The sequence below is a fragment of the Bos taurus genome, chromosome 13 (assembly GCF_002263795.3).
Source record: "Bos taurus isolate L1 Dominette 01449 registration number 42190680 breed Hereford chromosome 13, ARS-UCD2.0, whole genome shotgun sequence".
Lineage (NCBI taxonomy): Eukaryota > Metazoa > Chordata > Mammalia > Artiodactyla > Bovidae > Bos > Bos taurus.
The window spans coordinates 42035720-42106450 of NC_037340.1; the positions used below are offsets into that span (position 1 = coordinate 42035720).

Sequence of the window (70731 nt, forward strand, 5' to 3'; positions counted from 1 at the left end):
ACCCACGTGGACTGGAGCGGGGTCACCTGCCTGGAGGGTTCCAGCCTGCACTTGAGCACGGGAGGGCTGGATGTGAGCTTTCGTCAGGGGCCAAGAACTGCAGGCAAAGAAGTGGGCAGGGATGGCTTCCACAGTTTCCTGAACTGCTACCTGCACGTCGCTATCAAGTCATTTCTCAAGCTTTCCCTTAGAAATCCTGATCCGCACGACCTCAGCCACACTTCATCAGCAAACAAGGCAGTTAGCGTCGCCTCACTGACCTCTGGTGGCAGCGCCCTGATGCCCGGCAACCCTGATGCTCGCAAGGCCACGGTTACTGCTCAGCTTAATCATGGAGCAGAGCACCAACCCTGCTCTTGGAGCTGTGCACCAGCTTGCTGCCTTAGGCTTTGTGTAGGTTTGTTTCTGACACTTTAAAGCTATTTTTCTAACAAGGTGAAAGAAAACTGGGACCACGTATTTATTTCAGCCGTTTCTTTCCTGTCAAACTGAAGCCCATCAGAGATACTCTGGGCTGAAGAGATGAATGACAGCACTTGGCCCCCACCCCTGCTTGTAGGCCCCAAACCGAACACTTGTCAGGTAGCTGCTCGTAGCACACATGCAACTAGGAAGCTGGTCATTAAAATGACTTGAAGTGAAATGTGGCCATCAGGTTTCCTTCCTAAAAACCCAATTAGGTAAAAGCTGTCCTACCAAAGACTAGCAGAAAACAGTGGAGTAGTTTTTGCAAGGAGGTGTGAAAAAAGCCAGGGGCTGAGAACACTTGAAACATAGTGTAGTTCTTTTATCCATAAGCAGCAATGCAGTGGTTGTGGCAAATCTAAGAACACAAGAGTATTGGTAGTTTTGCTAGACTTTTACTTCATTTCTGTGATTTTTCAGAAACCCAGTGTTTTTCATTACTGTGTGAGGAGCCTAACACAGGCAAGTCACTGACACACGTTCCCCTGGGAGCATGAGCAGATTGGGCGCGCTCCTTCCTCTCTGATTAGCCTTAACAGTGGACCACGGAATGGCCAGCCTTGTCTTAAATGTGCCTGTCTCACGCTGGCCACTCTTGCTCAAGTGGCATTTGCATCCCGCCCCAGCCTGGTTCCTGACCTGCTGGCAAGGGCGGTTCACTGGGTGCACAGTGCTTTGACTCACAGGTGACCCAGATCAAAAGCAAAGAGTTCCTCTCACTAGTCGCTCTTTTTCTTACATTTTAATTTATTAAACTTGCTGTGAAAACACTCATTTTGTAAGAGAAAGGTACTTTATGTTTAAGTCTAAGATGGAGACACAGGCGCATGAAACGCCACAGGAAGACCCTAGGTGCTTTCTTCCCCGTGAGACGCTGACAGTGCTCCGGCGGCTGACACAGGCCACACGCCTGCTCCTGGGGTACTGAGTCCCACGTCTGTCTCCTGCTGTGACAGCAACACCCTCTTGTATTTACAGAACAGAAGTTATTTTCACACACGTTTTCTCTCAACAGAATGAATCTGCGTGCTGATAAACTGTTTTATGGGATAAAGTCATCTTAACGAGAAGGAATAATAGATTATTTTGTTACCTACTGGAATTAATTTTTGTCTTGAATTTGTTTTAGAGATTCTACAAAAGTTTTATGTGTTAATAAATGTTTGTTTTGTAAAAATAGTTTTGTAAGGCTAAGTTCATTTTCATGATTACAATTCACGTTCTGTAGAAATCAGATTCCTGACTGAAACCAGTATTTGCATTTTCTGGTCTGTGGAGAGTCTCGACAACTCTGTCTGCTGCACTCGTTCTGAGATGTGCCCGGCCCGGCCTGGCCCAGTGCACAGGCCTGGCCTCGTCACGGCCATGGTAAGTCTGCTCCACAGAGCCTCCTTGTCTACGGTCACTTTGTCTGCTTCTGCGGAGCGGAGGGGAGGGGAGAGCTGCTCCCTAAACTTTGCTGAAGGTGCATCTCAGGGATTTGGGGACATCTCCCGTTTCTCCCCATCTGGGTGCTGTGTTGCCAAGTCAGTGTCAGCCCCAGACCCTCTGGACATGCTACCCAAGGGGGCCATTTTGCACCTTCTAGCCTTCGTGTGGAAGACACAGTCAGCCCAAACTCCAGATCTCCCCTGCCTCTGCTTTTACCCAAAATTTGTTGTACAGACTTTGCAAATAAATTTGGCCAGTTGGTAAGGGAAGACCTTTCTTAAAGATGACCTTCACAGAAATGTGGTTTTACCGAAGGCAGTCACCTAAAGTGACCAATTTGAGTGTGAGTTACAATTGAAACTAACCTGCATGTCTCGTGCCTTGCCACAGCAGGGACATCTTTTGAGACCAAAAGAGTGCCTGTCCCCTTAACTTGATGGTGTTCCTGTCGCTTAAGGTGAAAGGTGATTTGTCCACAGGCACCAAGGCAGGCAGGAGGACATAGGCACAGGGCCAGCTGGCACATCAGTCAGACCCAGCTGATGCCTAGGAACTGCCCACTTCCCTCTACCAGCAAGGGACTATGGGACCCTCCCCAAGGCTGGCCAAACCCACCACGAGGGCTTCTGTTAGGAAACAAAGATTCTGAGAGAGGCATCTGAATGAGAAACTAACCTTGAGGATCAACAACGGGGCAGAGCTCCTAAATGGGACCACCTGTTAGACCATGTATTGTGAGTTTGCCTCGAGTGATCTTGGAGGGATGTGAACAAGGCCCTGACAGCACCTAACGTGGCTCCGCCAAGACAGACCAACCGCTGGCCTCCACCACCAAGGGGCCGCTCCTCCCTGAACCTTGTCGTGAGCTCCCTGACCTGGCAGCAGCAAGCATGGGAATGCGGAGCCTGCAGAGCCCTCAGCAGACCAGCAGTGGCACCAACCGACAGGACTGGTCTTCACAGAGCCCGGATGGTCATGCCCACTGCCCGGGGACACCTTCCAGGATGAGAAGCCAGCCCTGACCTGTGCACATCAGCCAGGAAAGACGCACCACGCTGCTCATAACTGGGACTTTATTTACTGTACAGGTTCACACAAAATACACTGACTCTGCGAAGGTGGATTTATCATCCAGGGTGAATTTTCATAATACACCCTCCCCGACAGCCCTGGGGAAGAGAGGCCCGGAACCCCCGCAGAAGCCATGGGGGTTGACTCTGGGCATCTGAAATACATGGTGTCAGAGGAAACAATAAACACACACGCTGTGGTTACAGGGGCACTGTCACACGCGGTCACGACTGCAAGGACACTGCTTCCAAATCATTCAATAAAAAAGAAGTTCACACTAGCTAGAAAAACATTGCCACAAAAAGCAAAGCTTTCCCATAAGAAATTTTAACTCTTGACAATGAACTAAACATGACTCGCTAAAATACAAAGACTGCAACACAATCATACTTTGTTCATAAATAACGATTTATAAATACTGGAAGTCACAGCGCTGCCCACTCTGATGGAATGTTTCTAGGGAGGAAGCCTGTAGCTGTTCCTGGGACTTTTTTCTTCTCACTTTTATGTTCTAGTGGTCTGTTCTAGCCATTACAATTACTTTTTCATGTGAAATATTAAAAACAAAAGCATCTTAACTCAGGCACTGGTCCTAGTGTTCAACACAACAACTCTGATGTGACAAAAGTGAAAGTGGCTCAGTCGTGTCCCAGCTCTTTTGACCCCATGGACGATCCAGTCCGTGGAATTCTCCAGGCCAGAATACTGGAGTAGGCAGCTGTCCTTTCTCCAGGGGATCTGCCCATCCCAGGGACTGAAAATGGTGCCAATATTCTCAAAAATACAGGTCTTCAGACAGGTCTGTCAGGGGATCAGGATAAAAAGCTAATAAACGTCATTCGATTTTTCCTTTACATGGTCAGACCACAGGTTTCCTTAATAAGTGGAAGCAGACTTTCCAGACCAGCAACAAAAGTGCATGGCCGGCAGGGAGGGTTACTGTCCCCCAGGTAGGCAGGCCTGCAGCCGGAGGACACACGCTCATCTCACCCACGTGCTTCTGACAGGCTGGGCACTGAATCACATAGAGCAACAAAACCCCACTTCTCTAAGTGTTTTTTTCTTAAGAGGTTCCGATAGGAAGTGAAGAAGTACCAAGCAGGCTCTGTTCCAAAATGGACCATAACCAACAGCCAGCTTTCTTTTAAGGATCCCAGACCTTTGAAGGAAAGAAGGAATCCTCACTGGATGCCAGGGTCCAAGGTCAGAGTACCCCATGTCTCCTGGTCCATGACTGCCCCGTGGGCTGGGATAGAGCCACCACTGCTCCCACCTCTCCACCAGCCCAGGCCGCACAGATGACCCCGCAACTACAGCCACCGAATCCTCACGGCTGCCCACAGGGCTGCTCCACGATCAGGCCTCCGCTGGTCCTTCTCAGCCTCCTTTCTGCCACTTTCTGCTCCCTCCTAGTCGGACTTATTCCCCATCCCCAACCTTCCTCCCGACTCAGCCCTCAACCTGGACCCACTCTCTGTTTCTGCCCAACAGCACCTTTGAATCCCAGTTGCTGGCCATCCAAAAATGCAATACCTTTCAAATACCAGTTAACATCTGACAGGACATAGGAAATCCCATTTATCTGTCAACACTGCCATTACCTAGCAATAAATGCACATCAAACAAATCACTTAGAAGAGATTCAGGAAACAAGAGCACGTCTAAAGCACAAGGTTATTAGCACGTAACATAAAGTGCAGGGATTAAGTTCATAGGTCAATAGCGCACATATATAAGTCAAAACAATAGGACAGAATTCAAATACACCAGATAAAACAATCCATCAGCTAAGGGCAGGTCCCCTCAGCAGCTCACTGGGACTCTTTCCCGATGGTACAGTAAACTGTACTCAGGCCACCAAGCCCATCGTGTCCAATTAACAGATAAAATGAATGACGGACAATTAAAAATGAAAATGAATGACATACAAGCTTTGACTGATATAACCTCCCGGCTCTGGTAAGGATGTACACAAGGGGGCACACGGGGTGCCCTCTCAACGTGGGAAAGTGTGTGAACATGAAAGGGATATGCCAGTTCAAATACCTTTCTGTGAAGGTGAAGCAAGGGTCCTGCCCCAACTAGAAGTGGACACTCCCTCCAGGAAAGTAAGACACCTGTCTCTCCTAGATCTCACGCACAGTGCACTTATGAGCTCAGGTTCAGCTCCACACGGCCACACACGTCAGCAGGCCGTGTCAGGAAGCTCCCTCATCCCCACTGCAAGCAGCCAGCAGGCCCGGCTGACCTGAATTCTCACATGCACATCAGCTACAGAACAATGCACAAGAGCAGGGAAACGGGTCACTGGCACTGTCAAAAGAATCACGAAATAACAAAAAGGATAAATAATTCTAATGAAGAAAGCCATAAATGCATTCCAAACAACCATCCTACACTAAACACACACGTTTAGAGAATCCACCAAGGTGCAAGTTCACAGAGAACATGCAAAGCATCTATTACAACAACTGGGTTGGGCACACAAGTCCAGGAAAAGGGACATAAAAACATGTGTCAAAATGAAACACAAGCTCTGCACATACTGAAATAACAGGAGGAAGATTCTGAAGCAGTTCTTGGAAAACTCTGGGGACTCTGACAAGCGGGAGGCAGCCCATCACACACTCACAATACGCATAGGAGCGGCCCACCCGCCCACAGCACAGTGATACACGCAGTGGCTTAAACACACACACACACACCATCAGGCTCACGTGCAACGAAATGAAGCTGTTGAATGGGCATCCCACAATGATCACTGGCCCTAACGCGAAATGAACAAGGACTCGGCGGCATGCCGCAGGGACACTGCGCCTCACTTGAGGTCTCCGTCCCCCTCCCCATCCCCCTGGATGGATTTCTTGATGCGCAGCAGCATGGTGGTGAGCCACTGGTCCAGGCGGGAGATGGAGTCAAACTCCTTCACCTGGTGAAGGGAAGAGAAGCAGAAAATGGTCCACGGAAACACAGTCAAACACAGAATTACACTGTACTAACTCTAAAATCATTCATTCTACTTTACAACTTTCTTCATTAAGAGCTTTTTACATTGCTCTTATGCTAACATGCCATGGCAAAAATCCACAGCAGCGTTTGTAACTGGACAAAGAGCACGTTTAACATGACAAAGGACATAAGACTTTGTATAAGGACAAAGGGACGTGGAAAATTAATGTGGCTCCAGTCTCCAATGAACACAAAACACAGCTGCAGAGAGGGAAACTCGCCCTCCCACCATGGCTTCAAAGCCAGGTTGAATGAATTACTGAAGGGCACTAAGAAATACACTTTGATTCTAAACATAAGACGGAAAAATATGGGAAAACAGGGAATTGGTGAATGTAGAAAATTTTTTTCCATTTTATGCCAAGAATATAACAAACTCTCACTGCTTTATTTTTATGTTTTAAATTTAACTGATTCAACTGATATTACTTCACACTTATTTATGGATCAGATTATTTTCCATAGAAAATATCCAAATAAATCATAACTGTATGTGATATATATTTGCCTTACAGCTAAAGTCAGCAGAGCTCATAGACTGTCTTAATTTTGAAGGTTGGTGGAATCTAAAAACATTTCTTTTGGAAAACAACACAGGTATAAGCACAATGATGTCCAAATAGATGTTTAGCATTTATACAATGAAAAAGAGAAGTTGTATCTACAGTGTAAACTTTCAGAGAACGCATTAAATCCCAAAGGGGAACTTACTGCTTCTGTGTAAGCTTCACTGTTCTGTTCTTCATGAGCTTCTAGAAGTTTCTGGGAAAATAAATACAGAAAAATTATCTTGGTTGGCTTAAAAGTTCCATCTATGAGTGAATACTTTAAATAGAGAAACAGCCTTCTTACTACACTAACTGATGTTGCTAAATGACTTACAAAAATGGGGAAGTTTTCAAATACAAGAGGCACCCAGGTCAGGGATCCAGCCTTGTGCTAACATTTCTGATCCACCCAATTCAGAGCATGGTGTACACCCAACCCTAACGGCATCTGAGGCCTAGCGTGCGAGAGCAGCACTCACAGCTTCACAGGGTTAAAACGTTCCTAGATTTCAATCCCACTTACTCACTTTCAGTAATTTGCATTCTCTAGAGTCAGTGAATGCTGGAAACATTTCCTCGTATTTCTCAAGAGCAAGCTGAGGAAGAAAACCACTTGTTAACATCTGAGTCACTGAACCAGAAAATGAAGCTCTGACGGTCTATTAACCTCAATACAATTTATTTACATCCTGTTTAACTGTTACACTCAACATCAAAAGCAACCTGTACTGATCAAATCTATTTATTTTTAATTTCAATTTCAGTTAAGAATAAACTGCTAAACCAGTTTTTCTGAAAGAGGCTGCTGTGGAGAAAACCACACAAGACAGATGTCATCGTCAAAACTCCCAGGACAGGCATCTGCTCTCGTGCACTGGACAGATGCTGTGCCCAGACGCCAGGGCCCGAACCCCAACCCTGTCCCCGCCTCTGCCTCCAGCCTTCACTCTGTTTTTCACTTCTCCCAATCCTCACTCCAACTCCACTTCTAAGTTTTAAAAAAGATGTGATTCTACTTTTCCTGTCTCCTCTCAGCCCCCTGATTTCTTTAAACCAAACTACTGAATGAGGTGTGGCCCCTGGGTTGCTTTAACTTAAGACCCTTGACAGCTGGGATTCCAGTGGCCGCAGGATGGCCAGGATGGGGTCAGGGACTCATCCCTGTCTTGTTTTTCATGGATACAGCGCAGCTTTGCTCTGGACGACGGCTGAGCACCCGCGTTCAGGGTGAATGAAGCACATCAGAAGCTGTGCCTCAGGGCGCCTCACCTTGGCGTTCAGCTCATCCACTATGAAGTGGCAGAGGGCGGCTTTAAAGAAGTAATCCTTTGCACTGTACTTCAACAGAGGGTTATCCATGGTGTTGGCCCCAATCTAGGCAAGAAAGTGGGATCAGAGTAAAAAGGTTAGCTCTCCTACAAAAAGCATGCTGACCCTTACCTGCTCTTTAGCAAGTGCTCTCTCTGCGTCTCATGTTAGAGAATCTATGAAATCCATCCTTTTAACCCAAAGTCATGTACCAGAAATGTTACTGGACAAGAAACAGTATTTGAGACATAAAGTGCTGAACCTGTTAAAAGCGACTCAGAATTCCATGTCCAGGAGGGTAGAACAGACTCGCTGTCTTCCGTCCCTCCCACTAAGTACAACTAAAAGCCTTGATCCTTTTATAGAAAATTAACGTCAGGAGACTAAAACGTAGAGCGAAGAGCAGATCAACATGGGGAACAGGGCAAATGGCAGGGAGGTGCCTGCTTTTTCTTGCATAAATCCTTGACTTGGAACAGAAAAAGCCAACAACCCATTAATGCCAGTGGGTGTGGCAAAGAAAAAAAATAAAAACAGTGAAGGAACAGATGGAAGTCTGCTTTCTCCAGCCAGAGGACCAGAAGGGGAGCAGTGCACAAGACAGGGAAGGCTCAGATGACACCTGCTCTGGCCCACCCCACCCACAGCAGCAAATGCCAGAGAGAGACGGGACGCCTGTCCTCCTGACACTGGCCGGAGAGCTCAACTCTTCTGCCAAGGGAGCCAACTAGGAGCCAGCCTGCGCCCCCACCACAGAGGCCTTTGGAGCCCATGTGGGGCTTGTTGCACCATTCCTCCTAGAGGGAATGAGGCATCCTTGCCTCCCAGTGCGCCTGGCTTTACCATCATCTGCTAGGAACCAGGAGGCCAGGTGGAGAGCCTGGTCCTACAACTCCACCTGGCAGGAACAAGTCATACCTCTTCAGTGTCAAAGAAGACCAGCAGAGAGAGGAAGTTTAAACAAGACCCTGCCCTATAACACGATGTAGAAATACCCAGTTTTCAGGTAAAACTCACTTGCAATTCCAAGAAAAGGGAACAACTCAGGTTGAATGAAAAAAAAAAAGAGTAACTAATAAACAATAGTTCTCACATAGACGAGATGTTAGAATTATCTAACAGGTGTTAAAAGACTCCTCCTAAAATGTTTCCACCGACCATTACTAAAGTGCTTGAGGCCAGAGGGAAAACCGAAGCATCAATGAAGAAAAGAAAAAAAATTCTCAGCAAAAAGCCCTAAAACATATAAAGAAGAAATGAGCAGAAACTTCAGAACTGAAATATGTAATACCTGACATAAAAAATGGATGGGTTCAACAGCAGAACCCATGGAAAAGAGGGAGAACTCAGAGAACTGATGGAAGAACATTAGAAATTACTCGGTCTGAACAGCAGAGAGAAGACAGATGAGAAAAGAGGAACAGAGCTCTGGGATGTGTGTGATGATAAAACAAGGCCTGGCATCTGGGCCGCCTGAGTCCCAGAAGGGGAGAGAAAGGAGTGGCTAAAAATCACTTGAAAATGTAGTAGCTGAAAATTTCCTAAACTTGGCAAGAAACGTAAACCTACAGATTCCGGAAGTTTAGTGACTCCAAACAAAATCAAAGCAAACACCCTTGCTAAGCCGTACAAACTTCTGAAAACTGAAGACAAACGAAAACATTTTGAAAGTGACAGAGAGAAACACCACCACACCTACAGGGAAAACAGCCTGGATGATAGTAAACCTCTCATCAGAAACTAAGCCAGCCATAAGGGCACATTTCTCAAGTGCTGAAAAAGAGCTGTCAACCCAGAATTGTATACCCAGGGAAACTGTATACCCAGGGAAACTGTATACCCAGCTTCAGGAACGAAGGGGAAATCAAAACATTCATAGGTGAAGAGACACCAGAAGAATGTGTCATCAGCAGACCTACCCTAAAAGAATGGCAAACATTGCCCTCCAAGTAGAACAAAATGCAGGAAGAGATCCTGAAACATCAAGAAGAAAGAACACAGTAAGCAAGATATGGGAAAATATGATGGGCCTTTCCTCTCCTCTTCAGTTTTGTAAATTAAATTGGGTGACTGAAGTAAAAATTGTAATAGTGACTGATGTGTTTCTAAAAGTGTGTAGAGGAAATACTAAAGACAATTATATACTGAATGGGAGAGGATAAAGGAACAGAAAGTAAGGTAAGGTTTCTATATTTCACTGGAACTGAAAAAAAATGACATCATTACCCTGTGATACAGTATGTAAATGTAACACCTAGAGCAAAACACTACAAAGGCTATTTAGAGAGAGATACTCAAAAATACTTTAGATAATCAAGCAACCCCCTATAAGGCAAGAAAAAACAAACAGAAAAACAAAAAACAAAGGATAAACAGAAAACAAACAAATAAAATGGCTGACTTCAGTTGTAATATGTCAATAATTACATTAAATGTGAATGGTCCAAATACACCAATTAAAAGAAACTAGCAGAGTAGACTTAAAACAAGACCTAACTCTATGCTGTCTACAACAAACTCACTTCAACTGTCACAACATAGGCAGGGTGAAAGAAAAAGAATGCATAAATATATGTCATATACACATTCATCAAAAGAAAGCAGAAGAGGCTACATTTAGTATCAGATAAAGACTTCAAAGCAAAGAGAATTACCAGAGACAGAAGGGGGCATTATAAGATAAAAGGGCCAATGTAGCAAGACACAGCAACCCTAAATAAGCATGCAGCGGACACAGCTGCAAAATAACGTGAAGCCAAGACTGACAGAAATGCAAGCTAGACAGATCCACAATGATAGAGACCGCAGCACTCCACTCTCAACAACAGAAACAGAAAATCGGCAAGTGTACAGAGGAACCCAACGCCATCAACCACGAGCAGCTTATCAACATTTGTAGAACGTGTCACCCAGCAACAGCAGCACCACAGAACATAAAACAAACTTATAAGGGCTGAGATCACACAGACTGCACTTTCCAGCCACAACAGGATCAAACCAGAAACCAAAAACAAAGATAACAGGGACATCTCCAAACACTTGGAAACTAAACAAAACACTTATTAAAAAACCAGGGAAATGAATAAATTATTTATTGCTGTTATAAAAATGAATAAAGATAAAACAATGTAACAGCATCGTGACAGACTAAGCAGCACTTAGAGGGAAATTGAGAGCACTAAAAATGCCCACACAACAAAGAGGAAAATCAGTAAGTTAAGCGTCCACCATCAACGCCCTAAAAAAGAAGAGTAAAATAAATCCAAAGAAAGTAGAGGATAGAAATCAGGATAACAGAAGGAATCAATGAAAATAAAAAACAGTACAGAAAACCACTGAATTCTACCAAATATCTAAAGAAATAACACCAATACTCTATACTCTTCTAAAAAATAGAAGAGGAGAGAACTCTTTCTAACTCATTCTGAGGCCAGTATTACCTTGCTACCGAAGTCAAAGACATCACAAGACAAAGTTAAAGATCAACAGCCCATATGAATACATGATGCAAAACCCTGAACAAAATACTAGCATGCGAACTCTGGCAGGCCTTCTGCTCAAAGCTGCACAGACGGCAGCCTCACCTGCTCGAAGATCTCGATGGCCTTCTGGTACTGCTCCAACTGGGCGGCGTACGCGGCCACTTTCAGCAAACACTTGTTAGCCGAGCTGAAACCAAGAACCAGGCAGGGTGACAGTCCCAGAGAAAAACGACAAGCCACCTCAGCGAACCTTCACCAGGTCCAGTGCAAGAGACCCCCAGAGAAAAAGCTGAGGTGTGCCTTTCATCACATGTCACACAACTGTCAGAACCTTTCATCAAACATCACAAGTCTATCAGAACCTTTCATCACATGTCACAAATCTATCAGAACCTTTCATCACACGTCACAAAACTATCAGAACCTTTCATCACATATCACAAAATTGTAAGAAAAACAATACTTGCCTGTTAGATTCCTCCCCCTTGTAATAATCGGCTGATTGTTCGTAATGGGCGATAGCCTGAAAACACACATGTTTTATTCAAACTACTTGTTTGAAGAGTTGCATTTACATTTGCACAGGTATTTTTTTCCTATAAAAACCCTTTTCAACAGCACAACTTTCATAATCCGGCTTGCTTTATTTTGGGAACACAAGAAAGCATGTGCTTCCAGAAATCTGGTGGCAGGTGGCTTGCCATCCACCAGACTCTCTTCTTCCTGACCCCCCCACCCAGACAAATGCCCACCACCCCATTTCCCCAGGTCTGTGACAGTAAGGGGCAGCCAGGTGACCCATCCTCTCCAAGGGGATGTCAACAGACATGCTGTGGCCCACCTCCAGGCGTGGTCCATACAGCTGACTCTGCAGCCTTCTCCAGGCCTGTCCCCTTCCTATGAGCTGAAGGCAGCGACCACGTCTAGTGATGCTGGAAGCCATAAACTGAAGATGGCAGCCTTTCTGTCAGCCTGGTTCCCAAGTGGTGTCCCCACCACTGCCAAACCCTAAGTGGTGACAGAGTTGAGCTATTCCACTCAGCTCTATGGCTCGCTGCAGCAGCATAGACATTCCTACAAGACCTAGGGATCCTGTAGAATCAGGGTGTTGCCTTCCACCTAGATGGGGATGCTGTGAACTGTCAGGTGGAGAGGAAACAGGCTGCAGTCTGGAGAGCTAGAAGCCCTGGTCATGCTGTGGCATAAGACACAGTGAAATAAAGCACCCGATGACTCAAAGCAGAACCCGTGCTGCTGGAGCAGGAATTCTAAGGGAAGAGACAGACAACAGTGCCTGGTTTTCAGCAAGGCTTCGTAAGAGAGAAGAACTCTGGAAAGATCAGCTAGTTTGTAGGCAATTATACATGGACAGAACCTCATAAGATTGAAAACACCAACGTCTTCTATACCCCAACTGGCAAGAGAAGTCAGATGGTGTTTTCTATAGGGGCGGGCCAAGCAGGTCTGCAGCAGGCCTGAGGACACACACAATGCTTCGTGAGCCATTCCATCCGCTGCCCCCGTGGCTCTCCCACAGCAGCAGAGGCTGCCACCAAGGACACGGGCGTGAACGGGCAGGGCCATGCCTGGAGACCTGCCTGTGGATGGTGGAATTTCAACCCCACACACTTTATGTGCCATGCAATGTTCTTCCCACCAGTGATCACAAAATGTAAGGACTGTCCTTAGTTTGTGGGTGTAAACAGACAGTAGATGTGCACAGTCCTGCCTTAAACATCCAGGTTCACCCAAGGAGTGGAGACGAGGCAAGGCCTGACATGGACTCAGGCCAGCAGCTCAGTGTCTGCAGGGCAGCCCCAAGGATCTGAGACGGGGGTGTGGGGATGCAGGGGAACCCCATCAGAAGAGCCCTTGGACCAGGGTCACTGGGTAGCCCCCAGAGCTGACTGCATGGCCTTGGGCCCTCTCCCGTGGGCGCCGGCGGAATGACCAGGGAGCAGAGCCACCTCTGGAGCCACGTCAACCTCGACTGGACTGCAGGGCACCAGAGCCCATTTGTGAAGCAGACACTTCTGCGTGGAGTCACGACACGTGGGGTCTACGGATCAGCCATGCAGCCCTCCCTCACTAACACGCTCCCATACAAGCTTTCTGAGTATAACTGATAATAGGAGAAAAACTGGGAACAATTTAAGTGATTGAATATAATGGACTACTGTGCTAAGAAGAAGAATAATGACAGGAAGTTCCAATATGAAAAGTTCTTTATGAAATAGCACATTTAGAAACAGCCATAAAAAAACATATACCTGAAAGATGCAGCTGGCATCGACTCCTTTGGAGCAGGGGCAGAGCCATGGCACACACACTGCCGAGGACTTCCCTCCCCCTCTACCCTGTGAGCGCCAAGGGTGAAGGCCCAGTGCGACGCCTGCCACAGCCAGTGCTCAGCTAACAGGTGCTGAGCGGACAAAGGCAGCTGCACTGCACAGGCAGTCCTGCTTACAATACCACCAGGTTTTCCGTGAATTTCTAACCAATCAAACATCATCTCTGAACTGTCCATATCCTCTAAAGTACTTGGCACTCCTTCCCATTGTAATGCTGGGGTAAGTATGGGAAACAAGACCAAGTCACAGTGCAGGGAACCAGGCTGTGTGCCCTCTCTCCAAGGAGGGAGCAAACTACTCACCCTTCTGCTCTCACCACCCAAAATCTGAGGAGCGGGGCTGGCCTGGAGCAGTGGGACTGCTGTTCTGGAGGGTGTGCCTGTGTGTTTAGTCACTTTAGCCATGTCTGACTCTTTGCGACCCCATCGACTGTAGCCCGCCAAGCACTTCAGTCCATGGAATTCCCCAGGCAAGAATACTGGAATGGATTGCCATGCCCTTCTCTAGGGGATCTTCCCGACTCAGGGATTGAACCCACCATCTCTTTTGTCTCCCGCATTGGAAGGAGGATTCTTTACCACTAGTACCACCTGAGAAGCCCTCAAGGATGACAATAAATATCAAAAGTAGAATACAACTATCAAGAACAACAGCATATGTAACAATGAATCTAGACAAAATTACTACCCTCTAATTTGGATAAAGTAATCACAATACTCCTCCCTGGGGAGCCTGATAAGCCACAGCATGCTGGAGAGCACTGGGCCCTGAAGGCAGAGACGGGGCTCCAGGACCACGGTCACCACCAGGGCCTTACAGACAACACAGTGGTTGAGAGTCAAGCTCTAGAGCCCACTGTGTAGGTAAAACAGCCTTCAGATGGATCATCCTTTTAGAACCTACACCCTGAGAAGCCTACCCTACCCTATAAATACCTACTCTATGCTAACACAGACAAGAGAAACCCCGTTCTCCAGGGACCTGAACCAGGGCTCCTCAGGGTCACTGATGATCACAGACTGTTACCATATTAATGTTCTACTTGAAGTCAAAGGAGAAATAAGTTTACGGAACTTCACATACCCCTATTCGCCGGCTAAAATCCGAGTGAACCAGGGACACACTATGGCCACATTGACAGGGAAGAAACTCACTCATGAATGAATAAGACACAAGGTGCCTTAGTGTAACTGATTTTTCAAACAAATGTCACGCGCCACCGACCCAATCTGGAGAGTCCCACCAGGGAGGCGAGGACAAGGATGTTTCTAGATACAGGAGCCCAAAGGAGAGGCGAGCTGCTCCACAAGCCTTCACCCCACACCGTTGACACCCCTGACCCTGACACCCCTCACCCCTTCAGGGTCCGTGAGCAACTGGCAGAACAGCAGGAGCACTGGGAGTGACGTGACGTGCTGCAGAAACTCCCATGACAAACTGTCAACATTGTTTAACAAAAAGAAAACCAGGAATTCACCACAGATCGTTTTAGCCACCCTGAATCTCACAGAGATGCATGTGGTGAAGAGGCTGCCTGAGATCTCGCCCTTCAGACTGAAAACTGAACGCTGAGGTCAGGAGAGGACAGAGCAGCCTCGGCTGGCTGGACACTCTGCCTACCAGCACTCACCCTTCTCAGGACAGCTCAGACTCAGTAAAGACCAAGCCCGCTCCAGACACCCTGACCAGACAAGCGTCCCGGCCCCGCTACTCCTGCTCTGCCATCGACTCTGCAGACTCAGAGTCACAAAGACGGGCTCAGGGCTGGGGTTCAGCACCTGCTCCTGGGTCAGAGAAAACCTCCCCAGGAGACACGGCACACGGCCCTGATGTGGTCAAGGTCTGAGGGTGGCCTCAGAAGAGCAGGGCACAGCACGACAGGGATGGCCCAGAGACCGTCCATGACATAAGCCAGTGAGTTCTGAGCCGCCTGACCACCAGGGGCACCCCCGTGAAGCCAGAGGGGGAAGCCGCCCGTCCCATGGCAGTCCTGAGGGGCTGCCCCACCGGGGATCCCATCTGCTCTGGTGGGGAGGGCACCCTCGGCTCACTCAGCAGAGCCAGGGTCTCAGACACACTGGTATACCAGAGGCAGGCTTGGGCCGGTGTGGGGCACCCACTGCAGTGGAGGGAGAGAGCGAGACAGGGGTGGTGAGCGGGCCGACAGAGCCTGTAAGGGGGGCCCTGAGGTGGGGGGCGATGGGTGTGTCCTGGAGAGGGCGGAGGTCCCAGTTTTCGTGAGGCGGCTGGAACAGTTCCCATCACAGTATCAAATAGGCAAAGCTCTGCAGAACTGACGTGTGGTAGAAGAGCTCAGAGCAGAGGAAACAGCAGTCACAGGCCCTGAGGCAGAGCACTCCTGACACGTGAGAGGCTCCGGAGAGGTCAGGGTGGCCACCACATGAGGAACAGGGGAGCACGGCCCGGGGAGGGGGGAGAGGTGCTGGGTGAGGAGACAGGCCCCGAGGCTGTAAGTAGTCGAGAAACCACCTGATTCACTGCTGACGCGGACAAGCTGCTGCCAGACACAGAGCACACATGCCGTGAAGCTGTGTGAGCACCGAGGACCACGGGAGTGAGGGCAGGGAGGGCATGAGAGCCCAGCCCCCAGAGAAGAGGAGGAAGCAGCCACGGGCAGGGGTGAGAGCACCAGGAAGGACATGCTCCAGTGGCCAAGAGAGAGGTGAAACAGGAAGTGAGAGTGACAACAGTCCAGGGCGGAAGCAGGCATGGGATGAAGGTGATCTCTGAGCTCAGCATCCACCACCAACAAAACCAGCCATTCCTCCCTGATGCGTGTCTGTTGCCCACAGTGCTCGGTTTTACACAAATGCTGTCCCAAATCTGAGCAAAGGCAGCCTGGGGCCCTGGTAAGGGGTTTTTCCCTCCCACCACCACCCGAGGTCTCCAGGAGACCCCAACTACACATGCTTCCCTCTGCCCTTGCATTCCCACTGCAGGGGCGCCTGGGGTCCCCGCCCACCAGCTTCCCCCATCTGCGCACCTTCTCAATGTCCACTAGCTCTGTCTCGTAGATCTCTGCGATGGTGATGTGGTGCTTGGCCGCAATCGTGAACCTTCCCTGGGGAGGAAACAGAGCAGTCACGTTCCGGTTAACCGTGAGCCGTCTCGAGGGCTCCACCCCACGGCCGCTCAAGCAAGGCAGGTCTTACCATGTCTGTGTAAATGTCGATGGCTGCATTTAAGCAGTTGATAGCCTCTGAAGCGAAGGCATTCAAGAGAAACAATGAAAAATCCATTCAGTCAGAGGGTTTGCTAAGCCTGTCTTCCTGGGGGCTTCTAGACCGCTAAGGGGGCCCCGATGGGGCAAAGGGGAGGCAGGGTGGTTGGTAAGAAGCAAAAGTGCATCTGCACATGCCCAGCCCCTCCACGAGCCAGTACACAGAGGCTGCAGCATCAGAGAGGAGGGCAGGGTGGGGAGGGGAGGCTGGCTCAGTGACACCTACCCTGACCCTGAGGACCTCATGGGGAAGCCTGCATCAAGAAGACAGGACAATGGAGCCAGAGCCAGCATCAACACCCATCCATCTATCTGCTAAAACCTGAGGGCAGCTCCTTCCTCACTGACATCACGTGTATGCAGTGATTTTGGAAGACAATTACTTTTTGTACAGGGTTAGAAGATGCTAACTTTTGGTGTACTAACAAATATCAACAGGAAGAAAAAGTCTAATAAATGAGCTCATGAATAATACCGATTTCCCAGAACAGTGAGCTCACAGAGCAGAGGCATTTACAACTCGGGCACACGGGGCCAATGAGTGCCCACCTCACAGAGCAGAGACATTTACAACATGGGCACGCAGCTGGCAGCACCCAGGGCACTGCTTCTGCTCTGGAGAGGCAGCAAAGCAAAAAGACCCAACGGAAGAATCAGGAAAGTAAGTAGATTAGTGACAATGAAAGTGATTTCCCCCAACCTGCATAAGAAACATGGATAGTCGTGCCTTTAAAAATACAGGAAAATTGAAGAGCTACCCACAAAATCCCACTCAATCCCCTAGCTAGGAATTTGATGCCCTTTTCCTCTGTTTTCTGGACGCATTTCCACGAGTACACACTTTTTGTGAACCTGAGATTTCGGCTCCCTGTGGTCCTTCAGTTGCCGTGCAAACGTCCTAGGTCACAGGGCGTCCCGGACGTCAGGGCCTGAGTGCCTGCACCACGTGAGTGTGGCACTACATGCTGATGTGCAATGACTCTACTGTGCACTTGGGCTGTGCCCAGCTTTTCCCTTTGGAAATAAGCTACAGCTAATCCTTATACCACAGCCCTTATTCCAATGTGAGATTGTCAGGAAACTCGGGATTTTTGTGTTAAAATGGGCTGCTGAAACCAGAGGGCAATCCCACAAACACAGTGCATGTGTGGAGAGAGGTCAGGCCTTCAATTGCAGGATGTACGTTTCTCCAGCTCAAAAACAAAGGACATCTGAAAAACTTCACCACTTCAAATAACCAAGATCATTCTTTCCTCAAAACCAACACTTGGAAAAATGCTGTTTAAAATAGTCAGATAGTACTTGCTTTGGCAGCACATATACTAAAAAAGTCAGATGAATGCTGTGTGTATAAACTGTTGTAATTACTGGATTTTACGACCTCCCGTACACTGCACCTCCACATAAACTATTCAGAAGTAAAGGAACGAACCTTTGTTTCCCTTAGTGGGCGAGGTACACATTCATGAAATTAACATTAAAGACTTACATAAAGTTAAAGCTAATTTCAAAAAAACTGTCCACAATGCAGCATAGATGGTGTTTAAGACGATGGTACTGACAACAGGATAAATTTAACAGATTTTCTCCACAGAAACTTCAGATGATCAGAGTTAAAAATCTTCAAATCTCCACCGTCCGGGAGTGCGTCTCCCTTCAGCAGCAGAACTCGTGGGAGGTCTGGGGGGTGCGAGGCTCACCTTGGGGGTCTGCCTTCTTGTAGGCGTTCCCGGCGTCCACAAAGCTGGTGGCTGAGTCGTGTTTGCTCTGCAGCTGCATGTGGAGCTTGGCGGCTTGACAGAATGCATTTCCTGCAGCTGAAGACAACACATGAGTGAGTAAACACAGGAGCAGCCACCCCCAGGGCAGCCCCGCTCCAGCCCACGCCTGGGGAAGGCCCCGTCCTGACGGTGGCACACGTGCATGTGACCCAGTCACCTCCGGTGACCACAAAGACGCCCGGGACGCCTGGGCCAGCAACAAGTGCTGCTCTCAGCCTCAGGCCTCCTTCCACACTGACTGCGCATTCAGCACTCAGCTCCGTCCCCAGTGCAGGCCCCACACTGATGCGCGTCTCCGAGGAGGCATGAGGCTGGGAGGGTCCATTTCCACTGACTTGGCCAGCATAGCCGGAGAAATGGCAACACAAGAAGAGGCAGCACAAGCCCCCAAATCAAACCGCCCAGCTTCAAGTCTTGCCCTGAATAAGAACGAAGACGAGAGGACTTCCGGGCACTTCTGAAGATATGGACCCACCAGTGCAGCCTAGGCCCTGCCAGTCTGAGCCAACACTGGCCCAAGATTGGAGGTGGGACCAGAGAAGCCTGCCCACCAGGCCTTGACCCCTACCTTTGTGGATCATGAACCTGGCAGCCCAGAGGAGGGTCCAAGCTGCTGCCAAGTGGTAGGCAGGAACCCAGGACCTCAGGGCAGCTGGAAACTTCCCACCATAGCTCAGGAATGCGACCGCCGAAGAGCAGCTCTGATGAGTTGGGTCTCAGAAGTGTGTACCATCACTCAGACCTTCTAGGCAAAGTGCTCAGGACAGCGTGGCCCCAGAAACACACTCACGTGCTGGCCATTTTCATAACCACATGTATATCTGCCCTCAGAGCACACCTGTGCTTTGCCAGATTGAAATGTCAGCATTTCTTTTAGAACTTAATCCTCCTCCTCCCACCAGTAATTTCATTTTTTGACACTTTATCTACGCTGGCCATTCCAGAGCCAATGGTGTTCCATCCCTTCCTGGCTGGGGTAACAGCACGGCACACAGGCTCTCCCGGGCTGGCTCCACTTCCCCGGACAGTATTAAAAGCGCTGATTTGACAATTTCACGCTCCCACCTTCCAAAACAAGCTGCTGGCTCACCTTTTCAATCTGAGCACTCACTCCAAACACCACTAACCTCTATCTCTACCAATGTGGAAGTATCTTTAAAGGAGTGTATTATCAAAATAAAGTTACACACCTTCTCAGACCCAGTTTCCTCAACTGTAAACATCTAATTCCTGCCAGGATGATCTCTCAAGAGCACAGTAACAGACAAATCAGACGAATTCTTTTATTCTCATAAAATAACTTCTAAAACTATAAACAGATGAGATGCAGTTGTATCACGATCACCACCATGGCAACATGGCAACGATTTCAAAGAACCTAATTTTCAGTTTATTATTTCCTTTTTTAACCACTTTTAAAATTGAGGTATAGTAGATTCAATGTTGTGTTAGTTTCAGATGTACAGCAAACTGTTTCAGTTATACGTATGTGTGTGTATACATATATATATATTCATTTTCAGATTCTTTTCCTTCATAGGCTATTACAAAATATCTAGTATAGTTCCTTGTGATATACGGTAGGTCCTTGTTGTTTATTTTATAAACAGTGGTATCTGTTAGTCCATTAGTCCCAAATTCAAGGAACCTAATACTCTGTAAAATACACTCAGCACCTGTCTACTGTGCTGCACATATGGGTCCAGGCCCTGCAGGCAGGGCAGAGAGGAAGCACAGAAACATGCTGGCCTTCCAAGGTTTATGTTCCGAGGAGGAACAGCACATAATAAAAGCACAGACAATACAAACGAACAAATGAACTTCACTTATTTTTGCTAGATGGTGCTAAGGGCATCGGGGAAGAGGGGAAGGGGCTTCCCAGAAGAGTGGACTGCCAGGGATGGCCAGGAGAGACCTCACTAAGAGGATGATGACATTTGTAGAAGGGCCTGGAGGAAAACAGGGACCAGCCACACCCTACTGTGGGGAAGACAGTGTCAGAAGGAGGGCACAGCACAGGCAAAGAGTCAGAGGAGGGTGCTGGGGAAGGAGTGGGCGGGTAGGAGAAGCGTCCAGAGTGAGGAGAGGATGGGAGACCAGCTCGGCTCTGAAGGCCACCTTGAAGGATTATAGCTCTGCTCTGAGATTACATGACCTGACTAGAGATTCAACAGGGCTACTTTGGTTTCTTTAAAACAAACAGGTAAAGTCAAGAAGCAGGGAGATGTCAGCCCAGGCAAGAGATCACAAGGGTGGGGGTGAGGATACACATATATCCCCTTCAGTTATATAAACAGTAACACTCTGAAAGGAATTTTCAAAGGTTAGAACATCTGGTCCCCAGATAAAGGAAGGAAAAGGTCTTTTTAGATAAGATCACTTTTTACCCTGGTTTTTCCAACAGTCATGTATGGATGTGAAAGTTGGACCATAAAGGCGGCTGAGCCCTGAAGAATGGATGCTTTTGAATTGTGGTGTTGGAGAAGACTCTTGAGAGTCCCTTGGACTGCAAGGAGATCCAACTAGTCCATCGTAAAGGAAATCAAACCTGATTATTCACTGGAAAGACTGATGCTGAACCTGAAGCTTCAATACTTTAGGCGCCTGAAGCGAAGAGCCGACTCATTAGAAAAGACCCTGATGCTGGGAAAGATTGAGGACAGGAGGAGAAGGGGACAACAGAAGATGAGATGGCTGGATGGTATCACTGACTCAGTGGGCATGAGTTTGAGCAGGCTCCAGGAGATGGTGAAGGACAGGGAAGCCTGGTGTGCTGCAGTCCATGGGGTCACAAGGAGTTAAGACACGACTGAGCAACTGAACAACAACACTAATAGGACCTGAACCAAAAAAAAGAGGTGACCACTAATCCTCTTTTCTCCTCTCTTTTAAAATACATTATAATTCAGGGGCAAAGGCACTTTGGAAACAGAACATGTCTTTCTTATCTAAATGTTTTAAAAAGAGTTTTACAGCCAGAAAGGACCTTTCAGGGCCATCTAAGCCAAAGCATCTACTTCACGGAACTGACTTGGAAGCGTCCACCTTAGAAACAAGTGGAGAGATCGCACACCTTACGTTCACATGACTCGGCGTGGCATGGACATCTCCGTCAAGCTCGGAGAGCCCCTGGGGAAACAAATGCACTTTGGGAGGGAAAGGCCCCCCACCTCAGGTCATCTGCAGGCTCAACGGGGCCAGAGACCCACAGAGACCAGGCAGGCCTGGTCAAAAGCCATGTCCACCTTCACTATAGAAAAACCCCTTCATGTAACCTCTTTTTTTCCAGGGGTAGAGGAAAGATTCTGCTTCTTGAATCAGTGTTGGAAAAGAGCCACCCCCTCTCGAAAAGAATTCTGATTTCATTTTGTGTACCTTCCCTGCATAAAAGTATTATGTTATTTCTCCAAAGAAGACATACAGAGGGCTAACAAACACATGAAAAGATGCTCAACATCACTCATTATCAGAGAAATGCAAATCAAAACCACTATGAGGTACCATTTCACACCAGTCAGAATGGCTGTGATCCAAAAGTCTACAAATAATAAATGCTGGAGAGGGTGTGGAGAAAAGGGAACCCTCTTATACTGTTAGTGGGAATGCAAACTAGTACAGCCACTATGGAGAACAGTGTGGAGATTCCTTAAAAAACTGGAAATAGAACTGCCTTATGATCCAGCAATCCCACTGCTGGGCATACACACTGAGGAAACCAGAAGGGAAAGAGACACGTGTACCCCAATGTTCATCGCAGCACTGTTTATAATAGCCAGGACATGGAAGCAACTTAGATGTCCATCAGCAGATGAATGGATAAGAAAGCTATGGTACATATACACAATGAAGTATTACTCAGCCATTAAAAAGAATACATTTGAATTAGCTCTAATGAGGTGGATGAAACTGGAGCCTATTATACAGAGTGAAGTAAGCCAGAAGGAAAAACACCAATACAGTATACTAACGCATATATATGGAATTTAGAAAGATGGTAACAATAACCCTGTGTACGAGACAGCAAAAGAGACACTGATGTATAGAACAGTCTTATGGACTCTGTGGGAGAGGGAGAGGGTGGGAAGATTTGGGAGAAGAGCATTGAAACATGTAAAATATCATGTATGAAACGAGTTGCCAGTCCAGGTTCGATGCACGATACTGGATGCTTGGGGCTGGTGCACTGGGACGACCCAGAGGGATGGTGTGGGGAGGGAGGAGGGAGGAGGGTTCAAGATGGGGAACACATGTATACCTGTGGCGGATTCATTTTGATATTTGGCAAAACTAATACAATTATGTAAAGTTTAAAAATAAAATTAAAAAAAAAAAGTATTATGTTAGAAAATGAGGAGTCTGTCAGGATTTAAAAGTAACACCCACAACTGCCTCATTTCTCAGGGTACCACAATCAGTTATCAGGGTAAGGTATGGTTAGAAAGTCTCCACCAAGGTTTAGGCAAAGAAAAGCAGGCATTTCTATGTATCTGACATCTTTTTCAGTAACTTTTACTTCAACTTTCACTCCTTGTACTAAATTTATTTAAGCACATGAGTAAACACCAAAGGTTACCCTTCTTAACTCCAAGTAATAGTATGTCTTTTAAAACCACATGCCCACTGTAGTAAGTGCTTTGCAGACACTAAAGCAGACACGCCTTTATGCCTAAACTTCAATCAGTATTTCAAGCTTTGCTCCCTTGGATCAACAGCCCCTCTCCCCCACCCTGCCCACGCAGCCAGCAGTTTTTCTAAGGGGAAGGCGGAGAGTCATGTCCTCCTTCAAAATGATTTTAAAGTTATTTGCCTGGAAAGCAAACAAACACCACCTTCATACATACCACTCCAGTTCTTGGCCATCTTGAACATGTTCGCAGCTCTGGTATACATTTCACAAGCCTCTTCTATTCTTGTGTTTCCTCTGAGAAAAATGTAAAGATGAGGTTAAGTTTTACAGTAACAACCATCCATGTCCCTAAATATCCCTCATCTAATGGACATCTACCAAGCACTTACGACGTGCCAGACCAGTGCTAGAGAACCTTGCCAGCAGCTCGGACGGGACACTCTGATCACCCTTGCTGTCCCAGGTGAGGGAACCGAGGTCTAAGAGAGTAAACGCCACCCTGCGAGGATTCCAGAGCACCGAGACGCAAACACCGCTGTGGCGGGACCCAGGGCCTACACCCTCAAGAGCGTCCTTTCCATGCATGTGAACCGAAGTTTTACTTGTCCCAAGGAATGAGAAGTACGTTTTTCAAAGGAGGCTGAATTTTGAAGGATAAAGACATGCTGATGCTTTTAACGTCCGCTGTTTGTGTTCAGACTTAAAAACAAAACCCGACGCAGGAGCAGCAATGCACCAGGCTGCTCAAGGGCTGCAATGCCTGGCGTGAAAGGGGCCGGGGGTGGAAATGCACTCTACAACATCCTGTAGGGGAACCCCACTGCTTTCAGAGTTTCCACTCCACCAAGCTGAGGCTTCTACGCCCACTGGTCCTCTGTCTCGTGTGTCTACTCTATAAACAAGAAAGAATGAGAGAGAGAACCAGAACAAGACGGGCTCTCCACAACACACACCACACGCCAAGGGGAACTCCCGGCAGAAAATGGATGTAAGGACTGAGAGAGGGCGAGGCCAAGGCTGACTGCAGTCCAGAGGAGGGGCACCCCATGCCACGAAGCTTGCAGAGGGCAGGCACAGATCACGTGTGACTCTACCTGGGGCAGTCACCACTGTCTGACTCCAGACTAGTACTTTAGTTTCTTTGGGTCTCCAATCTTGCATGTGTAAACTGAGGGTAATACACAGTCTATACCTCTGAGTTATTATGAAGATCAGAAGAAATAATCCATATGGAGTTGTGTAGGGCTGGACCCAGAGTCAGTCAGGATGATCACTGTAACTAGATTTGTGTACTGAAGGCATACAAACTCTGGAATATTTGTATACCTCGTACGTGATCTGTATCTAGAATATATAAAGATCCCTTACAACTCAATAACAAAAAGACTAATGATTCAAGTAAAAATGAGTGAAAGATCTGAATAGACACTTCCCCAAAGCTTAAAAAAAAAGACATAGCCAATAAGCCCTTGAAAAGATACTCAACATCATTAAGCATCAGAGAAATGCAAATCAAAACCACAAATAAGACAGCACTTTATTCCCACCAGGCTGGTTAGACTCAAAAGAGAGGACTAAGGAAATGTAGGGAGGATGCAGGAAACCAGCGCCCTCATTTACTGCCAGTACAAGTGGCAAACTGTATAAGAAGCTACCCTGGATGAGTCTGGCAGCTGCTTAAAAGGTTAAACATGGTTACTGAATGACCCCAAATTCTACATCAAGGCACATACCTAAGAGAGACGAAGACATCGGTCCACACAAAAACTTGTACACAAATGTCCACAGAAGCATAGCTCATGATAGACAGAAGTGGACACAACCCAAATGTCCATCAACTGAAAAATGATAAATGAAGGTGGTATACACACAGTGGAGCAGATCAGACAATAAAAAGGAATGATGTACGGAAGGACGCACTAATTGTGCTACAAAGCAGACGACCTTCACGACATCATGTGGAGTGAAGGGCCAGTCCCAGGGGAGCCCACCATGCACCAGCAAGGGCTGCAACAGGCTGGTCCTGGAGCTGGGAGTGCTGGAGAGAAATGGAGGGGGTGGGCAGAGTTTCTTTCTGGGGTGATGAAAACGTGCTAAAACCACTTGCTGTGGTAACCGCATCGTTTAGCGAATATGCTTAAAAACTACTCAATTGGACACTCTGGATGGGTGAATAGTATGGTATGTGAATTACACCTCAATAAAGCTGTCTCCCTCTCCTCTAAAAAACTCCCCTTTGGGTGGGTATGTCATACAACCAGGGACAGGATGGCAACAAACCACACCAACAATAAAGTGGTAGAAGAGCAAAGACTTCTCGCTCACACCTTCACGCTCCTTTTCCTTCACTTCAAAGCTACATTTAAAAAAAGCTAATTATTGTGATGAACATTCCTAACTCAAGAAAGCTTTCAATCTTAGCCACAGCTCCTTGGAGATAACAAAAGGCTTGCCACTTTCTGTGTCTTATTTTTCTAAAGTGTACCAGGAATCTTGAACTGTAATTACAGTGCAATCATTCTTATTAAAGGTTTCTAAATAAAACTAGCTTAATTAAAATGTACTTTATCCTATTATTTTCAGAAGCAGGTTCAGCTAAGAATAATAGAACGCCTACAACATGCTGTCTTATGCTGCACGTTTCCATGTGCTTTCTGCCACCTTCAGAATTACAACGACCACAAAAGATGACATCTCTGTGTTGTTGTCGTCCAGTCACAAAGTTGTGTCTGACTCTTTGTGACCCTATGGACTGCAGAATGCAGTCTCCATATTACAGAAGGGAAAACACTGTACCTGGAGGTCAATGGCTTGTCATCCAGCCAAAGTCAGTGGTGGAGCGGACACCTGATGTCAGGTTCAGCGATCTTTACAAAACTAATGAATGAACTCTGCGAGACTCAAGACCCTCACCTCTCACTTAACAGAATCACCAGAAAAATGCTGACGTTAACAGCACCAGAGAACTCACTTGTCATAAACAGACACAACTTAAAGAATTCATGAAAAAATTGTCACCCTGCTTATTTAACTTATATGCAGAGTACATCATGAGAAACGCTGGGCTGGAAGAAGCACAAGCTGGAATCAAGATTGCCAGGAGAAATATCAATAACCTCAGATATGCAGATGACATCACCCTTATGGCAGAAAGTGAAGAAGAACTAAAGAGCCTCTTGATGAAAGTGAAAGAGGAGAGTGAAAAAGAGGGCTTAAAGCTCAACATTCAGAAAACTAAGATCATGGCATCTGGCCCCATCACTTCATGGCAAATAGATGGGGAAACAGTGGAAACAGTCAGAGACTTTTTTTTTTTTTACTCCATGCAGCCATGAAATTAAAAGACACTTACTCCTTGGAAGGAAAGTTATGACCAACCTAGACAGCATATTAAAAATCAGAGACATTACTTTGCCAACAAAGTTCCGTCTAGTTAAGGCTATCGTTTTTCCAGTAGTCATGTATGGATGTGAGAGTTGGACTCTAAAGAAACCTGAGCACCAAAGATTGATGCTTTTGAACTGTGGTGTTGGAGAAGAGTCTTGAGAGTCCCTTGGACTGCAAGAAGATCCAATCAATCCATCCTAAAGGAGATCAGTCCTGGGTGTTCACTGGAAGGACTGATGTTGAAGCTGAAACTCTAATACTTTGGCCACCTGATGCGAAGAGCTGACTCATTTGAAAAGACCCTGATGCTGGCAAAGATTGAGGGCAGGAGGAGAAGGGGACAGAAGAGGATGAGATGGTTGGATGGCATCAATGACACAATGGACATGAGTTTGGGTAGGCTCCGGGAGTTGGTGTTAGACAGGGAGGCCTGGCATGCTGCAGCTCATGGGGTTGCAAAGAGTCAAACACGACTGAGCAATTGAACTGAACTTGCACTGAAAAAATTTACTTTTAAGTCACTCCAAATGTCTACTGTGTTTTATACCTGTGAAAATTGATTTTTTTGAGTTTTAAAGAAAAATAGTTTTGACTGACTGTTATCCAAAGCCCTTAGAACTGAGGTAGAAGATTCATGAAAACAGAAACAAGTTTCAGTGAGGAGTCTACATTGTAAGTGATACAGTACAGACCATGGCGGGCTTCCTGGGTGGCTCAGTGGTAAAGAATCTGTCTGCCAGTACAGGAGACACAGAAGATTCGGGTTCGATCTCTGGGTCAGGAAGATCGCCTGGAGAAGAAAATGACAACCCACTCCAGTATTCTTGCCTGGGAAGTCCTGTGGACAAAGGAGCCTAGTGGGCTATAGTTAGTAAGGTCACAGAAGAGGTGGACACGACTTAGCAACTAAACAGCAGCAGCACACGGCACTAACCTGCCAGAAAACACTGAGAAAATAACGTTCTTACCAAGGAGGTCAAAGTGCTGAGAAAAGAATAATTAACTGCAGGCTGGAAAAATCTGATTGCCTGACACCCCCACCCCAGGTTCCACAGAGGAGATGGGGTGAGAGCGACACGCACCCCCACCGCTCCCCAGGAGCCCAAAACAGCAGAGCCAGGTCCAAGCCCCTGACTCTCCTCCCTGCCCCTTCCTGTTTAGGAGGGAAAAACTCAGCCTGGGAAAATCACAGCCTAGTAGTCCAGAGAGCTCAGATGACATCTACACGCAGACAAGACTATTAACCCCTCACTCATTCAGAATCTTGCATTTTCCTTGTGATGAGTGAAAGCTATCTGGAAGCCCAGGAAACTGTAACTGAGCACATGGACAGTGAGGGTGGGGAGATAACAAGGCAAGAGCTGTGGGCACCAATGGCTCACGTGCCTGTAACTGCTTGACTCAAATCCTTTGCTTTTTCACAAACCAGAAACAAGAGGTGTGGCTGCAAGGAGGTAGGCTTTGGAGTCGGACTGCTAACAAACAAATGCAAGGATCCATCAGCTCCTGACCCTTTGCCCCAGATCCACAGCACTCCCAGAGTAACCAGCAGAAGCCGAGCAGGGAGTTCAGCCTCGACCACCATGTGCTCTGCCTTGGACCCTGGGATTCCACCTTCTGAGAACGTCTCACTTTATTTCTATTTAACAAAAAAGAATCACAGATTCTCAAATGCAGGAAACAATCTGAGACGTTTAAGGACTGTCTGACCAAAGTATTTGCATTTAAGCATAACTTCTTGAAATAAAGTTATAAGAATAGGTACAGCACATAAAGCTGGTGGGACTTTTATCTGGTAATAGCTCCAGATGAGGGGTCAAGTGTGACGAGGGGTCACGCCTCCTGTAGAGGGGAGATAAGTATAGATTGGATCTTTTAGTAAAACAAACCAAGATACTTAAACATTACAAGGAAGCTAAGAATAGGAATTACTGGATAAACTCAGAAATGACTCACACACAACATGACTTGTCAAGAGAAACTTTGGTATTTAATTTCAATCTTCATAAAACTTTAATTTTTTTAAACAGAAACTTAATCATTGAGACCTAAGATTCCTATAGGACAATAGTAGCTGCCTAAATACAAAAACAGGTCCTTGTATTTTCTGGAACCACACAGATCAACAAGGAGTGGATGTAACCAATGGATTGGATCCACTCAACGAATTGGAGACCACTGAGTCAGAAGTCAACAAGATTTCATTTAAGAAAGCTGGGGCAGTAAAAACCCTGAACCAGCAGAGCTAGGGGCTTCCCAGGTGGCGCTAGTGGTAAAGAACTCCCCTGCTGATGCAGGAGACACAAGAGACACAGGTTCGATCCCTGGGTCAGGAAGATCCCCTGGAAGAGGGCATGGCAACTCACTCCAGTATTCTTGCCTGAAAAATCTCATGGACAGAGGAGCCTGGCAGGCGAAAGTCCATAGGGTCGCACAGAATCAGACACAACTAAAGTGACTTAGCATGCACACAACAGAGCTAAGGAGAAGACAGCCCCTGCTAGCAATCAGGAGGGGATACCTGGACACAAGATGGGGTGCAGCAGGGTCCCACAAGCGCAGTTCACAGGCAGCAACACCCCTTCAGAGAGGGGCTGCAGTGTGGGGTCTAGGAGACAAGTATGAGACCTGGAGGGCATGGGGGCTTGGAAGGGGGGCCTGGCTAGAGGTGTCAGGCTCCAGAAGATGTGCTTCTGGGGGAGGGAAGGAGAGAGGAGGCTTGGCAGTTAGTGAAAGAAAGCAGAGCTGGAAATAAAACCCAGGGTTTTGGGAAACAGAGGTGGCAGAACTGGAATGGCAGCAAGCCCCAACCCACCCCCAAAATCCTAGTCATCAAGGAAACCACACCAACATGTGAACAGAAGGTGCTGTGAAGGTAATATGAATTTAGGAGAAAGCACACTCCCAATGTTGGCCCTTTCCCAGGTGAGTGGTCTGCAGTGACCCTCTCTCGTGACGGGCCTGGCAAGGGCACCATCTGAGTTCACAGTCAGGCATGTGCTCCTTGACACACTCACAATCATTCTGGACCAGACACCCACTCTGCCTTCATGTTCAGTACTGTATTCAATGAATTATATGAGACAGTCAACACTCTACTATAAAACAGGCTCTGTGCTAGATTGTTTCGCCCAACTGTAGGCTAATGGAAGTGCTCTGGTAGGCCAGGTAGGTGTGTTAAACACATTTTTGACTTACAATGGGTTTATGGGGACATAACCCTACTGTAAGCAGAAAGAGACCTATACAAATACCTGAATCCCCCTGACACACACCCTGAATAGAGGGGTAAGTAGAGCACATTCACTGACTGGCATACAGGTAGGTAATGCAGGCTTCCCAGGGCAGACAAAACACTAGATTCCCAAATAAGGAAATCAGGCAAAGGGTACTAAAGAAGAGTCACGGGGTAATAGCATACTCCTCTGGTGACAGAAGCATAGACAACCCCTGCAGCTTCTGCTCCCACTCCCTCCCTCCAAGTCAGCCCTGGCCACTGTGCCCAGACTCGATGAGGGAGGGGAGCTGCCCTCTCCCTGGGGCCGGGCAGCCCAGGCCACATGGCCACATGGCCACAGGCATCAGATAATCCTCTTGACTAACACAGCCCTAAAACAGGCAATCACAAGTAACAAGAAAGCAAAGACTGCTACCCTGGCATCAGAGGAGGTGGAATTTGGGCTCAAAAGTATCAAATGAAATAGAGAAATTCACTTCATAATACTAAAGATACAATTCAAGTGAAAGTATACTGGTTGTGAACATCTAGGCACCCAAACATGGCAGCCATCTTTATAAAGCAAAAATCACAGGAACCCTGAAAGCCAAAATAATCTTGAAAAAGAAGAACAAACTGGAGGGCTCACACTTCCTGATTTCAAAAGTTACTGCAAAGCTATAGTAATCAAAACAATGTGGTACTGGCAATACAGACAGACATACAGACCAGGGGACTAGAAAGAAAGCCCATGAACAAATCTTTGCTTTTATGGTCAAATGATTTTCAACAAAGGTGTCAAATATTCAACAAGGAATAGACAGTCTTTTCAACAAACTGTGCTGGGAAAATCGAATACTGACTTGCCAAAGGATGAAGCTGGAGCCTTATATACGGTGGTGGTGGTGGATTAGTCGCTAAGTCGTGTCTGACTCTTGCCACCCTATGGACTGTATGCAGCCCACTAGGCACCTCTGTTCATGAGATTTCCCAGGCAAGAGTGCTGGAGTGGGTTACCATTTTTTTTCCCAGGGGAATTCCCCACCCAGGAATCGAACCCAGATCTCCCACTGTGCAGGCAGATTCTTTACTGACTGAGCTATGAGGGAAGCTCCAGCCTTATGCATAGCCTTACACGAAAATTAACTCAAAATGGATCAAGGACCTAAATGTGACATTTAAAACAGCAAAAACTTTTAAAAGAAAACAGAGCAAAAGCTTCATGACACTACATTTGCCAATGGTATCTTGGATATGACACTAAAGGCACAGGTTAAAAAAAAAACAGACAAATTGAACTCCATGAAAATTAAAAAAAAAAAAAAACTGTGCATCACAGACACTATTCAGAGAGTAGAAAGGCCTCATACAGAATGGGAGAAAATATCCTCAAATCACATACCCAATAAGGGATTAACATCAAGAATATACAGCAAACTCCTAAAACTCAATAACAACAACAAAAAAGTCAATTTAAAAATGGATAGCCAACAGGAATTTGCTGTATAGCTCAGTAAACTCAAACAGGGGCTCTGTATCAACCTAGAGGGGTTGGATGGGAAGGGAGATGGGAGGGAGTTTCAAAAGGGAGGGGTTATATGTATACCTATGGCTGATTCATGTTGAAGTTTGACAGAAAACAGCAAAATTCTATAAAGTAATTATCCTTCAGTAAAAAATAAATTAATTTAAAAAAAAGGACAAAGGACTTGAATAGACATTTCTCCAAAGGACATATATGAATGGCCAATAGGCATATGAAAAGATGCTCAACATTATTAATAATTAGGGAAATGCAAATCAAAGCTACAATGAGATATAACCTCAGAACTGTTAGAATGCACATTATTTATAAAACACCAAGTGCTTGAAGGAAGCATGTAAAGAAATTAGAATCTGTGTGCATTGCTGATAGGAATGTAAAATGGTACAACCGCTGTGGACAACAGTATGGCAGTTCCTCAAAAAATTAAAAATGGGATTACTACATAATCCAGCAATTTCATTTTGGGGCATATACATGAGAGAATGAAAAGCAGGCTCTCGAAGAGATACCTGTACAAGCATATTCATGGGTGAAACGAATGACTTCCTTAAAAATACAATTTACCAAAACTAACCTCAGTAGAGATAGGAAGTTTAAACATTTAAACATTTCCAGGGGAAAAAGAAAAGTATCAAGGAAATTAACACCAAAAAGCCCAACATGACTTCCCTTAAGAGGATTCGATTTAAAAATGCAGAGACCAGAGCACGGAGAAAAATAAAAAATAAAAACTTACAAATTGTTTTTATGAGGCCCCTGTGACATCAGTGCTTCAGCTGAAAAAGACTACACACATACACACACTGCAAATAAAAGAACTTGAAATAATTTAAAACAGTATCCAACGGCCCATTACAAAATTCATACATTATAATTCAGGGGGTTATTCAAGGGATGCCAGGACAGTTCAGTATGAGGATATCCCTTGGTTAATGTACTAATAACTAAAGGAAAAAAGTCATGCTTACCTCACAGTTATTGAAAAGGCCTTAAAATATAAGTCCTTCATTCAATCCATAATGAAAACACCCATTAAAACCAGAATTGGCAGATATCTCCTTACTGTGAAAAACATGTATTTTAATCCAATAAAGTACTGATCTATTAACTTGTTAGATTTTAATTACATTAACATTCCTAAGATAAGTTCTATTAATATTCAAATACAGGCATGATTAACATTCTGAAATTCTGCTTACAAAATCTCCTTACTGTGAACTCCTACATATCACTTACCAAAAATTCTTAAGATACAAAAGTCTTGCTGATTTTATACAGGGACCAAATGAACTCAAAGTGAAAGCATAAAAATGAATTATAAAGTCTCCTGAGAACACTATATACATGGACATCACCAGATGGTCAACACCGAAATCAGACTGATTATATTCTCTGCAGCCAAAGGTGGAGAAGCTCTATACAGTCAGCAAAAACAAGACCAGGAGCTGACTGTGGCTCAGATCATGAACTCCTTATTGCCAAATTCAGACTTAAATTGAAGAAAGTAGGGAAAACCACTAGACCATTCAGGTATGACCTAAATCAAATCCCTTATGATTATACAGTGGAAGTGAGAAATAGATTTAAGGGCCTAGATCTGATAGAGGGCCTGATGAACTATGGAATGAGGTTCGTGACATTGTACAGGAGACAGGAATCAAGACCATCCCCATGGAAAAGAAATGCAAAAAAGCAAAATGGCTGTCTGGGGAGGCCTTACAAATAGCTGTGAAAAGAAGAGAAGCGAAAAGCAAAGGAGAAAAGGAAAGATATAAACATCTGAATGCAGAGTTCCAAAGAATAGCAAGAAGAGATAAGAAAGCCTTCTTCAGTGATCAATGCAAAGAAATAGAGGAAAACAACAGAATGGGAAAGACTAGGGATCTCTTCAAGAAAATCAGAGATACCAAAAGAACATTTCATGCAAAGATGAGCTCGATAAAGGACAGAAATGGTATGGACCTAACAGAAGCAGAAGATATTAAGAAGAGATGGCAAGAATACACAGAAGAACTGTACAAAAAAGATCTTCACGACCCAGATAATCACGATGGTGTGATCACTCACCTAGACCAGACATCCTGGAATGTGAAGTCAAGTGGGCCTTAGAAAGCATCATTATGAACAAAGCTAGTGGAGGTGATGGAATTCCAGTTGAGCTATTCCACATCCTAAAAGATGATGCTCTGAAAGTGCTGCACTCAATATGCCAGCAAATTTGGAAAACTCAGCAGTGGCCACAGGCCTGGAAAAGGTCAGTTTTCATTCCAATCCCAAAGAAAGGCAATGCCAAAGAATGCTCAAACTACTGCACAATTGCACTCATCTCACACGCTAGTAAAGTAATTCTCAAAATTCTCCAAGCCAGGCTTCAGCAATATGTGAACTGTGAACTTCCTGATGTTCAAGCTGGTTTTAGAAAAGGCAGAGGAACCAGAGATCAAATTGCCAACATCCACTGGATCATGGAAAAACCAAGAGAGTTCCAGAAAAACATCTATTTTTGCTTTATTGACTATGCCAAAGCCTTTGACTGTGTGGATCACAATCAACTGTGGAAAATTCTGAAAGAGACGGGAATACCAGACCACCTGATCTGCCTCTTGAGAAGTTTGTATGCAGGTCAGGAAGCAACAGTTAGAACTGGACATGGAACAACAGACTGGTTCCAAATAGGAAAAGGAGTTCGTCAAGTCTGTATATTGTCACCCTGCTTATTTAACTTCTATGCAGAGTACATCATGAGAAACGCTGGACTGGAAGAAGCACAAGCTGGAATCAAGATTGCCGGGAGAAATATCAATAACCTCAGATATGCAGATGACACCACCCTTATGGCAGAAAGTGAAGAGGAACTAAAAAGCCTCTTGATGAAAGTGAAAGTGGAGAGTGAAAAAGTTGGCTTAAAGCTCAACATTCAGAAAACGAAGATCATGGCATCCGGTCCCACCACTTCATAGGAAATAGACGGGGAAACAGTGGAAACAGTGTCAGACTTTATTTTTCTGGGCTTCAAAATCACTGCAGATGGTGATTACAGCCATGAAATTAAAAGACGCTTACTCCTTGGAAGGAAAGTTATGACCAACCTAGATAGCATATTCAGAAGCAGAGACGTTACTTTGCCAACAAAGGTTCGTCCAGTCAAGGCTATGGTTTTTCCTGTGGTCATGTATGGATGTGAGAGTTGGACTGTGAAGAAGGCTGAGCGCCGAAGAATTGATGCTTTTGAACTGTGGTGTTGGAGAAGACTCTTGAGAGTCCCCTGGACTGCAAGGAGATCCAACCAGTCCATTCTGAAGGAGACCAGCCCTGGGATTTCTTTGGAAGGAATGATGCTAAAGCTGAAACTCCAGTACTTTGGCCACCTCATGCGAAGAGTTGACTCACTGGAAAAGACTCTGATGCTGGGAGGGATTGGGGGCAGGAGGAGAAGGGGATGACAGAGGATGAGATGGCTGGATGGCATCACGGACTCGATGGACGTGAGTCTGAGTGAACTCCGGGAGTTGGTGATGGACAGGGAGGCCTGGCGTGCTATGATTCATGGGGTCGCAGAGTGGGACACGACTGAGCGACTGATCTGATCTGATAACTAGGATGATCCTCTGTCCTGGTTGCAGGGACACTCCCGGTTTATACCCATCTTCTTGGCATCTCAAAAATATCCCAGTTTGAACACTACCTTCACGGTCACTCTATAACTCAGAGATACAGGGAAATATCTGAAAAAAGTTTAAAGTAGAATTATATAAAGCTTAAATGCTATTAACATATAAAAGATCGTATTTAGAGATTGAGAAATCACAAAAATCAGGAGGTGAAGAAGATGCACTGTCACGTAAGCCATGCTACCTTCTTCATTTTCAGCAGAATCAACAAACATTATCTAAAATTAGTAAGGTAGCAAAAGTATTCTAAAATTATTTAGAATCATGGTAGCAACCATCAGAAGAATCAAAAGGAAAGTTAAAAACAGTTACCTCTGCTGAGTAAGATTGAGGAGCATGAGGATTCAGGGAAAACTCTACTTTTCAACTAAAACCGTCCTGTACTCCTTGCCGTTTCCTACCACAGGTAGCTGCTATGTTTACAACGAACAAGTATTGAAGGAAACACAGAAGAAAGCAACATGGACTCCCCTTCACTTTGTTACCTTTGCTCTTCAAACTAAACGAAAGAGCACAAGAAAACAAATCAGCATCTGTAAGGCATTCACCGGAGACCCCTGAAGTCCCAGGGAGGTGCTGGGCCACAGCCACCAAACAAGGTAGACCCCCAGGACCTTACACCCTCGAGCCGTAGGGCAGCACAGTCCTGGTCCTCCCTACCACTGGTAAAGGACTCTGCACCTCACAGGGCTCACAGAAATGAGAGAATACGGTGAACACTGCAAAAACACAAACAGAAAAAGGCCAATCGTGATTATCATTTCATATATGAAATAACTTGACACTAAAAATCAAAAAACCAAATGATTATAATACAGCTCTGTGCAGCACCTATTCAATCCTTACAGCTCTGACAAGTAAATTCTTTCCCTCTGCCCATGTGAAAGCTAAAAAAAAAAAAAAACAGAAGCTCTGAGTACGATTTGCTTGGCCAGGGTCACCAAGCCAATAAACCAGAATCTGTATTTGGCCTTATATATATACATAAACACACACACACAGAGTGTGTGTACATATTACTATGGCTCACATATACATTACGTAATACATAACAGGTTATTCTGTTATTACATAAAATTATAAGAAATATATATACTTCTTACACTATACCACCTGTCTCTAAATCTAAGCTTAATAATAAATTTTTTTTTAAAGTTCAATCTGCATCTGAATATCTACTATAACTGAGGTGGACCTAAATGCTTTACAAATGCCATCATATGTTCCATCATAATTTGGCAAAATTTAAACACAGTCTTTGCCAAAATAAAGCTGAGTGAAAAATACTGATAATTAATGGCCCACAATGCTTAAGAAATACTCCCAATTTTCACAAGTAGCTAAGAAATATAGATTCAGTTATTTCTGAGCAAACCTATAAGAGGCTTCCCAGATGGCACAGTGGTAAACAATCTGCCTGCCAATGCATGAGACATGGGTCTGATCCTTGGGTGGGGAAGATCCCCTGGAGTAGGAAATGGCAACTCATTCCCATATTCTTGCCTGGAAAATTCCATGGAGCCTGGTGGGCCACAGTACAGGAGATCACAAAGAGTCAGACATGACTGAGCATGCACACAACCCTATAGGGCCTTTCATTAAATTTACTTTGACACTGCCAGATTTATAGCTCTTTAATGGCACTCCACTCCAGTACTCTTGCCTGGAAAATTCCATGGATGGAGGGGCCTGGTGGGCTGCAGTCCATGGGGTCGCTGAGGGTCGGACACGACTGAGCGACTTCACTTTCACTTTTCACTTTCATGCATTGGAGAAGGAAATGGCAACCCACTCCAGTTTTCTTGCCTGGAAAATCCCAGAGACAGAGGAGCCTGGTAGGAGGCCATCTATGGGGTCACAGAGAGTCGGACACGACTGAAGTGACTTAGCAGTAGCACACGCTTTGAGCCTGGGGAACATTCAAGAGCATGGGAAGATACGGTTAACCACCCAGAACCTGCTCCCACAGTCAGTCTTAAGCCACTCTCCTCCACAGGCAGTGTTCCCCACTGTGGTCTCCTATAACAGGATGGCACAGACAGTACAGGCTGTAGAAATGCAAAGCCATCTTGCTGTCAGACCTAGGTCGGCTGACCATCAGTTCATTAAGATGGTAAACTAAAATTTGACGTTAACTACAAAATTCAATAGCTCATCTTTGGAAACAAAATCAAAGCACAGCCCCTTCAGTGGCAATTTTGCTACACTAAGCTAAGCCAGTGAAGGAGTTAAGTTATAACTGAATTCCAGGACTCCAAGAACACATCACTGTTGATCTGTCAGTCAAGCAGAAAGACTGACCATCATGACAGTGGTTTCTTGTGATGGCTCAGCAGGTCCTTTCCTGCAGGGTACTGTGGGAAAGACCTGCGAGGAACACGGACATCTCGCAGGGGAGCCTGAACTTGTGCCTTACGTACAGAAGAATGCGTGATTGACTTCTTCATATTTTTGGCTAATTTTACTGAAAGCAACAAAAAGGAACAGCCACAGAAGAGCAGTGAGAAGGCGGCATTGCCACAGAACTAGCACAGTGTGTGGATCGACACTGAGCAAAGGGGATCCACTCTTACACAGGTTTTAATCTGCAGTCGGGTTAAGCAGCCCCAGGCGTGAAACATTTGCAGTAAAGTAGGTTGAGCGCCTGTAACGGCCACCAGCACCCCAAACAGCATCACCTGTCCCCAGTAAAGTTCTGTCAGCTCTTACACAGGTGGGCTCAGTGACACCAATATGTGGGTATGTGCTGTTAACTTAGGAGTCTGACATGCAGATGGACTGCACTGTGGTTTAAATAAAGGGAAACAAGTAGAGGGGAAAATTCTCTGGCTAAGGGAGCTAGGGCAGGGAGGATTAACAAAGGTATCCTAGCCCAGAAAGCTGAAGACAGGTGTAAGTTATGCCCAACGTAAGGTAAGATTCTGAACGCCTAAAACTGACACAGAATCTGTCTTCCCATTGTCAGTGACAGAGAAACTAGATCTAGCTGTTGGCTTCAAAGAATTATGTAACGCTATTAAAGCTCAAAGAACTCTGAGTACCCTTCTTCCCCAAGCTTTTCCGGAGACAAGCATTACTACACAGTCCTCCACAGTATAAATAACACTTAGGTGGTGCAAAGCTCTTTCAAATATTGATATTTTACTTCATTAAAAGCCCAAGGATGCAGTCCAAAAAGTCTCTGACTCTGAAATCCTGGCAAAGTCAGCTTCATCTGCTTAGTTCTCTGTTTCCTTGATAAATAACCGGGCCTGATAATTCTGATGAAGATGCTAATTAATAATCCTCATCTTTAAGACTAAACATTTTACAAGCATATATTCATGGAACCTTCACTCACTTCTCTTACACTCGTCTTACAGCACAGGAAACTGAGGCACGGAGGGGCTAAGGAACTTGCCCCTGGTCCCAGAGCAAGGACAGTGCACCGACCTGCTGGATCCGCATCAGTCCTAAGATGCAATGACTTCCGTGCAAACTGAGGCTGAATGCTGAGGATGAAGTCTTCCTACAATGCTCCACAACAAAACAGGTGATCAAGAAGGGGGGGAAAAAAAAAAAAAAGACGTTTCTCTAAAGACAAAATGCATTTCTAAAATCCTTTTAGGATTACTGGTTCAAGATGTGGTCAAATTTCACAAGAAGCACAACGCAACACCTCTTCATCAAAAGGAGCCAGCAGGAGCATCCCTCTGAGAATCATCAAGTGCTGTCAGGCGCTTTTTTCTCTGCCGATTACAGATTCTCTTCCAGGGATGCGAATCTGGACTGGAAATGCTGTGCCATTAAGATCACCTCCCAGCTCCAGGTGCTATGACATTAAATTTTACTGGAATAAACTGTAATTGTTTTGTGAACCAGAGAAAGGAGTTACCGCTTCGTGTTAAGGTTAGGTATAAGACAGGGTTCCTTCTAGTACTGTCAAAACTTTTAAAAGAGTACAAATTTGCAATTCATGGCTATACTCTAAACCATACATCACATGATAAATTTAGAAACCACCAGGGATAAATGCCTTGGAGAAGGCAATGGCAACCCACTCCAATACTCCTGCCTGGAAAATCCCCTGGATGGAGGAGCCTGGTAGGCTGCAGTCCATGGGGTCACTAAGAGTCGGGCAGGACTGAGTGACTTCACTTTCACTTTTCACTTTCATGCACTGGAGAAGGAAATGGCAACCCACTCCAGTATTCTTGCCTGGAGAATCCCAGGGATGGGGGAGCCTGGTGGGCTGCCGTCTGTGGGGTCGCTCAGAGTCGGACACGACTGAAACGACTTAGCAGCAGCAGCAGGGATAAACGCCTAGAGAGGTTCTTGAAGGCAGGAACCGTTACCTTCCTGCATCTTTGCGTCGTATATTACGCGCACTGCATGAAACCTGCATTTAAGCGTTTCCTGGAGATTATCAACACTGGTAAAATATCACAACTCAAACAACGAAGGTGGCAAAACAAGGAGATTCCAAGCTGAATTTGCAAATGCTCTGGGTGTTGGCCAAGGGCCTTTCGCTTTCATAAGAAAATACGGAAAACCACCAGGAATTTTCTGCCTCCTTCATCCTAAACAGCTGAATCATTCACCTACTCAACCAGCCAGAATTCTTCCAAGAAATGTCAGTGCAGGCTCTGCTTTTTGGGAAGTCCGAATTTAAGACCTTCCCTAGGAGGGGGCAGAAGAATTACAGGAAATGAACGGGATTTCCAAGAGACCCAGACTTCGAGGAGCTGCGTTATCCCTAAACCAACCGGAGACCCTGGTTATCACATCAATCTCTGGCGAAGCAATGGCACCGGGTTGAGAGCACGTCCTCACTCACCCCACGGCTATTACCGGTGTGCTTGGCGCAAGGCGCAAGGCGCGCGGGCACAGGGCGGCGGACTGCGGGCCTGGAGCCCGAGCAGAGGTCTGGGGCCCGCCTCTCCCCGGAGCCTCACGCCCACGCGGGACTCCCGAGAGGGGCGGGCCGAGTCCAGGCGAAACAGCAAACCGGTGTGGCCGCCGCGGCGTCACGCACACTGGTGCTCGGCCAGTGGGACCCGCCACCCGCGCGGGGTGTAGGTGGGCCCCCTCCGAGGGTCATAGAAGATCTCGGAAGGGCATGTGGGGGGCCCTGGGGTCGTCCTGAAGGGTTCTAATGGGCGCGTGGGGCTCCGGAGATTCTAGGGGGTCCCTGGAGGCAAGGTGGGAGGTTCCGGGGATTCTAGGCGGTCCCTGGAAGCAAGGTGGGGGGGGGGGGGGCTCCGGAGATTCTAGGGGGTCCCTGGAAGCAAGGTGGAGGACTCCGGGGATTCTAGGGGGTTCCTGGAAGCAAGGTGGGGGGCTCTGGGGATTCTAGGGGGTCCCTGAAGGCAAGATGGGGGGCTCCGAGGGCCCTCCGAGGGTCCTAGGGCCATCCCTGGAAGGGTGTGGGGGCTTCGGGGATTCTAGAGGATCCCTGGAGGGCGTGGGGGTTGCTCCGGGGATTCTAGGGAGTCCCTGGAGGCAAGGTGGGGGGCTTTTGGTATCCTAGGGGATCCCTGGAGGGCGTGGGGAGCCCTGCAGCGTCCTGGGGACCCCAGGGGGCTCCGGGGAGACTTAGGGGACTTTCTGGAGGGTGTGTAGGGATTAGAGGGCCCCCGGGGCGCTCTGGGGGCCGCCGGGCAGGGACGGAAACCCTCCCCGGGGCACGCGCAGTCCGGCGCTCACCCAAACAGCCCTCGGAGGAAGGAGTGGGAGGCCTTGACTCGCTTCTCGGCCTCGGCCATCAGCTGCACCGCCTCTCTCTCCTTCCCCGCGTTGTCCATGTTGCCGGCCTCACTCCCCGCCACAACCTCCTCAGCAGGCCGGACGCGCCGCCCGCACCTCCAAGTCCTCTCTCAGCGGCTTGGCGCAGAGGCGCGGCGCGCGACCTCTCGGGAGCTGTAGTCCAGGCAGTGCCACGGCCGTCCTCTCGCAGCGCCCGGGCGCAGAGGCGCGGCGCGCAGCCTATCGGGAGTTGTAGTCCGCGCTCGGCCCGCGAGAGCCTGCGAGACGTCCGCTCTCGTTTCCTGAAGGGCGCAGAGCCGGCGGGCAGCTGGATCCTGGAGACGGGTGCCTGAGAGCGTTTGGCCTTTAAAGATGCGGGAGATGGAAAAGGGCCCGCGGCTTCCAGGGAAGACGGCCTGAAACGGCAGCATCCCGTTGCATCAGGAGTTCCTGCCCAGCACGACCGACCGTGGCCAGGGGTTGGTCCGGGGCGCGGGATAACGGAGCGGGTGAGGACACGGCGGGTGCCCGGGTGCCCGCAGGAAACCTCGACCGCGCGCGAACTCCGCTAGCGATGCAGGGCGGCCACGGGAAACGGGCCCTAACCCTGCGAGGGTCACGCGCCCACCGCTCAGCTCCAGAGAGGACCCAGTTTATCTGAAGAGCCAAGCAGTTAAGAAGGAAGCATTTGCCCCAAGACAAATTCAAAGTTGGTTTTCGGTCTCCATGTGAATGTCTGTTTTCTTCCTTGGTTACCGAAGACTTCCATATATAGGATCTGTGCATAGTCCTCTATTGACTGAATTCTTTTCAATGGACGCGAGCCATTGAGCTCTCTTATTCTTGACATAATGCTGGCCATAGTGTGAAATGGATTTCTTAGGACACAGTTCTGCCTGCCAGGACGACGTCTATTCTCCTAGGAGAAGTATTCATAGACAGACGCTCTCCTGTGCCAGTGATTTCCCGGCCTGTCCCAGAGGGAGTTATTCTGTAATGCAAAGTCTAGACCATTTATATTTGGGAATACTAAAGCAAAGGTAGTGATGCAATTATGAAAGTCACTACCAAAGGAGAACTTGTGACAGCTTCAAACTATTAATACATACACTGTGGGCTCTGGCACACAAAATACATCTAAGAAAATGAAGCCTGTCTTGACAGAGCAAGGCAAACGGGGTCAAACTCCTAGAAAGAAAGGTCACTAAAGCATACGTCACAGAGTTCCTACAGTGCAGACACTTCAGAGGCAGAAGGAAGCCTTAGCTTCTCAGGTGAAGTTTATTTATTTTCACTATATCCATTATTCTGACTTCAAAAAACTAATTTGGAGCAGAATTGGGAAAGGAGGAGGCAGGAAATTAGAGGCAGTACTCAATGTGGAGTAAAGAGAAAAACTGCAAAAAGTGGGCATGAGCATCTAAGAAGCAGAGCAGCCTCTGTGGATTTGGTGGCGGGACCAACCTAGAAGCTCCACGGGCAGCATCAGCGTGTTGATTAAAGCAGTTCCCAAAGGATGTTCAAGAAATACCGATCCCTAACCCCCTAGCTCTCTGTGTTGGCATCTCCTGAAGCTGGAGTCTAAGAAGTGTATGTTTAAGAAACACGTAGGAAATGGATTGGAGAGGAGTGGGATGAACTGTGAGATTGGGATTGATGCATGTGCACTGCTGTGTGTAAAACAGGTAGCAGGAAGCTGCTGTATAACACAAGGAGCTCAGCTTGGGGCTCTAAGACAGCCTAGATGGATGGGATGCAGAGGGTGGAGGGAGGCCCAAGAGGGAGGGGATATATGTATACAGCTAGCTCATTCACTTTGTTGTACAGCAGAAACTGACACAACATTGTAGAACAACTGTATGCCTATAAAAAAAGAAAGAACATGACTATTCTAGAGCGTCCAATTCATGCCCCGAATGTAACATAGCAGTTCACCATTGTGGCATATTTGAGTTTTGTCACATTTGGCTGTTACCAAAATACTCAAGTCCATCCCAAGATGCAAGAAAGGCTTTCCCAGAAGCAATCACATGGACCTGGCTGCTCTAGGGTGTGAGGTCTCTTCCCCTCCACGCTCTGCACAGGTGACAGGATCAGGAAATGTGTGATGCTTGTTGCCCACGGATTCCATACTTGCTGCTGTGCCTACTCCCTAACATCTATTTGTAACCAAATCAATACCAGGGTACTTTTGCAGTCATTTGTGGACATGGGCAGAGCAGGAGACCTTGGCATGCCCGATGCTTACGAGGACTAGACCATGCTGCTCTCTTGTTACAAATCAATGTCCTTCTCGTCGTTTATTTAGTGCCATGTTTTCCCCACTTTGTACTTTCTGTTGGTGATTTCACTATTTAAACTGTACCCCAAGCACCATGCTGAAGTGCTGTCTAATGTCTTCAAGGGAGAAGGCTGGACTGTGCCCTCCAGAGAAAACACGTGTGTTGGATGAGCTTCATTCAGGCATGAGTTGTGGGGCTGTGGGCTGTGAGTCCATGTTAAGAAGTCACTAAGATGTCAAATCAAATGAAATATGTTGTGTGAAAGAAGGTTACATGCTGATGGGTGACCAACACGGGAAGCAAATCTGCATTTCCCTGGGGGTTGAAAGGTGGGGCAGGATGATGGTTCAATCTTTGTTAATTCAGGATCTCTACTGACTTTGCAGAACTACCTCTAAGGGTGAGAATCGACCACTTTGGGAGGGTGTCTGGTAGACAATGAAGTCAAATCAGGGAATCTCTCCTCCCATTCCCCAAAACAAATGGACAAAAAAATTTAAAAATCCAGCAACTCTTCCCGAGAATGAAAGTAGGGAAACCTCTCCATGTCAGACCACCTTACCCCCAGCCCCACTCACCAGCCGCCTCGTGGTGCTGTCTGCTCTGTGGTTCTGACCTGTACGGACTACATCCATGGGGCCATGACCTCTGACTTCCTGTTGTGTTTGGCCAAAAGATGCCCAACCAGAGGTGGAGGGCAGAAGGTAAGAAACATCATGGCAGTTTTCCTTGGTCTCCTGGTCAGGTGACCATCTGAGGCTCCCTTCAGATCAGATCAAATCAGTCGTTCAGTCGTGTCCGACTCTTTGTGACCCCATGAATCGAAGCACGCCAGGCCTCCCTGTCCATCACCAACTCCCGGATTTCACTCAGACTCATGTCCATTGAGTCAGTGATGCCATCCAGCCATCTCATCCTCTGTCGTCCCCTTCTCCTCCTGCCCCCAATCCCTCCCAGCATCAGAGTCTTTTCCAATGAGTCAACTCTTCGCATGAGGTGGCCAAAGCACTGGAGTTGGCTCCCTTCATCCTTCAGGAAATAATAGTCCTGAGCCCTGGGTTCCTTCGCCCACAGCATTGCAGATACCCCCATAAGTAAGCCTCCTTTTGCTAGTGTGTCCTGCAGGGACCCAGATAGACATGCTCCCCAGGTTGTTGTCCGAAACCTTGAAACCCAGAACAGAAAAGGTCAGTGTGAGAAAGTACAATTTAGAGCCAGTCTCACTTTATGAACATGGATACAAAAATTCTAAACAAACATTAGTAAACACACCATGCAAAAAAAAAAAAAGAAAATCTTGATAGTTATGGACATAAATGGAGAAGGCAATGGCACCCCACTCCAGCACTCTTGCCTGGAAAATCCCATGGACGGAGGAGCCTGGTGGGCCGCAGTCCATGGCGTCACTAAGAGTCGGACAGGACTGAGCGACTTCACTTTCACTTTTCACTTTCATGCATTGGAGAAGGAAATGGCAACCCACTCCAGTGTTCTTGCCTGGGGAATCCTAGGGACGGGGGAGCCTGGTGGGCTGCCGTCTATGGGGTCGCACAGAGTCGGACATGACTGAAGTAACTTAGCAGTAGCAGCATCGGCATGGACATAAATATGAAATGCTAAACTTTAAAACTTTAAGAAGTTTTAAGTGAAAATACAGGAAAATAGTTTTATGACCTTAATTTCCTAAATAGACATCAGAACTGCAAAATGTAAGAAAAAAAATTGATACATTCACTCCATTAAGGACTCCTCTATCGCTCAAACAGGAAAGAATCTGGCTGCAATGCAGGAGCCCAGGGTTCGATCCCTGGGTCGGGAAGACCCTATGGAGAAGGGAATAGCAATCCATTCCAGTATTCTTTACTGGAGAATCCCATGGACAGAGAGAAGCGTGGCTGGCTACATTCCGTGGGGTCACAAAGAGTCGGACAAGACTGAGTGACTAACACACACACACACACATCATTAACAGTAAAGATGTATTTTTACCAACTTAGCATAGCTCAAACAGAAAGAGGAAACCACAACCCAGAAAAGGATATTTGCAGCACACCTACCCACAAATCATTAAGGATAAAGAAATTCTACAGATCAGTGGAAGACCGACAACCAAATAGAAAACACGAGCAAAGGACTTGAAGACTTGAAGGTTACAGCAGCAAAGTCTGGATCCTCTTCAGCTTCTGCTGCTGTTTGCCTGGGGAGAATGGAGGTATGTTCACAGAAAACCAGGCGACGGCAGCCATTGGCCTTCAGGGCCTGGGTGCCCTTTGTTTTCAGGATGGGTCTTGACCACTATTTAAGTGACATAGCCTGCTTTGTTGGTGGTGTTCAGTCATTAAGTCATGTCCTACTCTTTGTGACCCCGTGAACTGCAGCACGCCAGGCTTCCTTATCCTTCGCTATAGCCTGCTTAGGAGCTGATAAACCAACATCACAGGATTATGGGCACCATCTGTAGAAGGGTTGCATGAGGACAATGGCATGTGAAAAACCCACCACCCCAGGCCCACCACCCCAGAAGTCCCATGGAGACCTGGCCCTGTTACCTCTGACCTCCTGAGCCCCGTGGTTTCTTAGGTGTCTTAGTCTGGAAAGAGCAAATGTCCCCTGGGCCTTTTAGGGCGGTGCCTTGTCACGGCTGTCAGTCTGCTGCTGGCCTGCATGTGGGGGACCAGCAAGCCTCTGGCCAGGGTCAGCCACATCCTTCTGCCTCAGCCCAGGGACCAGGGCAGCCGCTGGCGGCCGGCAGTGCCTTCTATAGCCTCCATTGGGCAGGCATTCATCCAGCCCGGGCTGCTCCTTGCTGGGCTTGCTTTGAAGGGCTTCTGGCAGGAGGACGAACCGCAAATTGATTGGCTTCCTGCCTGGGTTCTATGCAGGTCAGCAGCCAGGCCAGAGCAGGACTGTTTAGAGGACGAGGAGGAGCTTGTCAAACACAAACACAAACCAAACAAGAAGATGGTGGAAAGCAGAACCCAGAGGGGGCCAGCCTGTTGTTTGGAGGGGCTCATTTGTTCACCCAAAGTGAGGAGGGGAGGCTCGGGAGCAATGCAGGTGGCTAGGAGAGTGGAACACCGTGACCCATGTCCCAGCCCCAGGCCAGTCATTCCAGAGGGATGGTGGGAAGGAATGGCAGGCAGCCCAGGGCCGTTCCACCTGCCTCAGCTCCTTCTTGTGCAAACAGCCCCAGGCACTATGCCCGTACTTCTGTACCTTTTATGATTCAACATCCACACGCTGTTTTACTGTGACACTGACTTTACATACTAAGAAGGTGAAGCTCGGCCAAGCAATAGTGGCGAGGCCTCCCCACCTCGACGCTCGGCTCCTGCTGGGCAGTGTCCCCCTCACAGTGGCCCAGGCCCCACCATGAGACCAGACCAACCGCCGCCCCATGGGATGTCTGCACCCAGCCTGGCCAGGCAGGAGTGCCCTCTACGTGCCTGCCTGCTCCCGAACAGCCTGTCCTGGAACCTGCCGGGCACCCTAGGGCTTCGGCTCTCACCAGCCATGTGACTCCCCCTGCCCCAGGACCCGCTCCACTTCAGATGTCTAGTCAGACCATAGTGCGATGAGCAGTGGTTTTGCCCAGCGTGGTCTATTCAGGCTGTGTCGCTGGATGTGATCAGGCCCCTTCCTCTGAACTTGTGGACTTGTCCAGGCTTCAGATTCCCCCTTACTCCCCTGCCACGGCCGTATCTGTTTTCACCCAACTGTCCCATGACCACACACAGCAACTGGGCCTCAGGCTTTCCCTTTCTGTGGGTTTTATGAGTCTCTGTTTTTCTTCTAGTTGTACCATGTTTCATGGACACGATGAGCCCCCGTTTCCCCTTATTTTATGGACATTAAATTGTTGCTTTTCCCCACAGCGTGTTCCACCTTTCCCCCACAGCATGTTCCACCTTTCCCCCTATTCCATGGTCTTGACCAAGCCCTGGTTTCCCCTTCTACCATGGACAGGACCACCCCAGCTTCCCACTTATCACATGGACATGACTAAGCCCTCAACTTCTCCCTCAACTGTGGAAACAACCCATCTCAGCCCTCTGATTTGTGGATGGAACACTGCTGCCTGACTCGTCTTGCCCCAGGGATGTCGTCCAGTCCCTGTTCCTCACTTTCCGTGGACAGGACCGGGATGCTGTGTTCCCGTTGGTCCACGATCATGCCCTATCTCATCCTTACTCTTGGAAAGAACTAGAGCGCTGCTACTTCCTCATTTCACAGATGTGACCAAGGCTCTTGTTTTTCCCTTAGGCATAGACTTGATAAGGCCTCCTACTTCATCCCACTTCCTCCTTTTCCTCGGATATGTTCATTCTCCTTTTCCCTTTCCTGGCATTTGACCAGGGCCCCTGTTCTCCCCTTATTCCATGCATATAATCAGCCCACATTTCTTAAGCAGATCTATTTGGTATGTTTGTGGGTTTCCTAACACAGCCCGTGGATATCACCTTCCCCTCCCCAGGTCCACAGACTGGTGGTATATCCAGGGTGGCTGTACATCTAGACGTCCGGGGCGGGCCGAGCTGGTCCAGGCCCAAGCACTCCCGCACATCACTCAGAATCCTTCTGTATCTGTTTCATGATTGCACACCTGCCATCCGGGCTCAAGTATTCTAAAGCTGCCACCTCCCCGAGCTGGACAAATCATGAAGCCATGGGGTCCGGGAGGACACCCTACCAGGTATAGTAAGACTTTCACACTGGAGGGTAGCCTAGATTCCAGGACACTTGGAGTCCAACGGGCCATGGGCGTGTGTGTTCAGAGTAATGGAAGAATCATGGAAGAGGGTGTTCCTGCCTGGCTTGAGAACAGGTTCCTCCCTTCCTTGTCTCCACCCTGATCTGAGATGAGTCTTTTTCCCCGTTTTCATCTTATAGGTGAAGAATCTGAAGCTGAGGAGATGAACCAGCTCCCCTAGAACCCAGCAAAGACCCCAGCAGAGCCAATTACAAACATGGGTCTCCCTCACCATATCAAGCTGCTTCTCAATGACTAAGAACCTATGTATTTATTTTTGAACATTTTAATCTTTATTTTGAAGTCAGTTCAGACTTACTAAAGGTTACAGCAATAGCATCAAGTTCTCCCATCCCTGCATGCTAACATCCTGTGTTAAATCTAGGACGACGGTAGAAACCAAAGAGTTAACATTTGTATTCACAGAAGAAATGTTCACATATTGAAGTAGGAGTTAGTCATTCGGGCTTATGTATGAAGTGAAGTGAAGTGAAGTCGCTCAGTCGTATCTGATTCTTTGCGACCCCATGGACTGTAGCCCACCAGGCCCCTCCATCCATGGAATTTTCTAGGCAAGAGTACTGGAATGGTTGCCATTTTCTTCTCCACGGGATCTTCCCAACCCAGGGGATCAAACCCAGGTCTCCCGCATTGTAGGCAGACGCTTTACTGTCTGAGCCACCAGGGAATCCCTAGGCTTATATATGAGTTGTGTTGAATTTTATGCTAAAACAGCCTGTTTGTGACCCATCAGACATACACTGTATATTTGCTTTAATCACTAAAGAAAAGGGCAGACTGTCCAGAAGTTTATAACATCTGAAGATAAGAGATAAATGCCTCCCTTCCTAGGATGCCGATGCTCAGACTCCTTGATGATAAGACTCCTCTCCCAGGGCCACCGGTGAACTGACTCTCTGTATACTCGCTGATCCAGTTTTTCTGAAACCCTGCAGGCATGTATCCCTGACTGGTTTGATGTTCTTTGTTCTAAAATGACATAAAACAGCTGACAGCCATGCTTCTTCCCAGAAGTTCCTCAGAGTCGTCTGAGTTATTGTGTCTCTGGCTATACTTCTCGGTTTGTCTCAAATAAAGCCCTTTTCTATCTCTGTTGCTGCTGCTGCTAAGTCACTTCATTCGTGTCTGACTCTGTGTGACCCCAGACGGCAGCCCATCAGGCTCCCCTGTCCCTGGGATTCTCCAGGCAAGGACACTGGAGTGGGTTGCCATTTCCTTCTCCAATGCATGAAAGTGAAAAGTGAAAGTGAAGTCGCTATGGGTTATTGGTTATTTGTGTCAACAGTTTTACGCTATTAGTCTACAGACTTTACCCACATTTCATAATTGTCCCACTAGCGTTGTCTGGAGCAGAATGCCATTCAGGATCCCACTTCAATGAGTGTTTTAAGCACAGGGAGCTCTTATGGGCTTATTGGTGCAGGTGATGGGGTTCAGGACAAGCTATCCCCAAATATGGCACCTTGGCCCAAAGACGGTCTTAAGCCAGAGGAGTCTGAAAAAATGGCAGAAGCACTTCCTTCCTGAAGCAGGAGATAAATGTACCAAGTGAAACCATCCCCTCCCTGCACATGAGGACAGAGATTGTCCTGGTAACCGGAGACGGGAACACAGAGCCAAGGAGGCTACGTAAACTAACCTGTTACCCCTTCACCATGGGGTACCCTGAACTCAACCCCTTCGTCTTGGCTACTTCACAGTTTTACTGTGTGTACAAGTTATGAAAGCCCCCTGTTCCGGTCACTTCTTTGGGTCTTCACTTTCTTGTGGAGGCTCCCAGGTACTCGTGAAAGCCCAGAAAGTTGGTAGCCTTTCTCCTGTTAATCTGGCTTCTGTCAGTTTAATTCTTAGGCCCAGACAGAAACCCAAAGAGTGGAGAGGAAATTTCCCCTCCTGTACAGGTAACACCTAACCTCTGGGGGACTGCAGGATTTAATTTCTAAACAAAGCTCACAGCTCATTGCTCCCTCACAGAAAGGCCAGGGTTACCTCACAAAGCTCTCCTGGGGTCACACCAAGATGGTAAGGGTGAGCGCTGGGGCCTGCAGGCACAGTTGGATCCAGCAGCAGAACTCTGTGGTCAGTGGATGGCAGAGAGCCAGTGCCAAAAGGGAAGCACGGGAAATAGTGGATCTCTGGCCTAGACAGCTGGAACCCACTGTAGGTAAATGGAATGTATCAGGCCTTCATCCCTTGGATCCCAGTTCAAGCATCACCTTCTCTGTAACCTTCCCCCAGTCCCACAGACAGCCTCTTTTCCGTCTGATGAAAGAAAGTGAAAGGAGCTGGTCACGTCTGAGTCTTTGTGACCCCATGGACTATAGCCTGCCAGGCTCCTCTGTCCATGGAATTCTCTAGGCAAGAATACAGGAGTGAGTATTCCCTTCTCCAGGGGCTCTTCCCAAGCCAGGGATCCAACCCAGGTCTCCTGCATTGCAGGCCCATTCTTTACCGTCTGAGCCACCAGGGAAACCCCTTCTCTGTCTGATACACCACCTCTTCTTGCCTGCGGGGTCTGTCCCGGGGGCTTTCCTCTTCATAGGGTATGAAGGGGGAGAGAGACATTTAGAAATCATACTTGCCTCAGTTACTGAGAAAAGTGAATGACCCTCTGCAGGTCCGTCGCGGGTCCTCTGGTCAAATCACGGGCAAGCCCCGGAAAGAAGGGGTCAAGGTCTCGGTTCTCGGTTTCACGCAGGCAGGCATCTCCCATGGAAACCTGCATTGGCGAGGGCGGCAGAGAGAGCAAGTGAGCGGACGTGGCTGGCACTTTCCTACCTGGAAAGCCCTGTGAAGAGGAGACCACAGAGATGGGAGCTGGACGCTGGGGGAACCCTCTGCTGCTGCTGGCGGCCCTGGCGCTGGTGCTGGGTCGACATCAACAGTGGCCTGGCTTCCAGGATTCCGAGAGCCCAAGGAATGTGAACGCCACGCTCACCTTCTTATTGGAGAACTACAACAACAAAAGCAATGACTCCTACCTGTTCGGCATAGACAAGCTGCTCCGCAGCCAGGTGCAGGTGAGACAGCGGCACAGGTGTGGCTCCCAGACAGGGCCGGGGTGGGGGCGGCTTCCTGGGAGCTGGCCCCGCAGGGTCCCTCAGACCCCGAGCCCCCCTGAGTATCCCCTGAGCTTCTCAGCTGCTCTTCCAGGGGAAGAATTGCTTTCATTCAGAAATTTGCCAGAGGAACAGCAACCGAGGATAGTTTCATTGCCTTTATTATTCCTCTCTTTTGGCAAAATATAAGCGTTCATGCCCAGGGCTTGAAAATCTGGATCTGGAGATCGTAGCTGTGTCCTTGAGAAACCCAGAATGATACAGAGGGCCTCTAGTTGGGTCCTTTCAGAACCTGGAATTACCCATCCTCTCTCATTTTATTTAACGTATAAAGTTTCTCTGAAATACATCAGTTGAAGGATAATAGAGGAAAGCAAAGCTGTTTAAAAAACACTTTTGTTGCTCCAACCTGCCCTCAAGGTTAGACAGTAAACTCTATGAGTTAGGGCGGCGACAGTAATACACCTTGGTTCAATTTGCTGGATTTGGGAAAATGACTGACTTGGAGATCAAGGCTCTGGTTAGAGAGAGGGGAGGCAGGAATGGAGACCAGGGTGGGGCGGGCCCTCGGGCAGTGCTGGTGTGACCCGAAGGGCCTCACCGGGCGTGGACAGCGGCCGGTCCACCTGAGTCACTCCTGCTGCGTGACGCCAGCACACAGGCCCGAGGACACTGAGGTGACGTGGCCACAAGGTGGCGGCCACTCACCACACTCTGCCCAAGTTGGCCTTTTCTTCCCGCTGTTGGTCCCTGGGATAGAGCTGGACCTCCAGGAGGCCAGTAACAGAGCTGCTGAAAGTGAAGTGAAAGTGCCAGTTGCTCAGTCGTGTCCGACTCTCTGCGACCCCGTGGACTGTTGGTCCTCTATCACTAACAGCTAACTGAAGTGATTGTTCACAAGCGAACTTCTGATATCATTCGGCTAGATTAGTGCACAGAGAGAGTGCCCCTGAGGGGCTGGGTGACCTGGGGCTAGGCCCCTGGGCAGGCCTGTATGCTGCCCATTGACTATTTCCATCCGTACCTCTCAACGGGCAGGGAGGGGACACCATGGCCATCTTTGCTGGGCTCCCGGTGCCACTTCTGGTTTTGACACCCAGCTCCTCCTAATTGTGGGGTGTTGGTCAAGCGCCATCCAGACTCTCCAGGTCTCAGCTTCCTGACCTTCGAAGTGGGCTGAATAAGAGTGAAGTAGCACCTGTGAAAACATTTATATCATCACGATCATTCCTATCATGATTTAACAAATAAGTCTAACAATGAATGAGAAAACATTGAGCACACTGAAGCTTCCCTGGTGGCCCAGATGGTAAAGAATCTGCTTGCATGCACAAAAAAAGAATCTGCCTGCAATGCAGGAGACCTGGCTTCGATCCTTGGGTCGAGAAGTTTCCCTGGAGAAGGAAATGGCAACCCACTCCTGTATTCTTGCCTGGAGAATCCTGTGGCCAGAGGAGCCTGGGGGGTTATAGTCCATGGGGTCGCAAAGAGTTGGACACGACTGAGCGACTAAGCACGGGGGCACGAGCACACTAAAAGTTTAGTTAACTTTGCAGCTAGCGTTCTAGTTTCTTCACACATGCAGGGTGTGCTGAGGGTCAGGGAGAAAACTCTTGGCACCAGTCTTGCTAGCTGGTTGGAGACATCCTTAGATGAAGAGCCAGGAGCCCTAAATCCTGATGTCGGACCAGGCCCACATCCTGACATCTTTCCAGGGGACGCCGGGATCAGGGTGGTGGTCTTATCCCAGTCCTCTTCCCCTGCTGCTCTGCCCTGAGGTTTTCTGGGGCCTCTCCTCCCAGGAGCCATCCCACAGAATGCCCAGCCTTCTCACCGCTTTGACCACTAACTTTGAGACAAGGCAGCAGGGAGGGAAGATGAGGACAGAGGCAGAGCCCAGGAACTAAACTAGCCCAGACGGCTCCGTCCACGCATTCTGAGAACCACGGTGCAGACTTGGGTGCATGATGGGACTGCAGCCAGGTTGCCTCCCTGGTCCCAAGGATGAGAGGGAGACAGGTAAGAAGCCACCTGTGGCTGCAGCAATAGAGCAGGTACAGAGCAAGGACTGGGCATCACACATCCCAGGTGGTAATCAGGGGGCACTGGGCATCCTCCAGCAGGTAGGGAGGAGGCTGAGCCCCAGGAACTGATGAGGGACGGAGGCTCCTGAAGGTCTTCTCCTGTCCCAGCTCCTCCAGGAGAGCTTCAGCCATGCTGGGAGTCAAAGCTAACAGCCTTTGCTTCTTGGTAGCTGACGACGGGCGTGGAGTACCTGATTACCGTGAAGATTAGCAGGACCAAGTGCAAGAGGAACAGCACGAAAAACCGCTCGTGCCCCATTCAGACCAAGAAGAATCTGAAGAAGGTGTGTGCTGGCAAGCAGCTGACAAGGGGCTCCAGTCAAGGGGGCAGCAAACGTTGCACAAGGAAACGTGGATAGGTGTCAGGGGCCCTGTGGCTGGGGCAGAGCCAGGACTCAGCCACGGGGCTGCTTGATGCCATGGGTGGCACCCGGGGTGGGGAGGGGAAAAAGGAAGCACCGTAACTGGGCATCTCTGCACCCTGGGCTGGCACCGCCCCGGCCCCAGGTCTCTGGGCTGCCGGACCCCTTGCCCACCTGGTCCACTTCCTGGACCTCAGGTGGAAGCGGCTTTACTTTCCTTGGGGACCTTGTTCTGTCTTGGTCCGCATCCCTGGGTCCCTCTGGATTGTCCAGTCACCTCCTTGTCTCCCGACCTGTGCCCTCCTCCTGGTCCCTCCTGCAAGTTGGCAGGCCTGAGGGTCTCTCTTTCTGTGCCCGGGAAGGAAGTACAGGAGGACCGGGTCGGGGAGCCCAGGATGACATTCCTGTGCTGACTCGGACATCCCCTTTGCCCCCAGCATGTGCCAGCGAGCAAAACCCACCTCGCTCATGTGGTCGGGCCTCAGCCTCAGGGCAGGGTCCAGACTCCCCAAGCAGGGGCGGGGGGCAGGGGCAGAAACTTCTTTTCGTCTTCAAGAACCAATTCCCCGAAAGCTGACTGTTTTCTTTCTTCTCCCACAGAGTTTCATTTGCGACTTTTTGGTGTACACTCTACCCTGGATGAACCATTACCAGCTCTGGAACAACTCGTGCCTGGATGTATAGATGCACGTGTGCAAAGATCCTTGATGGGACCTGGGGCCACTGTGCTGTGTGCTTTGTGCTGTAGAATCCGCCAGGCCCTCATATCCCTCATCGAAATCTCGTCCACACTCACATACACGTGCACACTCATGGCCGCCCAAAACTCTCCCACGTGCACTCACACTCAGGCACGGAGTTGATGGTCTTTAGGCGGCTGATGCCATTTGAGCAGAAGGCTGTTAGTTCTTTGGGGGAACCTCATAACTTAGTTCCCACCCTCAGTCACATCTGAGCTTTTCTTAGTTCAGGTACCTTCAGACTCTGGCCTGAGCTTGGAGGGCCCAGTTTCTGCCCCATGCATGGATAACTCTATGACTGACACCGGTCTCTGTGAGTACATCAGGGGTCCCAATGCCCACCTCCAGGCTCAGGAATTCACTGGGAGGACTCTCAGGGTGCTCAGGGATGTGATTATTACAGTGATGGATACAGGACAAAATCAGCACAGGGAAGAGGCTCTGGGGGAGACATCACAGACATCAGGCACAGGATTCCAGCATCCCTTCTCGGGGCCACTACATGGGACACCCCTCATTCCTCTAGGAATTCGATGGAATGTGTGCCAGGGAATCTCCCTGGGGACTTGGTGCTGTTCACATGGGCAGCCTCTGCCCAGCATGTACCGAAATCGCAGATTTGCGGAAAGAAAACAGGTGCTCAGCATAAACCCCATTGTTTGTATAAACATTGTAGACAAAGTGAGGCCCTCATCGCTGAGGGAAAGTTTTATATCAGCGTCGGAGTGGTTTATCATCCAAGTTCCCAGGCTCCAGCCAAGGCCAGCTTTGCCAGCAGGCCTTTCCAAGGACCCTATCTTGGGCTGGCCGTGGGAGCTTTTCTTGACAGAGGGTTCTTGAACCTCTCTCTGGCTCACGGCTGGGGGAGTGAGACCCAAGGTGTCTTCCCTCATGCGACTCACAGTCGAGCAGAAAAGATGTGCCCTTCACCACCAGTGGATCAGCTGTGGGCTGAGTGCTGCCCCCCGACCAGCTGGCCTCCTCCCTGGGGACCAGTCTCACCAGCAGTCATAATGGCAACTGGAGAGAGTGTTTTCAAAGGGGAAGAGTAAACACATGAGCAAAAACCTCCCATTTGCCGGAAAGTCCTGAGTCAGAAGAGAGAATGGAGGTAAAGGGTTAAAGGTGGGGAAATTGTTGTGCAAAAAAAGAGGGATGTCCAGTTTTGCAAATCTGATGTCCTAGAGGGCTGCCTGGGGACCTGGCACTGCCTTCTACCCTTGCTCGCTCATTATCAGAGTGAGAGTCCTATGAAATGGCATCTTATCACCCTGCCACAGGCCAAGAGCCTCCAGGAAACCTCTGTGTCCAGATCCTAACATCCCAGCTGAGTTTGGCCTAGTGGCTGACTTCTAGAAATGGAATGTAAATGGAGATAAACTGTCTACACGTCTCTTAAACTGGTAGAATATTGATGCGAGTAGACCAAATTATATATACGTACTGTAATATCTAGAGTGACCACTAAAAAGTGTATGTAGAGACACATAGCAAAAACAGAATAAAAATACATGAAAAAAAAACAAAAACAGTATAGATACATACAAGTGGAATTCTTTTAAAAAATGTTCAAGAAACTCACAGGAAAAATAAAACAAATAAAAAGCAGAGAGAACAGAGAGCAAATAGCAAAATAGACATAATCACTGACATATTAATAATTATATGCATGATACATACAAGTCACATGTAAATTGTCTCAATGAGGCAATCAAAAGACAGAGATTGATAGAGTGGATTTAGAAAATGACCCACCTGTAGGCTGTCTACAAGAAGCTTTCCTTAAACATAATGATATAGGTAGGTTGAAAATAAAAGGGTGAAAAAAATTTTATTATGCAGGCATTCATTGAAAGCAGGAGAGCCTACATTAGCATCAGATGAAGTTGACCTCAGAGCAAAGATTGTCACCAGAGATGATATTGCTATTTAGTCTCTAAGTTGTGTCTGACTCTTTTGCACCCCTATGGTCTGTAGCCCACCAGGCTCCTCTGCCCATGGGATTTCCCAGGCAAGAATACTGGAGTGGCTTGCCATTTCCTCCTCCAGGGGATCTTCTCAACCCAAGGATCAAATCCGCATCTCCTGTGTCTTCTGCATTGGCGGGGGAAATCTATACCACTGGGCCACCAGAGAAGCCCATCACCAGAGACAGAGGAACATTATAATGCATCCACTCTGGAAAAGCTTGGCAGTTTCTTTTTTTTTAAATCTTAAAATATGTTTTACCACATTACTCAGCAATTGCGCTCCTGGGCATTTAACTTAGAGAAATGAAAATTTAGTTCCACACGTAAATCTTATATTAACGGTCCCTAACCTCCAGGATCTAATGCCTGATGATCTGAGGTGGAGCTGATGTAATAAAATAATAATAAAGTGTACAATAACTGTAGTGCCCTTGAATCATCCTGAAACATCCCCCACCCGTCCTCAGCCCATGGAAAAATTGTTTTCCACGAAACTGGTCCCTGAAGCCAAAAAGGTTGGGGACCACTGCCTTACATGATTGTCCATAAAAGCTTCTTTTTTTTTCATTTTTTATTAGAAAAGTTTATTGAGGCTTAACAATCAGTGAAATACACAGATTTTAATACACTTTTGATCATTTTTGACAAGTGAACAAATACCTACCCCCCAATCAAGATACAGAACATTTTTTCACCCTAAAAAGTTTTATTTTTTGTGCTAGCAATCAGTCAATGGCCCTAGAAGCAGCCCCTTGATCTGGTATCTATTACTGTGGAAAAGACTTCGTACAAATGGAATAAATCAGTGTATACTCTTTAGTGTCTGACTCCTTTTATTAAGCTTAATATATTAAAGATTCATTCAGTTTGTTGCATGTATTGGTAATTTGTTTCAGGCATACCTCATTTTACTGTGTTTCATTTTATTATGCTTTGGAAATACTGTTCTTTTTTTCCCCACAAATTAAAGATTTGTGGCAACCTTGTGTTGAGCAATCTATTGGCACCATTTACCATTTTTTCAACAGCATTTGCTTACTTCAGATCTCTGTGTCACATTTTGGTAATTCTCATAGTAGTTCAAACTTTTTCATTATTGTTATAGTTGATATGGTGATCTGTGATCAGTGATCTTTGATGTTACAATTGAAATTTTTTTGAGGCTCCACGAACCATGCTCATAAAAGACAGTGAACTTAATAGATAAATTCTGTATGTGTTCTGACTGTTCCATGGATCAGGCTGTTCCCTCATGTTTTTCCCTCTCCTTGGGCTTCCTTATTCCCTGAGATACAATATTGATATTAAGCCAATTAATAACCCTATTCTGTCAAAGGAAGATTCACATGTCTTTCAATTTAAATCAAAAGCTAGAAATGATTAAGCTTAGTGAGGTGGGTGGTGGTGGTTCTCGCTAAGTCGTGTCCAACTCTTGTGACTCCATGGACTGTAGCCCACCATGTCCCTCTGTCCATGAAATTTCCCAGGCAATCTGGGGTGGGTTGCCATTTCCTTCTCCAAGTAAAAGCTTCTTTTGTAATAGCCCCAAACTTGAACAACTAACACACCTGCAACAAGTAAGTAGTTAACTCCGGTACTGAGTGCACCATGGAATGCCACTCAGGAGTTAAAAGGCGCTTACTGCTGATGCATGAAATGACTTGGATGGATCCCAAGGGCAATGTTGCTGCTGCTGCTGCTGCTAAGTCGCTTCAGTTGTGTCCGACTCTGTGTGACCCCATAGACGGCAGCCCACCAGGCTCCCCTGTCCCTGGGATTCTCCAGGCAAGAACACTGGAGTGGGTTGCCATTTCCTTCTCCAATGCATGAACGTGAAAAGTGAAAGTGAAGTCGCTCAGTCGTGTCCAACTCCTAGGGACCCCATGGACTGCAGCCTTCCAGGCTCCTCCATCCATGGGGTTTTCCAGGCAAGAGTACTGGAGTGGGGTGCCATTGCCTTCTCCAGGGCAATGTTACCAGTCCCCAAAGAGGCCTGTATGATTCTATTTACACAATATGTGTTAATTGGTGCAGTAATAGAGATGGAGAAGAAGTTAGTGATTTCTGGAAGTATGAGAGGGTGAAGAAAGAGTGCGACTGCTGTGGAGTTCGGGCAGAAGGTCTTCGTGGAGGTGGCCACACAAAGCTACACGTGTGATGAAAGGACACACACTGTATGGTGTCAATTTCCTGCCTGTGATATTTTTCTATAATTACAAAAGATGTAACCATGGTGGGGGGGAGGAAACTAAATGAAGGGTAAAGGGATCATTCTGTATTCTTCGTAACTTCCTCTGAATCTACAGTGATTTCAAAATAAATTTCAAAAACCCACTGGGCTGGGAAGTCCAAGGTCATTGAGCACACATGTCCTGCCTTTCCTTTATTCTCCAACCCACCCCCCACCCCAGCCCCCAGCTCCAGACAAAGCAGTCAAAATGCCAGAAGAGAGTTGACAGCCGATTAATGTTAGATTACGCTGCTACTGCCGGTGTTCTTACAAGCGGCTAATGTTTGTTTGAATATTGGCTTTGTGTTAGGCATTGTGTTGAGCGACTTAAACGCATTTATCATCATTAATCTTTACAACGATTTGAGAAGTAGGTACTGTCATTCTTGTCATTCTCCTTAGGGATAAGGAGACTGCAGGTTAGCATCTTCTCAGACGGTTGGTAGAGGGGACTCTCACCTGGGCCCCACCTGAAATGGAGTCCTGAGGACTCCAGAACTTTCGTTGGGAGAGTAGAAGTTGAAAAAAAAAATTGTTCTTCGCTAGCTGTTGGGGGCGCGGCGGCTGCTGCCAGCTCACAGATCACCCATGCCCTGTCCCCTCAGTGTCTGCCGTGTCTCTCACTTCTCATCCTTCTGCGCACACCGGCTCCAAATGCCAACACCTGTTCCCATCACCTCTGGCTGCTTGCTCTGCCCTTGAGCCACCATGAGCTAGAGGTTCCAGGGAATTAATGCCTGGCAGCCTGCAACAGGAGATAAACGCCCCAGCCACCTCTCTCTCTGCCAGCTGATGGCTGCTGTGTGGGCCTATGAGTCTCCCACATAGTCTCTAGAATCCCCCGGAGACATTAAACCCCAAGGTTTTTGCTCCAACTCTTGGGGAGGCTCATCCTTTCCCTACCTTGTGTGAACCAGGGCGGATGTGACTCAGTGAACCACAGGTGCCATCTTGAGACCACACGGGGGAAGTCGAGTGGGAAGCTGAGCCTGGTGACATTACTTGACATCCTGAATCAAGCTGGTGGGTGGGGGTGCTTATTTCTCACTGGTAATGTGACATCCGTGAAAGGGCACCTCCTTTAATGCAGCATTCCTGGTTTCTCTCTGCCCTCAAACACTGCCTTCCCGGAGGAATTCATCTGATGGGTTTGTTGGGAAGAATAAATGGGGCATGATGGCCCATATCCTCCTCCTCCCACAGGAAGGAAAACAAGAAACCAAACATCATTGTGGTTGGTTTGCCAATTGTGGGAGAGAAATCCTTCCAAAAAGAGACCTGCTCTGGTCCAATGCTGCTGTTGCTGGGGTATGAGTCTAATTCTGAAGTCTGGTATCAGAAAGTGCTCATGCCTGCAAAAATAAGGCATGTGCCCTCCTCTTTTCAATTACTTGCATTGTTTGTCCTTGTTTCCTCCTTTACACTTTAGACAAAACTGGGCATCTCAGAGATGTCATCACAGGCATTCTTGCCAGTATCTTTTAGCTGTTCAGTTAAGTAATTAGAGCATCTTCCTTTGTTCTCCTTCCCCCTTTTCTCAACTTAGTTTAAAATCTAAACAATCCTACTTGATATAAAGATGAGGTTGAAGTTCTGCTATCCTGAAGGTGTATAGGCTATAAGGACAAGAATTATACATGTCATCTCCCTTAGACCCCCAAACTGCCCTAGCCCAGAAGAACTTCAGATCATTTTATTATAAGTTAAAGAATCTTGGGGGAAAAGAATGGAATCATAAACATTCAGAGCATGAAGAGCACAGGTTGACCAACATTTATTTTCTTCACTGAGAGTTCCTGTTGGGTGCAGGGTATCTTGATGCACAGTATCTGTGGGCTGCACTCCGAGACACCTAGACATTTGTGCAGTTTTGGGCCAGAACTTTATACTTTTCAAACCAGGGAATAACAAATACTGAGAAGTAGCAATCGATTTTCTAAAATAAACACAAAACAAAATGTAGAAAAGATCAACACACAAGGTAAACATTTTAAAGGGGAAAGAAGAAGGCGTTAGACATGTGGATGGGGAAATGACAGTCCCCACCCCCAATCCACCTCCAGGCAACTTGTGGGTCTGTCTTTATTTTGATTTTAAGGATTTGATAGTGTCCCTGCTGGAACCACCCCCACAGAACCGCCTTCTGCTCGTGGTTGGAATTGGAGACTAGAGATAAAGTGTCTCCCCACTCACATCACTGTGGGAACGACTGACTTTTTCTTCCTCTTCTTTTCTACTCATGCACTGTTCATGTCACACCTTACCCTCACTTGGTTCCCTCCCTCTCCCTCCACCTGCTCTCCTACCTCACCCCTTCACACTTCCCTTCACCTTCCTCCCATGAGACCCATCCCCTTTCCTTCCCTCCTTCCTTCCTTCATCTGCCCATCCACCTGTCATCACACCTTCGCCTTCCCCTTCCTGGTTCTCTCCTAAGATCCCATTTCTTTTCCAACAATGAAAGCTCAATCAACAGATTTTGTACATTATTATCATTTCATACTGTGATTTTGCTTTCCTGCTCTTTCTTGGAAATCCCAGGGCGAGGACATGGTGGGGTGGGAGGCTTAAACATTGACATTTCTCCTAAGATAGAATTCAGAATACTGACTCCACAATTCAATCTCCCACAATGACAAGACTAAGTTTACTGTAATCATCAATTACTCTTTTCGTAGACTTCATGATCTTCTCCACCAACACGTCTAACTTGCTAGATTTTGAAGACTTTTCCATGGAAGGGGGAGCCTGTGGATGGACACGTTTATGTCCAGAACATGCAGGCCACTAGAATTGGGTGACCAAAAATCTAGGAACCAAACCAGGACACATTGTAAGCAAATGGGGATGGTATTAACAATGACACTAGGAAGTTGGACACCAAACAGGACTGTCCTAGGCAAGATCACTATGTGATCACCCTCATGTAGTCCCTTTGGGTAAAGAGCTGTGGTTTGCAGGGCCTGTAGGACTTGAGGTCTTCAAGGCCTCTGAGCACATGGGCCCTTCTGACGAGTGTGTGTGTGTGTGTGTGTGTGTGTGTGTGATGGTCCACCTCCTGAGTGATGATGGCCCAGCTGACCTTCCCAGTATGAGAATGCTGGGTCGGGATGAAGCCATTTTTGGGGAGGCGGCTCCTCACCAGGTCACGTGCCTGCAGGCTTCTCCCTTCCCTGACCCACTCCACCCCTGGTTGAACTATTCCTGACTCATTTTCCTATCACTTCCTCCTGTTTGCCTCAACACTGCTGGTGAAAGGAGCAGAGCATACAGCCCTGTGATTGTGTGTTCACAACAGGCTGACGTTCAGATATTCAGTGGGTGCACCAGCAAAGTCCCCCAGCTGCTAAAATATTATTATAACCAGCTATTTGCCTGGGGTCAGAGGGCTCTGCCCGACCCTGCAGTTCAGCCACTTCTGCTCCTCCATCTGGGCCCCCTGCCTCCCCATCGTTCTTCCAAAATCTGAGGAGCAGAGCCCCGGGAAGTGAGCCCTTTCTTGTTGACATGCCCAGTACCTTGTAGAGCTTCCCTTCCTGGAAGGAGCAGTTGGTCAGCTCCGACTTGAGGCAGGTAGTCCGCCGCATCTCCAGGTTGACCTGATACTCCAGGTGGTCAGTCAGCTGTGGGAGGCAAGGACAAGGGATAAAGGACCCCTCTCCCATCTCTGTCACTTCCAGGGGTGGGAGCTCCTCATGGGCCACCCCAGGTTGAAGGCCCTCCTTGGACAGACCCACGGGTTCCCCTCTCCCCTTCCTGGTTGCCTCCCCTGGCCCCTCTGCCATTTGAGCAGAATTCCCCAGAAGCCACTCCATGGGCAAAGTCACCCTTGGTGATCCATGTGTTGCTGATGTCAAGGGCAGAGAGCAGCAGGCTAGACTCTGAGGGCCAGCCCGTCTCAGCTGTGGGTACTGGGTGCCGCTGCCATCGTGGAGACAGCCCCTGACGTGCACACATGGTCTCCCGGTGCCCAAGAGTCCCCTTCCCGCAGTTCAGGCCCTTGAACCAGGATGTGCGGCCCTGGTCTTGGGTATCATTTAAGCGACTCCACTTCATCCACTCCACGAGATTGCCTGGAAAATCCCATGGATGGAGGAGCCTGGTAGGCTGCAGTCCATGGGGTCGCTGAGAGTCGAACACGACCGAGCAACTTCACTTTCACTTTCACTTGAAACACCCACTTTGGACTAAACGAGACTGAGTTCACTTGCATGGCTGCCCTGAACCCACAGATCCCCAGAGAGGGGCATGAGGGGAGGGTGGGGGGCACTGACCCTCTTCACAGCCTTCAGGACACGCACGATCCTGAAGTTGTACGGGTCCTTGTTCTTCTTGTTGAAGTCCGTGGTCAAAAAGTCCGTGGTGGTCACCACCACGGGGTCTGACACAGGCACCTCGTAGACAAGAATGAAGGTCTTCCGCTTTGATTGATAGCTGAGGGCCACCAGAGCCCCCACAATAGCCAGCAGCAGCCGGGGCCCCTGCCAGGGTCTGGCCATCATGGCTCGCCCTGCCTGGGGCCGTTCTGCCCAGTGGATTCAAGGCAGCTGGGCGCCACCCACACCCACAGCTGTTCTCCTCCTCTTGATCTCGCAGGTGAGAGCCCTCTGGGAGAGCTGGGCAAACTTGCGTCCTCCTCCCAGGCCTGCTCGTCTTAAATACACATACCCACCAAACCCCCTCTCTCTCTGGGGGCTGCTCTCTGGGCAGGCTAGATCCCTCCTGCTAGCCTAGTGTCTCTGAGTGGGAGCCAGCCTGGGGTTTCCATCCACTGAGTTCAGTCAAGCCAGGCCGTGGGAGGCCTGGAGGGGCAGGAAGCGACAGGGACACGGGGGCGCTGGGTCCCAGGGCAGTGGAGCGAGGTGGAGTCCCGAACACCATGTTCTCTCTATGTGATCATCCTCAGACTTTCTCCCGGTTGGTCCCCTCTCCACTTCCCGGGCTGGCCAGGATGCAAGTTTGCCCACGAGCCCAAACCTTGGCATCTTCCTCCTGCTATTTCTTAGCTATGAGAGGTGTCTGGGACTCCCTGGAAAAGCTAAGGTTCCCCAGAAAATGGAGGGTGTGCCTCGTAAGGAAACTTGCGGGTGTGGCCTCGACACAGCTCTGTGTTCACGTCCTGCTGTCCCTGTGGATGGATTAGTGGTGTTTCCTGTCCCTGTGACCCTCTGTGGCACTCATACAGTACACACATAGCCTCCATCCAGTACCACCATCTGGGCAGGGTCTTCAGATGCCCAAAGCTTAGAAGGTGTTTGGAGATGTGGTTCTCCAACCCAGAGGCCTGCTGCGGGAGGGAGAGATGTCTTCCTTCTCCTGTGACTCTCAGTCTGCCCTGCCTCCTGTCTCATCACACATCCTAGACTTTCCTGGTCTGGAGGAAGAGAGTAAGGGGAGAGACCAAGAAGCCCCCGCTGCAGGGCTCCAGCCCCAGCAGGTCCCTTCAGGCTCTCCCCCAGTCTCCAAGGCAGCGCCCTCTCCTCTCTGGGCAGCTGGTTAACTTCTGGAGGCTGCAGTGACAAGCTACCACCAACAATGGCTTAAGACAATGCACATTTATTATCTCACAGCTCTGGACATTGGAGGTGTGGGCTGGGCTGCTGTCCTTCCAGAAGCTCCTGCATCACTCATGTGGAACCCTTTCCTCCACCCTCCCAAACAAAAATACCAACATTCCCCATAGAGATAAGTAAGACAGAGTCTCATAACACAATTTTCATATGCCCAAAATGCAATCCAAGGTTACTCAGCCCATGAAGAACTCAGAAAATTTCTCCCCATTGAAGAATTCTTTTAGCCCTTCTTCCAGAGCATGTCTGCTGGCAATGAGATATCTTAAACCTGTCCTCAGCTGATAACATCTTCATATCATGATTATTCCTAAAATATATTTCCCCTGACTATGGGATTCTGGTTTGGCAGTTCTTATCTCTCAGAATTCAAAGTCTTATTCCACTTCCTTCTAGCTTCTCTGTTCCTGGTGAGAAATTTGCAGTTGTTCAAATCTTTGTTCTTCTGTAAATTATGTCTTTTGTCTAAAGGCTCTTGGTTTTTTTTTCCCTTTGTCTTTAGTTTTTAGCAGTACCTTGATGTGGATTTCTTAGAATTTACTTGTTTTGGGGTTCAATAAGTTTCATAAACCTGTGTCTTTGACAAATTTGGGAAAGTCTCAGCCATTATCTCTTCTTTTTCTTCCTTCGTCTCCCCCTTCTTCTTCTTTTTCTGTAACACTTTCTCATTTCCCTCTGAGAGTCTAACGACATGAAAGACTCCTTTAAATTTTTCCATAGACTGCTGAAGCTCTATTCACGCCTTTAAACATTTTATTCCTCTTGAGTGTTTGTAATGGATAATTTCTATTGATCTGTCCTCAAGTTAATAAGCCCTTTTTGCTGACATCTTCAGTCTGCTCTTGAGTTCACTAATGAGATTTTTATTTTGGTTTTTTTAATTTTCCAGGATATCAGTAAAATTCCCATTTGGTTTTTAAGGCTATCTTCTATTTCTTATTAATAGTTCCTACCTTTCCAATCTTTGAAGAGTGCTTACTCCCACTTGGAACTTTCATTTTTTCTTTTGGCCACACAGCATGTGGGATCTTAGTTTCCCAACCAGGGATCGAACCTGGTCCCCTGCATTGGAAGCACGGAGTCTTAACCATTGGACTGCCAAGGAAGTCCCTGGAAGTTTTGGATAATACCTTCTTTAAAGTCTGTCAGATATTTCCAATACCTGAGTTATCTCAGCACTGGCATCTGTTGATTGGTTCCTCCCATCCCCCAGGAGAGCTGTAATTTTCTTGGTTCTCTGTATACTGAGTAATCTTGGGTCATATCCTGGATGTTCTGAAAATTGTATTAGGAGAGTCTGTATCTTATTTGTGCTTTCTGGGGAATGTTGGTATTTTTGTTTCAGTGGGCGATCCTCCCAGCTGCATTCAGGGCAGAAATTCTGACCAGCGTTCTGTGGGTTGTGGTTTCAGGGTCAGGTCAGCTCTGTGTCCGTCCTCCAGGGCTGTGGTCTGTGCATGTGTGTTTTGCAGGAGCCAGGCTGGCTGGGTGGTGGTCTGTCCCTTCCTTCCGTTCACATCTTCCTTGTGCCATTAGGGTTAGAACCACACTCGTGCCATTCAGGTCCACTTTCTTGAGCTCCCATGATCCATCCAGTCCTTTCTGGTTCCCTGGATCTTCCCTTTCTTGCTCGACTTTGCAAACCCACATCTACACCCAATGCTGGGGCCACAGAGCAGGAGGACAGAGACAGGAAAAAGTAGTGGAGGTCTGTCTCACCACCTTAGACCCACAGTGGCTCTGATAGGAGAGAGATGCTCCACTCCCTCAATATTTATGTGGCTGAAGGTCAGCCTTCCCTTCTCTGCTGTCTATTCTGCTGCCGTAGACCATCTGGGAGCTGGACCGGAAGAGGACCGAGGAGGGAAGAGACAGGATTTCTGCCCCCAACCCTCCCACTCCCCAGACCCCTGGCTTTCAAGCTCCCCGTTTTGGTCCTGGAGGGCTTCTCCCAGAGCTGTCAGTTCAGACCCAGCTACATACACAGGGATGGGCAACTCTGCCCGACTCCTGGCAGCGATGGGGGAGTTGGAGGTGTGTGCTAACAGCCCTCCCCAGAACCCTCCCAGAAAGCCCCCATCCTCCCCACTCTCCGCTCGCAGGGGCTGGAGCCAGGGCATGAGACTGGGCCAGTGCAGCCATCCTGCCCCAAGGCACTGCCAGGTGAGGGACAAGGCCCAACCCCCAGGGGACAGAGCAGCAGAGGGGCTCGACCTGCTCCCCAGGCCTCCCACCATGGGGCCCTAAGCTAGCCTGCACTTCCCTGGCCACAGGCATGTGTGCCAACCGGTGGGACAGGCTAAAGCAGTGGGGAGAGGGAGCAATTTCCACACAGGATAGATGGGAGCTGGGGACTTGATGCCCTGCTCAGGGGACCCCTCACCCCAAGGCATAAGCTCCACACTATCTTCCAGGCACCCCAGTGGAATGGAGCCCCGTTGGCCAGTATCACCTGCTCACTAGCATCCCTGGACTGCCCACCCTTCCCCACAGCGCTGCATGCCCTGGACACCACCAGCACTGTGGGGCCCCCTCTGACGGCCTGGGCACTTCAGCCAGAAATGCCCACATGGAGCTCTGCCCCTCTCTCCAGGTGGTGGTGCTAGGCTACATTTAAGGCATCTCCAGCCGAGACAGCGTGCGGTTCCGTGTCACAACCACCAAGGCTTGTTCCTATTGCCGGATCGGGAGTGCTGGCCCAGGACTCCCAGGGCACATCCCACCCTCCCCCGGTACACTTGGGGTCCCCTGGTGCTGCGCCAGGCCCACTGTGCTGGGCTCACCTCCCCTCTTCTGACCTGTCTTCATGTGCCAAGGCAACTGCTGTGCCCCAATCCTACTGTGTTTTCAAAAGTAGTTTTCATCTCAAAGAATCTCCAATTTAGGGGAATGCTGTAATTACAATGCAAAGAAGTGTTTCCCCTGAGGCATTGGAGAGGAGTTTGCCAACGTGATGCCCATCACCCTCAGCGTGTGAGTGAGAGACACCCACACACAGGTGGGTCTTCCTCTCTAACCACAGTGCAACCAAGGAGTCCAGGGTAGAATGCAGAGGTGTCCCGTGTTGGTGCTCAGACCCATCAGCGGTCAGGGACAGGCAGACACCCTGCTTCACCAGTAGCTGGGCACCAGGACATGGAAGTACCTGTCCTGCCAGGAGCTCCTGGAGAAAGGGGCATCTTCATCTCCTTCCTTCGGGGCCACTCCTCAGACTCTCACTGACCTCATGACTGTGACCTTTCTGCAGGGTCACTATTTTGTAGAGCTTCCTTAAATTTGTGTTTGCCTGATGTGCACAGCAGCCTGGCCGCCTGGCATGTGTCCTTCTGGGAGCAGAGGGCAGTCTGGGCATCTCTCCTGCCTGTGCCCCCGACCCCCAACATCACGGTAGGCCCCCCACCCCACCCCACTGCCCTGAGAAATGGCAACTCTGTTCTCCCAGCAGGTGCCAGGCCAGCCATCCTGGTCCCTCTCGACTTCTGAAATAGCAACAGTCAGACCTGCTAAGGGCTAAGGAGTAGTCATGTCCTGTAGTTGCATGTTTAGTTATGGATCTATTATCCCAGGGTCAAGGTCAGAGGTGTGGGGTGAGGAGGAGGCCTGCTGACCTTGGTCTGCTCCTTGGGCTTTCATATGGCCTTCACCAGCATCCCTGTCTTCTCCAGTCTCCAGGTTCCCTTCCATCAAGGTTCCCTATGACACCCACAGTGGTATTTTTGCCAGATGCTGAGGAGAAATGCCCCTGAAGAAAAGGCATCTTCCCTGTCTCAATTCAGGGAACAAAACCTAGAGTGCGATATCTGCCAAAGAGGACTGTGATGAATATCCCAGGATCTCAGTGGAGACCATGAAGAGCTGCCTCCTAAGAGTGAAAGTCAACTGGAAATACATCGTTCTCAGAAGCCCTACTTTGAGTGTGCATAGAGATCAAAGAGGAAACAACCTAGCATTCTACAGTCAGCAAAAATATTGCTCAAAAATGAAGACAAAATAAAAACATTTCAGCCAGCCAAAGAGAAAAGAAATCTCACAAATTTCAAAAGATTGACATGGTTCAGAGTATGTTTTCTGCTCACAGTAAACTGCAATAAAAACTTAATGTGATAACCTCTGTATTGTGCTGTGCTTAGTCACTCAGTCGTGTCCAACTCTTTGAGACTCCATGGACTGTAACCTGCCAGGCTCCTCTGTCCATGGAATTTTCCAGGCAAGAAGACTGGCATGGGTTGCCATATCCTACTCTAGGGGATCTTCCCCACTGAAGGATCGAACCCATATCTCTTGTGTCTCCTGCACTGGGAGGCAGATTCTTTACCAGTAGCACCACCTGGGAAGTGATGATCATACAGTCAAGTGATACTCAACGTAAGTAACAGGAGTCATCACAAGTGGGATAAATCCTCTAAATAAAATAATGTTAGACTGATTTTAAAACCTACACGCTGTTTACCAAGACACATACTTAATTATTAAGGCACTATCTGCAAGTAAAAAGATGGATAAAGATACATCATGGAAACGCTAGTGAAAGCATTGCTGGAGTGGCTACTCTGATGTCAGACAAGGCTGACTCCACAGCGAAAGCATCACTGGGATGTAAAGGGATCACTGATGAGAATAAAATGGCCCCACAGCTCTGTTTGTACAAGCAGTTAATGACAGTGTCTCAAATGTACACAGTTATGAGAAAAGGAGACTAGATACATCCACAATTATCATCACAGTGAGAGATTTTTAACACCTCTCTCAGGAACGGGCAGAAAAACAGATCCAAACACAAACCTAAACCAAACAAAAAATAAAGTAAAGAGAGTCCATATGAGAAAAGTTGGGTCACACAGGTGACCTGAGATACATCAGTATCTGCTAGAGCCTGCTGGCGGTGAGATGCGTCAATACCTAACGCTGCGCCTGAAGAATGCAGAGCATACAGTCTTCTCAAGAACCTGTGGCATATTGGTCATAAAACAAACCTCAGTAAGTTTCAAGAAGAGACATAATAGGAAAGATACTCTCTGACTGTAGTGGACATGAGCTGATAGTCAATAAGAGAGAAGACGGCTGGGAGATCAACTACGGTTAGAAGCTCCTATCAGGGCAGTGGGGAGCACAGCTTCACCTAGACACCCCCGCGGCTGGCTGCATACCCCATACTCCCCTGGGCTCGCCTGGGGGCTGTTGCTTCCAGCCAAGGCCACAGGCAGCCTTGGCCACTGCCCAGGAATGAGCTTCCTGGCGCTCCCAGGACTTCACGTGACTCCGGGAGTCCCTGCTTATACGGCCCTGAAGGCAAACGGGGGACTCAGGGCCCAGCAAGCGTGGGACACTCACAGGATGAAGCCCTGGAAATGAGGGGGACAGAGCCTGCTGGGTGCAAGTCCCTACCTTCGAGGTTTACGTGACCAAGGAGAGAATGCGACCCCCCACTTGGCCTCTGTTTGGTGTCCACAGGAGAGACTGGCCGGGGATGCTGCGGAACGGCTGGGCAGAGGCCCCCTCAAAGCAGGAGGCCAGCAGCGCAGGGCTGTAGGGGATACAGGCTGTGGAGGGCGCCCCTGCCCAGAGACCACTCCCACGCCCCTGTCAGCTGTCTTTCGGGCTGAGGTCGAGCAGCATGTTTCTGAAGGCAACTCTGCTTCTGGGGCTTGCTGTCCTGGGCATGCATGTCTGGGCCATTCAAATGGAATTCGTAGACATTAGTAAGGACCTCGATTATTTTGTGGTGTCTGTGGAGTTCGCCGTGGCTTGGTTCAACAGTGGCAATACCGAGGAGCAGGCCTACAAGCTGCTGGAGGTGAGGCGAGCCCAGCAAAAGGTGAGTGACAGTCATGGGCCGGGGCTGTGGAACGGCTCACCACAAGCTGGCCTGGGTGAGCAGGGCTCTGATGGGAGGGTCCCCCGCCGCACACACTCCTGAAGGGACTGGAGGCGGCCGCCCTCTTGCACAGATGACCCTGGCTTCCTTCACATGCCCTCATTTCCTGACTGGCCGGCCCTTCCCTGGGTTGAGTCCAAGCCCTGGACTCGGGGAGGCCAAGGGCCCCTTGAGCATCACTGTGGCCACTCCTGGCCCTGATCTCTCCTAATCCTGTCCTCGCCTGGGGTCTAGCTGCAGTGCAAGGTGCTGGGCATGTGTGTGTGTTTGTGTGTATATGTTTGTGGCTGGTGGCTTCAGCTACGGGCATTTCTGAACCCTTAAGGAATCAGCTTTCTAGACAATTCCAGGTCAGTGCCCTGGAGGTGTGTTCCTCCCTGGTGAGATTGCTGGCCACATCCCTCTTTGTGTCTGAGTTCTTTCAAGTCCTCACCACCTCTCTGTAGGGGACAAGATTCTATCTCATGATGACTTCTTAGAGAAGGTGATGGACACACAGAGCAGCACCCAGGTTAAAAACACCCACCTGGATTAAGGTTTGCCCTTGGGTGCTGAGCCCCAGGGTGCCCCAGGAGAGATGGAGGGTCCAGCCCCCAGGCCTCTGTCCTGGGGCTGGATGTTTCCCCCTGAGGGACAGCACAGCTCTGACAAAGGCTCAGTGGATGCGCATTTCCGGCCCCCTCCCTAGAAGGCGCTGTGCAATGCCCTCTGCGTGTCTGGCTAATACGACTGAGAGCTAGGGGACATCAAGTGTGCTGTGCGTGTACTGTCAGCCCCAGGTCCTCTGTCCCATGACACCCCCCACCCCCCGCCACTGCCGTGGACTGGTGATACGCCTCCCAGGTCCCAGTCATCAGGAGGAGCAAGACAGGGAAGTGTCCAGGGCTGCTGAAGCTGCACTCAGGGGCATCTTTTGGTTGGTATGTTCT

The 70731-nt window shown here is 48.2% G+C and overlaps 5 protein-coding genes across 10 annotated transcripts in view; 3 read left to right on the top strand and 2 right to left on the bottom strand.

Annotated features, from left to right (window-relative positions):
* The window catches only part of GZF1 (GDNF inducible zinc finger protein 1), an 8255-nt gene extending 6611 nt beyond the window's left edge, over positions 1-1644 (top strand). For all 5 annotated transcript variants that reach the window (XM_005214414.5, XM_015474069.3, XM_010811305.3 and 2 more), the window contains exon 6: positions 1-1644. This exon is cut by the window's left edge and continues 335 nt beyond it. In XM_005214414.5, the coding sequence (XP_005214471.1) occupies position 1 (1 nt within the window). In that variant the 3' untranslated portion in view covers positions 2-1644.
* Positions 1645-3357: 1713 nt separating this feature from the next.
* Positions 3358-41005, bottom strand: NAPB (NSF attachment protein beta). Its single transcript, NM_001046233.2, is given in 11 exon segments — positions 3358-5896; positions 6688-6738; positions 7052-7120; positions 7794-7898; positions 11417-11501; positions 11782-11837; positions 16670-16747; positions 16839-16885; positions 18607-18723; positions 23529-23608; positions 40821-41005. Coding segments are annotated over 11 exon segments (897 nt in total). The 5' UTR covers positions 40919-41005; the 3' UTR covers positions 3358-5785.
* Positions 41006-49962: 8957 nt separating this feature from the next.
* On the top strand, positions 49963-54136 carry CSTL1 (cystatin like 1). Of its 2 annotated transcripts, none has more exons than XM_025001369.1 (4): positions 49963-50284; positions 50611-50932; positions 53226-53339; positions 54018-54136. In XM_025001369.1, the coding sequence occupies exons 2-4, from the start codon at positions 50723-50725 to the stop codon at positions 54099-54101; spliced, it is 408 nt and encodes a 135-aa protein (XP_024857137.1). In that variant the 5' UTR covers positions 49963-50284; positions 50611-50722; the 3' UTR covers positions 54102-54136. The 2 variants fall into 2 exon arrangements, with proteins under 2 accessions (XP_024857137.1, XP_010809608.1); XM_010811306.1 differs by having other exon boundaries at positions 49963-50076.
* A 6073-nt stretch (positions 54137-60209) lies between these two features.
* On the bottom strand, positions 60210-62859 carry CST11 (cystatin 11). Its single transcript, NM_001192573.1, has 3 exons — positions 62632-62859; positions 61876-61980; positions 60210-60293 (listed from the first exon to the last, which is right to left on the bottom strand). The coding sequence occupies exons 1-3, from the start codon at positions 62857-62859 to the stop codon at positions 60210-60212; spliced, it is 417 nt and encodes a 138-aa protein (NP_001179502.1).
* A 6372-nt stretch (positions 62860-69231) lies between these two features.
* MGC133636 (cystatin SC) overlaps positions 69232-70731 on the top strand; it is a 4029-nt gene continuing 2529 nt past the window's right edge. Inside the window, 1 exon segment of the mRNA NM_001038122.2 lies at positions 69232-69742. Within this exon segment, the coding sequence (NP_001033211.1) occupies positions 69542-69742 (201 nt within the window). The 5' untranslated portion in view covers positions 69232-69541.

Bases quoted from the DNA above. Each gene is read 5' to 3' on its own strand.
- CSTL1 (XM_025001369.1), top strand. From the start codon at position 50,723: ATGGGAGCTGGACGCTGGGGGAACCCTCTGCTGCTGCTGGCGGCCCTG. The intron at 50,933-53,225 runs GTGAGACAGCGG...GCTTCTTGGTAG, and splicing joins TGCTCCGCAGCCAGGTGCAG to CTGACGACGGGCGTGGAGTA. The intron at 53,340-54,017 runs GTGTGTGCTGGC...CTTCTCCCACAG, and splicing joins CCAAGAAGAATCTGAAGAAG to AGTTTCATTTGCGACTTTTT.
- CST11 (NM_001192573.1), bottom strand. From the start codon at position 62,859: ATGATGGCCAGACCCTGGCAGGGGCCCCGGCTGCTGCTGGCTATTGTG. The intron at 61,981-62,631 runs GTCAGTGCCCCC...TGCCTCCCACAG, and splicing joins TCCTGAAGGCTGTGAAGAGG to CTGACTGACCACCTGGAGTA. The intron at 60,294-61,875 runs GTACTGGGCATG...TGTTTATTTTAG, and splicing joins AGGAAGGGAAGCTCTACAAG to AAAATCGATTGCTACTTCTC.